The sequence below is a fragment of the Lolium rigidum genome, chromosome 7 (assembly GCF_022539505.1).
Source record: "Lolium rigidum isolate FL_2022 chromosome 7, APGP_CSIRO_Lrig_0.1, whole genome shotgun sequence".
Lineage (NCBI taxonomy): Eukaryota > Viridiplantae > Streptophyta > Magnoliopsida > Poales > Poaceae > Lolium > Lolium rigidum.
Genome location: NC_061514.1, coordinates 134,457,715 through 134,529,803, shown reverse-complemented (window position 1 = coordinate 134,529,803; position 72,089 = coordinate 134,457,715). Strand labels below are relative to the sequence as shown.

Genomic DNA, 72,089 nt, shown 5'->3' with positions numbered 1-72,089 from the left:
CCTCCTGGTGCCCTCAGCTCTCTCCCTAACCCTCTCTAGCACCGCTGCCATGCAGCACCTGTCCCGGCCGCCGCTCGCGCTCGTCGCCGGCGATGCTCCGGCGGCCAATAGCCGGCGGCGCCACCACCAATCAGTTCCCCGCATTGAGCTGAGTCGAATACCCCTGCCCGCGCGTGCGATTGCGGCCTCAATCGCTCAATTTGAGCTCGACCCGAGCTCACAGTGAGCTCACGGCGGCTGACGTCAGCATGACGCCATAACTCTTTTTCTTTTAATTCTGTTTTATTTTCTGTAATTAATAAGTAATTCATTTTAAATCAGAAAAATATAAAATTATATATCAAAATGATCAGAAAAACATTTACTAATTGTTTATCCATGTTTCATACATGTTTGACCCAATTAAATGTGGACCCTTAATGAAACCCTAAATCGACCCCCCTTATGTCGGGATCGTTGCCGAACACCTCTAAATTCCATCGATGCACCTAGGGTTAACCGAATCCCTTTAATATGACATGTCATCATATTGTATGTGCATTGCATTATACCATGTCTTGATTGTGCTCTTCCTTTCCTGTATTTGGTTCTTCTCGATAGGGACCGAACGCGAACCTGAGATCAACGCCACCGAAGAGCGAGCACCGTAACAACGAGGGACAAGGCAAGCCCTAACCTCGGTTCATATATGGTTTCGAAATACTTTTACTTCTGGTTATTACATATTGCATACGCTTCAAATATGTTTTATCGGCAGTTGTAGATATCCTATGTGTGCATAATCTATCCTTGTAGCCTAAAGTTCCCGATCCACCGCTCCCCAGCAAAACTAGGTTGAGCTTGATCGCATCGCTAGAGCCTTATATATGATATGCTTAGCCATGCTTAGCTGTTGAAGTCTGATCCATCCTGTTGATGAATCAGAGCTACGAATGAACCTACTTTGTCAGGATGACGTGGTAAGATCAGAGATGATGTTAATAAACATGCTAAAGGCTTGGATGGGCCGCCACATGGGTATGTGGTGATTTGACTCGTTCTCGCCGATACTAGGACCTGAGGTTCTCGCCTTCGGAACCAAGACTGAGCGTACGGCCACACGGGGCCCATGGGAACCCCTTGGCCCGAACTTACCTAGCTTACCCATGAGTCAATTAGTTTGCGAGTTCCATTTGCCATACGCATGGGGAAAGGTGGAAAAGGTTTTCAAAGTGCATCATACGGGGCGTGGCCGGGGTGAAGGATGTTGGAGGCATTGAACCTGGATCCCTCGCACACAATGACCGGGACCGCCTCGGAGAATGGCTACCTACGATGACGGAGCTCCCGGTTAGTTTGACTCATGGAATAGGCGAAGTAAGGGAAAGGTTTTGGTCGACCACCCTCTGCTCGGCACACCAAGGAAGTGTGTTAATCTAGTGGCACTAAGAGTCGGTCGGCGCGTGTGGGTAAAGTTGTACACCCTCGGGGTAAATATTTTCGAAAAGCCGTGTCCACGGTTACGGACGACTTGGGAAAGGACGTGATGATCATAGACAACTTGAACCTAACCATAAAACCTGATATCAATGTGTGATAAGGATCCCTTCTCAGGGTGTCGAGGGGTGATCCTAGGTGAAAGGTTCAGGTAATGATGAAGTTTCGGTGGATTCAACATGATGATCTTAGAGCTAGAGTTGTTATCGCTCTCTTACCCCTTTTGAAAATGGTCTGAATAGACGAGCCTCGCTCCCTCCTGTTTACAAAGGAAAAGCCGGCTTTCCGCAAAATAAGCTCCACATAAAGCCTCGCATACCCGCTTTGCTAACAGGTTGTACTAAGTCTTGCTGAGTCCCTGTACTCAGCCTTGCATGCTTTGTTTCAGACGAAGTTCTTCCAACTGATGGTGGCTTCTACCTTGGCGTCGACGAGTAGTTTGGAGTTCCTCAGGCGGCAGCCTAAGACTTATGGGCTGGGACGTCGCCTTATGTTATGGCCTCTTAGGCCCTTTGCAGTCTTGTTATCTAGATAACATAATTTGCTTTCCGTTGCTTGTTGAATTGTGGTCAGTGACCTCGCGTGTAATAAATTTGGATCTTAACTTCGCTAAGAGTTGCAATATATTTGCTTTCAGTCGTAGAGTCACTGTTGTGTTACCGATTCTCACCCTGTAGGCCCTAGAGATCTAGGTTAGGCTTATGCCAGATGTGATATCTGGGTTTGTCTAGCCCTGACCTCCGGGGTGCCGACAGGTTTCTTGCATGTGGATAGGAAATTCTTCACAAATATGTCCTCGAAAGTTTCCCAGCTGTCGATGGATCCGGGCGGTAGCTTTTTTATCCATGACAGTGCTGCTCCACTCAAGTGCACCTGGGTGCTCTGCATGGCTGTTGCTTTAGTTCCACCCGTCAATTTTACTGTCTCCAGGTAGTCGACTAACCAGTCCTCAGGATCTTGCAGGCCGTCAAACTAGTTATTGGGCAACTTAAACCCAGATGGGACCCGAGTTTTACGAACTCGTCGAGTGAAACAAGGGAGCCCGCACATATCCTCCTCATCCATCTCTGGTGAATGGCGACGTTCTCTCCTTTCGTGCCGCGCTCTATCGACCCGCGTCTGTGTCGCTGTATCTCTCACCCCACTCGTTCTCGGGGGGTCTTGCACTACCACTGTAGGTCGTGGGCTATTTTGTCTTGGAGCACCTTCGGGAGGTGTACTTGTACTTGCGAACGCTGTTCCCATGGCTCCAACTCTTGCCATAGCCATATTGTATAATGCTTCTCTTGGATCTCCAGGAGGTGTCCTGGATGCCAATATGAAAGCCTGGGTCGCCATATATCCGGCTTCCGGTGTCTTGGGAATAATATTTCCCCTTGTGTCTATCGACATAAAGGACATGTCGAGGTTCTGGACCAGATGCTCCCTCTCGCCTTTAGGTATATGCTGCAAGCGAGACCTTTCCCTATTGCGAGCTGCTCTGTGACTATCTCCTCCCGAAGTACCTGATTGTCTACTCAGCTCAGCTCTTCGCCTGCTTGACGCAGAGGCTGCCGCCTTTCTCTTCTAAAGTATTTCCCTTTCTTTCTCTATCTCTCGGCGAGCACGCGCGAGCCTGTATTGGAATGATTGCACCTCCTCCACCGTAGCGGCGGCGGTTAGCGGACTTGTAGCGTTCAAGGTCGTTGTCGCTCTATCCCAGGCTGCTTGCAAGAGTTTCACTCTGTGGCGCGGTGTAGGCCCGACATATTTGTTGCCTAAACCTCGCGTAAGATCAGCGGGATCGATGTATGGGTTTCTCAGATCATCGAAAGCCTCTGATGTTTCGTCCTCAGGACGACTCGATTCGCCAATCACGTAGACTTGGTGGTACGTTGGCCTTGATTGATCATCCTCTGGGTCGGTGATACCGTCGTAACGATCGGCGAAGACCTCCCTAATAAGGGTAGATTTGTCAATGAAGCTTAGGCTGTCGACGCTCTCCGAATCACTCGCTCGGATCGAACTCCGTGACCGATCCGAACGACATCCCACCGAACAGATTGACGAGATCTCTGCCGGTTTGCGGCTTGATGCTGCTTGTCGACGAAGTTTTGCCATCGCTTGATTTGGTTGATGATGATGATCTCGAGGAACCAGAACCACACGCTAGCGGTCCCGAATGGATCGGTTCCGCCATACGATGTGATCCTTCTCTCCCGACGCAAAAGTAGAAGCTCCCGAACTTCATCTCCATTGGCTCATCCAGATAGGCATATGCATCCAAACGGGCGGGAGGGTGATGAACAAAATCAACGGGACCAATTTTGATCTGTTTACCTCCGGGAGACTCTTTGAGTTCGACACGTAAAGTTACAAATCTTTTTATTCCTAATACAATTCTATCTTTCCATATCAACAGCTAATTGGGCTTCCGAGCTTCATATTCGTCGACTCATGGGCCTTCAATAAACCCCGGGTACCATCTTCGGCAGGCCCACTGGGGATGCCTATGTCAACGGAGTTACAAGGCACTCATGGCTTCCCCAAAAGTAACATCATATCATCGAACCACAAAGAAACAAGCTTGCACGCCCGGGAGAAACAAAACATTCAAACTAGTTGTGGCCAGTGGCAAAGTTGTAGATTCCGGCAGTGGTCGAGGGGAGACCCGCTAAGCATACCCACGTGTGGTTAGAGCGCTCAGTCTCGGAACATATAACAAGAACTCGGGGTCCTAGATTATTTAAGAAACACAAGTGAGCCGTCATAAAACGATCAGCTGACCCACCGATGCCTCCGCTAAGCAACTACTAAGAGATATATCCATAAGCCATGTGTCATGATTCCCCAACAGATAACCCGATAAGATAACAAAATGGTAACAAGATATAAACGGCACTAGCATGCACTACGACTTGCAAGGCAGACACGATAACCAAACAATAGCTGTAGGAGGTGGTGGTGGCAATATGGGCTGCTTGAGGTAACAAGTCGAAGGGACACGTGACAAGAACGCAACTCAAGGCTAGCATAAGAGAGAAGGCAAAATAAAATAGGTGAGCGACTCCTGCAGAGACAAGAGTTTAGGATATGTTTGCCTGTTAAAGATTGTCGAAGAGCATCCGGAGGACTTGTCGTATCTCACCGCACCACTTCGCGATCCTATCTGGGAAGAAGGAAATGCTGGAACAAATAACGTATACAAATCTTACTACTACGGATAAGGACGAGCATGCTCAAGATATGATATGCATGACATGGCAAAGATGGTGCAATGCATCTTATCCAAATTAAGCGGATCGGAACCCGGACGAGCAAATTAGGTTAGAGTTGCATTTCCTGCCGACAAAGTTAAGTGTTATTTAACATGACATATCATGGCAGGGGTGAGCTATTTCAAGTTTAAACGGAGTGGGGAAAACCTAGGTGGTGTTCCGAAATAGGTTTGATATTAGGTGATATGCACAATCTACACGTCACGACATGATGCGAGCTGCAAACAGGCACATGGATGGCATATTCATGATCCTTGCATTTTTCTGATCAAAATGGATATAAAATTTGTAGCAATTGGATTTGTAAAAGTGCAAAAACAAATAGTTTGAAAAGCATCTGATTGTGATATTCTTCTGAAAATCGAATTTGAAATTTTGGGCGGGAGTCAAACTGTACCGAGCTAGACCTAGCCACGGTCCATGACAGGTGGGGCTGCTAGGCCACGTAGGCGCCAGCGAGGCAGAACTCAAAAAGGTTGGTTCAAAGCGCGCCCGCGGGGTACCGAACCTGGGTCGCTCGTGTGTGAAGCCATGGTGGAACCAGTATGCTGTATGCTGAGATTCGAAAGAAAACGGGACTCAGCCCATTTGAGGTGTAGCAGGTGGATAACTGAAAACGTGACAGCGCGAGTTTCTGTAGACAGGTTTTTGCACGGATTTTAAAGCTGTGTCCGAGACGAATCTGGGCACGGTTTTGAGCGAAACAAAAGACGTTGAGAAACTAAGCAGTGGTGCGCTTCCAAGGATGCTGACGGATGGTGCTGAAGTGGTCGGGGACGCCGGTGAGCTTCGCCGAAAAACGGAACGCGACACGGCAAGAAACAAATGATCTGAAAACTGATTTCTGGGTCGAACTTTGGTCGAAGATGGCGTCGCCGATACTGCATGGTTTGAGGTGATTCAAATATCAAAACAAAGCTGAAGATGTTGTGCATCTACTGGAACAAGAATCTCGAACGGAGGAGTGTTTAGTCCGAATCTTCATCACATAACTAACTCTAAATTTGCTCGGCCGTATCAATTGCACGTGTAATTTCCCTAGTTTAAATAAAAAAATAAAGGAAAAACAATCTGCAACGTGGTCCGGATCATCAAAGAAATAAAAATTCTGAAGTATTCAGGTTTGTCGAGGCATCTTAAATAGCCCTGAAATCTTCATAATATGTTCTATGCACTAAAATATTTGGTTTAGTAATTCTGCACACAATGTTTAAGTAAATTCATATATGTCCGGGTATGGATAAGATTGTTCACTCTCGATACGGACACATACTACTTTATTCGAGAACACCACAAGCGGTATATCTTTGCACACAATGCTTACATGCATTTTTCTCTCCAGTTGAAGGACATGGATCAGAGGGATACACACTAACACTTGTGATATGCAGAGATGCATGCAGAGACATAGATCCTAGAGTGCCTTGTGCGCGCGCGGGCAGAGCCGTTGCCGCCATGCGCTTGAGTTCCTTTAGGTGGGGCGTTGTGCGCGCCCGGGCAGAGCCGTTGCCACCTTGTAGTCTTCATTGGATGGTGCCTTGTGCGCGCGCAGCCGGTGCCGCGTGCTTGACTTCATTGGTCGCGGCCTTGTTCACTGCCGCCTTGTGCTTGCCGTCGCCGTGGTAGGATGGAGGGGGCTTGTGGGCCGGAGGCGGAGGCGGAGGCGCCCGGTGTTCTCCATCATAGGACGGCGGAGGGGGCGGCCGCTTGTGGGCCGGAGGCGGAGGCGCCGGGTGTTTTCCATCGTAGGACGGCGAAGGGGGCGGCCGCTTGTGGGCCGGAGGCGGAGGCGCCGGGTGTTTTCCATCATAGGACGGCGGAGGGGGCGGCCGCTTGTGGGCAGGTGGAGGAGCCGGTGCCGCCTTGACCTTGACTTCATTCGGCAGGCAGGGCCAGCCCATAGCGCGGGGCAGAGGGGCGCTCGCCCCGGGCCTCCAGGAGCTAGGGGCCCTGGCCCAAAATTTGTTTGCATATTTAATACACTTATACATATACTTTTTGGGTTGTATAATTTAAAATAATTCTAGAATATATAGATGTTTTATGATGTAGCATACCCCTTCTCTACTCTGATTCCTAATACCAGAAGAATCAACAATTACTCTTTAGGCCACACGGCTTAGAATAATTCTAGAAAATACAAAAGATCCAATCATACCTCTACTCTGACTCCTTTTACAAAAATAATTCAATACTTCTAAATAATTTTTCCTGGTGACATTATTTCTTCTAGCCTTTCCAAATATGAACCACAACACCGACTCTCATAAATTTTCTCCGATTAATTTTAGAGATATATATATGTATATGTAGCTATGGTAAAAATAAGAATAATGATATATAATTTTCTTGAACAATAGAAATAAATAGTTTCAATATCTTTACTGAGATTTCAAAGACCATGGATCTTTCAAATGTAAATATTATTTAGTTTGCTATTGCATTACCCGAATATTTCTCTTGTGGAATACTAATAATATTTTTTAAAATTATGCATAACCAAATGGCGGAACATGACGGAGATTGTTAGGGGTGCCAAGAACACCAATCGTACTTAAACTGTGAATAAAATGTAAAAATAGCATAAATATATATCTTTAAGAAATTCTCCATAGTAGGGGGCCATGGCCCCCTGCCCTAAAAAGCTTCGACACAGTAAAGAAGGGGCCTTTGGTGCCGTGTTGCCCTAGGACCCTCGAAATCTATGGGCCGGCCCTGTCGGCAGGGCCTTGTTAGAGACACGAAGGGGAGTTGCCACCTTGTGCTTGCCGTCGGCGGTGCCGCTGGCGGCGCCTGCTGCTCGACATTCCGTGGTGGAGTGGACGCCGACGGACACGGACGCGTTGGTGGACTTTTGTTGGCGGTGGCGGTGGGGGGTGGGGATGTGTGCTTTCCGTCATAGGACGGGGGAGCGTTGAGGGAGGTAGGAGGCGCTTGTGCCAGTGGTGGCTTGGGGGCCGCCGTCGCGGCCTGGATCACGAAGACCAGCAGGCTGACGGCCACGAGGGCCGCCAGGAGACCGCGCATTGTCTCTCAAACTCCCTCTGGCTCAGTTCTCTCTTGGCTGTCTCTTGTGAGAAGCGTACCCAGGTTTATATACACGGGTGGAGCCGCATTGCGGCGAGAGTAAAGCATGTGGACGGCCGGTCTTCAAAGTAGGTGTACCGAAAAAAATGGTGTCATTCTTTTTTAATTCCAAAAGAGGGGTTTATATTAAATGAACACTATATGCATGTACATGAGGATAGTTACGTGCGCAACTACATATAAGCTACTCCAACGCATGATCGGATCGTTTGGGAACTCATCCAGTCTCCAAGGTTGTTGAGGATTCTGTGAAACTAGGATATTGATTGCGGTGGGCTGTACGTGTTGCCAATAATCCTCCAGCTGCAGCCGAGGAGGAGTAATACATTTTATCTTTCGACCATACTTAGAGAACAGAAAGAGACATAGAGTTTACAAAAACTGTATGCAAGCTGCTACCACCTCACTAGCACTAGGCTGATTCATTTGGCCAATATGCGCATATTAGTTGAGGATGGCGTGCAAGGAGTTCATAAGATATAGCATGTGTGTCGCTACCAGAGGAAATTGCAAGAACCAGTAACTCTTTGGGACGTTGTTGCACAGACCAGCGACTTCAATTTTTTTTTGCACAGACCAGTGACTCCATGTTTCAGAGCTCATATTCTCTGTTTTAACGGTGTACCAAGTATTAGAAAACACTTAAAAATTCGTAAAAAATTAATTACTCATCAAAAAGTTCTGAATTTTTGTGTGGATGTACTTAAGGATGTAATAGAAACATTTTTCACATAAAATCCATTTCGACTGTACAGTAAGCATTCTTTTACAGAAAACACTTAAAAACACTAAAAACGCTTAAAAATTCATTAAAAAATAATTATGCATCAACAAATTCGCTTTTTTTTTGAATGTACTTAATGATGTAATAGAACCATGGCCCCGAAGCGGGAGTTCGAGCCGTCCGCCAACGACCACAAGGCCGGCAGCAGCCGGCGAACCGCGTCGGCGGCGTTGGAGATGGGGCCGCGATCGGATCTACGTCACCGTAGCGGTGGCGCAGATGTTCTGGGATGCCGGTGTCCCAATGCCGTGGGGCGACGTGCACCTCTCCTACGGCTGGCACCTGAGTCCAGATTGGGTTCCGGTGCCGCCGATCCCGGGCTCCGGCCGCGCCCGCATCGCGGAGATTCGGAGGCGCCGCGGGTTGTGGTTCGAGGTGGAGCCGCGCACTCCTGCTAGGCGGGCTGGCCGCCGCCCCGGCGGCCTCTACATCAACGAGCCCGCGGCGGCGCCAGCGCAAGCCCCACAGGCCTAGCCCCAGCAGGAGGAGGACGACGATCCCGAGCTGCATGCATCCCGAGCTGTAGGCGGGGTGCTCCCGGAGGTCCGCCGGCAGCTGCCCGCGGCGCCTCTGGATCTCCGCGATGGGGCGCAGCCGGAGCCTGGGATCGGCGGCACCGGAAACCAATCTGGACTCAGGTGCCAGCCGTGGGGGAGGTGCACGTCGCCCCACGGCATTGGGACGCCGGCATCCCAGAACATCTACGTCACCGCTACGTTGACGTATATCCGGTCGCGGCCCCATCTCCAACGCCGCCGACGCGGTTCGCCGACTGCTGCCGGCCTCGTGGTCGTTGGCGGACGGCTCGAACTCCCGCTTCGGGGCCATGATTCTATTACATCCTTAAGTACATTCACAAAAAACAGAATTCGTTGATGCAAAATTATTTTTAATGAATTTTTAATTGTTTTTAGTGTTTTTAAGTGTTCGTAAAAAAAATGCTTACTATACAGTCGAAAGGGATTTTATGTGAAAAATGGTTCTATTACATCCTTAAGTACATCCACAAAAAATTTCAAAACTTTTTGATGAGTAATTAATTTTTTACGAATTTTTAAGTGTTTTGTAATACGTGGTACACTGTTAAAACAGGGAATATGAGCTCTGAAACATGGAGTCACTGGTCTGTGCAAAAAAAAATTGGAGTCGCTGGTCTGTGCAACAACGTCCCGAAGAGTTACTGGTTCTTGCAATTTCCTCTCGCTACCACCTCCTGTCGTTGCTAGCCTCAGCAGGCCCACCACCTCCAGCAGCGTCAGCAGCCCGGCCACCGCGTAGCTCTCCATCGCCGCGTCAACTGTTTGAGAAAGCACTGCATTTGCATACCTAATATATTTGGCAAAGTTTATTCATTATATATGTCCATGTATACATGTACAACAAACAACATGTGTGGGTGTATTTTTACATGTTGAACTCGGTAATAATCAACTCCCATCGCTTCCTGTGGGCTGCCTTTGCCTACCTAGCCTATATGTGTCAAATATCTTTGGACTCACTAGTGCTTTCGGCCTATCGGGCATCAGTATTAAAATTTGCTATTTGCTGCAGGGCCAGCTGATAGCACGTAGGAACAGGAAATAGCCTCCACACCAGATCACGTCTCAATATTTGATTTCACCCATAATTTCTTTAGTTTATTCTATCAAAGAGCATGATTAAGCTAAAAAAATAGACTCGGCAGCAATAATTAAGTGGTTCCATGGATACTTTTCTCAAGCATGAATTCTTTATAGTAGACAAAGTTGTTATTATGTGATTTTTTATGATTTACATTGTTGTTCTTCTGAACATTTTTTGACTCCGCATACCCAACGCCGAAATCCTAGCTCCGCCACTGTTTGCATGCGTGCATGTCCGTCATACACATCCACGATTGGACGCGCGCAAGTCCGCCGACCACTATCTTCGTACTAATCTATACAGTTGAACCAAACTGAAAGTTAGCCCTTAGACTACCCACAGTGGGAGTATCATAGGTAGTATCATGCATTTCATGCATGCAAAATGCTGATGTTGCAGTGTAATTAAGGATGAGAGAGTGTGTACTACTATCATAGGTAGATACTGTATCATAGCACATACTACTAGAAAAAATAATTCAAGTAAATTTTGTACACATATTTGCATTGAGATTCTACAAAACAATTAATATATGGAAACTATGATACTAGTATATTATCATGCATTGTAGAGATAGTAACATGTAGTAGTATCATACGCATGATACTTCTATATGATATACTATGCATTGTGACTAGTCTTAGAGAATGAATGTTCAAAGTATCGTTTGCCATGCCACGTGTGGTGTGCGTATGTAGTCTTGGAAGGTATCAGGAATTAAGTCGTGCCGAACAACTGACCTCTCTCAGCAACTCTGATAGCGCGTTCTACTGAAGATGTCACGGACAGTGATGTGGCTCCTGATCCTTCTACCAGATTGAGTGGATAGGATACATGTGCAAGTTGTGGTGGATAATCAAAATAGGGGTAGACTTTTTCTATATATACATGTTGATTTCAAATGTTGCATCATGTACGCTTATAGAAATGTCATCATATAAATTCCAATTGCAACAACCAAACAACAAAGGCAAAACTGTATCAACAAGGCTCAAGGAATATGACTAATGAAGAAAAACGACAGGTCCATCAGATCTTAGATCAATTATGATCTATTACCTCAGTTCCAAAATATAAGCCTTTTTAGGAAGCTAAGGCTTATATTTCAGAGGTAGTAAAACAAAAACAGACGTCACAAACCTCTGGTTCAACCTAAGCAGAGCATCACTCGCTTCAGTGTTCATTTGATTGCACGAATTGCCGTGATAAGAAGGAAATGAAACAGAAAAGGCAAACTCGGTAACCAGAAGACAATCCCAGAAGCGTATTAAGTACTGGCTGAGATTCCTTTCCAGCCAAAACACAATCTAGTCATACAGTATTATGTAACCATGCATGATTAATACTACGCCTTAAGAGTAGAAAAAGTAACTGGTGCCAGGACATCAGTGCTCCAGGTGGAAAACACATTCAGTTAAACGCTGCAGTTTGCTTGCATCGAGCTTCTGGTTCGTCTGCGGCTTTTGTTTTGTGACGGTAAGCATCTTGGCTGCCGCATCCAGACTCCAACCATTTTGCACGGCATCTGCATTGAGGAAAAAGGAAACAATTGTCATCAGCTGCACTGAAATAAGCAAAAGCAGCTGTTCAACAATATATATATAATTGAAAAACACGTGCATAACTATTTTATATGTGTGATATCGATCAAGGAAAAGAACTGTGCAATAATATAATTGAATAACTAATCAAGTAAAATTGGAATGGTAACACAGGATGCACTAGACAATTCAAGTGTAACTGCAAACACAAATGTAGTTGGTTGCATCCAACATGACCACTGACACTGCACAGTGGTTCTTAACGGCAAGTTGACATGGATATCTTGAAATAATACCTCTCACTATTTTGTATAAAAATCCAAGACTATTTGTGTAGGCATAAACTATTATATTCTATCACTTCAGAAAAAAAATTACTCCTAACTATGTTTCTAAAAGAAGATTTTAACTACAAATATATAAATAATGATTGGGGCCCACCAATGGCTCAGAAATTTGGGTAACAAAAAAATCAGCACTGCTTAATTGATCCTCTAAAGTGAACTTGACTTCTCTAGAACATCCTCATTCTAAACGATAATGTGGTAAGCAAACAACATTGTGAATGTCCAATGCCCAATTAAGGAAGAAATGTGGACAGCACTTTTGATAGCCTGAAATGGAATTTAGTTGCCATACACGAAATATTTCGACTCTGTTAACTTCAGCCAGCATGTCAAGGGCAATGTATTAAATGCAACCTTATAGCACAAGAACATTATGCCGGCATAAAATTAAGGAGGCATCCATTATTCACTTCATGTCCAAAGATTGGCACTTGAAGATTTACCGCCAGATAAGGTCCCAGGGCCCAGGTAACATGTCAGAGTGAAAGAGGTGGTAAATGATAAAGTGCCAATCCTTGGGGTCGTAAATCCAAATCTACCAATATTTTAAATGGGGAGCAGAGCACTTGTGCATCCAAATAAATCATAATCATATCACTATCAAAAGGAACGTAAAATATATACACAGTAGATGGTTAAATAGTAGATGGATGGAGAGAATAAGAATGGTCTGTTGTTATCGTAATGTAAGTTAGATATCAGAAGGTTAGGACTTCTGAAAGAGGTAACTGGATCTGGGCCACCTGGCCAGTAATATGTGTTCAGAGAGAAGTACTCAAATAAAATATGAAGGAAGGTAGCCATCTCAATATGCTCAGTTTTGATGGTGCAGCTAATGACACGCTCCTCAAGGATAGCAACACTCAATAGACAACTAAACTAACCTTTTGTAAGAAATCACCTCACTCGGTAACAAAATTAGTGTTTGTTTTACGTATGAGGGTAACACTTCATACGGAAAGATCTATTCTAAGATGAAGAAATGCAGTGTGCATGCTTCAAACAAAACAAGTAACTGAACATGTTAGAATGCTCAATAGGTAAAAAAAATACTTGGAAGTTCGCTATTAACTAGCAGGTTCTCAAAACATACAGTTAGTGATGAGGTCTAAGACTCCGTGTGTGGCCCGATCTCGCGGTTGACCCGAAATCCAAAGGGGAAGGAGAGGGAGAGCGCGAAGAACACGAAGAACACGAAGAACACGAGGAACTCACGCACGCACACCAACCCGATACAATCGATACTTACCCCCGTGGCTCGATGGACCACGCCAATAGAATCAACCCGGGAGAGACGCGAGGTAGAATCCCGGAGCGGAGAGATTGGTGAGGGAGATGAATCTAGGAGTGGGAGAGAGAGTGGGTAGCACTAGAATCTCACACACCAAATCCAATCATCCAACAAGGGTAGCCTTGATACAAAGGGGATGAAACCCTAGGGAGACAAAGCTCAAATCCATGTCTAAGCCTAAATCTTGTCTAAAGAGGTAAGGGGGCGACCGGGGTGCTTATATAGGCATACAAGGCAGCTCGGGTCGAACGGGTACAAGTTGGTAGGGTCAAACCCGTGAAATCCGGTCACGGGGCCGGTTGGACCGGAGTGCGGGACCGGCCCATCCGGTCCAAACCGGATCCTGGACCGGACGGTGGACCGGGCGGGGCTTCGGGAGCCCCGGGATTGCTTCCGGATGGCACCGGTCGACGTTCCGGTCAAAACCGGCCAGGCCGGTCAGGAGCCCGGTCAGACCGGGCCTGTGACCGGGTGGTCCGGTCAGGAGCCCGGTCAGACCGGCCCTGGGACCGGCCGGCCTTCCTCCTCTCGCCTCTTCTTCCTCTTCCCTCCTTCCTTCATTCTTCTTCTTCTCTCTTCCTTGCACCATGGGGGTTCCTTCTCTCCGGTTCCTCGATGACTCTTGTACCTAATGACATGTAACACACCGACATGAGGTAGCATTCCATCCAAGGTATTGACGAGGTCGAGTGTCGAGAGGAAGGAGTTCACCTTGACATATATGGCGGGGGTTTGTGTTGTTGGTCCACTTGGGGGACTCCTTGGCCATGGTGTAGCGTCGATGATAGGCGGGGCTGCACTTGTTGGTCTTGAGGCGTAGGTGTCCAAAGGCCACCCCGCATCATCTCCCCCCCCCCTTGGGGAAGAGTCGTCCTCGACTCTTGTTCCTCCTCAACGATGATGTGGGCCATGACGGTGCTCCCATGTAGTAATGGATGGACAAAGTCGCGGTCGAAGAAGAACTTGGGGAAAAACAACTTGCAAATGGAAAGCTTGTGGATGCCAATTTGGTGATCGGCGAACAAGAGGCTTTCAATTAAATATGAAGCGTCAAGTCGTTTCTCCAAGAGGCATTTGGCAAAAATGGGAACCAAAAGAGTGTCGATGTATCCAAAATTTGGTAGGGAAAAAATTTGTGCATGTAAGAGTTGTAAAGTGTCAAAAATGTGTGGTGTAGCATTGTCCCAAACAAGTGGAACAAACAAAAGGCAAGTGTCGGCGGCAAAATTTGGGGCAAAATTGTTATGTGCAATGGCAAAGCGATGGAGACTTCGAACTTGGGAGAGTATGGTTGGCTTAAGCCGAGTATGAGTGTCCTCAAGTGTGAAAGAATCCATTGCAATTGCCAAAGATGAAATGAGAAATCCAAAGAAGAGCAACTTTTTGTGTGACATGTGGCACAAGATGCATAAGGTGTCTCTCACATGTATGACATGGTCCTTGAGATTCTCGGAGTGTATGATGATAACATCAAGGCATACAACAATCATTGTGCCAACAAGATGTTTCAAGATATGTTGCATAAGAGGCAAAAGGGGTGACGAGGAGTTGGACCAAACCGGAAACTCGACAAGGCAAGTCGTAAACACATGAGGGCGAAGGCTTGTGGGAACATACTCTTTGGTGTGATTCCCGCGGGGTAGGTCCTTGTTGGGGTAGCTTTCAATTGCGCGTTTCGTGAGCTCATGCTCCGTGGCGGTGGAAGTTGTCGTGCGGGTACCTATACACACAATAGAGAGAACAAAAAGCGTGTGTGCATGGTAGAGGAACACATCATCCATCATGATGTTCCATGACTTGTGCACATCACCATTAGTGTCAATCAAGATAGTATGAAATGCATGGCGATGGTGCATATGGCAAGAAGGTGCATTCATGGCATGTGGTAACTCATGATCATCAACAAGTGAGAAGGCTATGGGGGCCATCTCGTGGACAATGAAATAAGCATTCTTGCATACTAAGCATAAGAAAGAGCAATTGTTCACAATCTTGGATGCAAGGATCATGGAATGGTGTAAACATTTGGGGCAAAGCATGCGGAACATGTTATCATCGTTGTCGACAACCCTATGGAAAGAGCTAGTGTTCATCAAGGGTGTCACAACACAAGCATGATCATTATGGCAAGCAAGCGGGGAAAAAGTGAAACTCTCATAGCATGGCATGGTCATGGTATCACAAGCAATCAAGTCCACATGATCAACAATGTTATCAAGCAAAGCATCACATGGGAAAGTGAAAGTAGCATGTGAAGTAGCAAATGTATCATCAAGATCATGCATGCACTCATAAGTCATCATGTCCACTAGTGGGATCATGACATCATCAACACCTATGTTGTTACCTTTGGAGGCCGACTCATTTGAGGTAGGTGTTGTGGAAGTAGGAGGATCCATGTGGTCGACATGTCCGTCTTGGAGCAAGCATGGTGAGATATCATCATCTTCATGCACCATTGTGGTGACCCGGCATACCACTGCATGGTGTAGTATGCAAGTCTGATATAACACCAATGAAACACCGTTCCACTAGTATTATATCGCTCAGAGTGGTACAACAGAAACATATGCGGGTCCAAGGCATGTCTATAGAATTACAACATTGACTCGTTACATAAGATCATCACAGCCTCCTACTTTACAATGAGGTAAAACCGCAAATAACTCCGGAAGAACGACTCGTAGACTAGTCTTATCACGAACTCTATTTGTAGAGTATTTAACTAGCTACGAGAGGCTATGAATAGATTCTAGCTAAATAGGAGCTAAGTTTAGGAAGCTAGTTCCTTTCTATTGCTAATCTAGGTTTCTCCTTGTTGGATGTGGTATCCGCCTCTTCGACGGGTTCCTGTCCCTTGAAGTAGTTGTTGACTCCTCGGTCTTCGTGTTGCACTGTAGATCCTCCTTCGGTGCCTCCATATCTAAGCAGGGGATTTAAGAGTGGGATGAATACGAGCGTACTCAACAAGTTCATTATAGGAAAGAGGTGTTCAATGCACTAGCTACAGCATTAGACCAAAAAGTCTAATACCAATGCAGGTTTTCATAACCATTTCTTCAAAAGGTTGCTTTTATTCAGAAGAACTATGTCCGTCAGCCTTCACTAGGTTTACTAGAACTTCATGGAGTTCCTTTCCGGCCGCGTTCGCGAGTTCCATATCCGGAACAAGGAGTGACGAGTCACGGTTCTTTACACTCTGCAGAGGTGTGTTGCTTTACCCATAAGAGATCTTAACCTTGGTGCCAACCGAGTCTAGTTCTCGTCCACACTTCCTTTGGTGTGAGGCCCGGTATAAGGTCTAGCCAATCATGTTCCTCCGCTACCTCGAACACCCACCCTTTGTTGCATACCCCGACCCTGGGTCCTCGCCGGTCCCATTATTCCCACTCACGGGTGGACCCCGACCACGACAACAGTTTGGGACTCGTTAACCAAACTCCTTCGCCGGTAGCTGCAACCCATCATAGACCGCAATACCGTGGGGACTTAAGGCTTCCCCAGCCAACCGCTTGTTCTTCGAGCGACAAGTGTCTACGGACTATGCCGTGGGGACTTAAGGCTTCCCCAGCCAACCGCTTGCCCTGACAGATACAAGTGTCTACGGTAAAGCGCATCCGTTGATGAACGAGATGTGGAAACACTTTTGACTACTCCGTCCCACTCCGGATCTTATGGTTAACACGGGTATTACGGCACAAGAATCACTGGACGACATTTGTTGTTTAATCCTAGATGGATATAAACCCTTGCAATGGAACCTCCACCATATCAACACAATCCATGGTTCCATTGCCCACCACATAGTCATATTCATAGTTATGAAAGTAGTGGTTTTGGTTTTTATGCAATAGTGATAATTATAGTACTTTGCAAGTAATTTGATAAAGATACTCAAATGACATGAGCAAGTGATGAACTTGCCTTTCTTGGCTGCAAGATTATGCAGACAAGGTCTTCGATACGTAATAACTCCAAATTCTGAAATAGCATCATCGTCCGGTAAGGACTATGTTTAAAAGATTGCCAAGGATGCAATAATGCATAAGTATGAGATGCAATCGTTCTAAACGTAACCTAACCCCGATGATTTAGGATCAGTGAGTTGTAATGATTGGTTTAGGGTGTGTTGCACTTTTAGAGTGATTCACAAACAAAGTTCTTATTCAGGTGTGTTTACTTGGTATCCTAAACATGTGCTGCAATATATCATAATAATAGCATTAATAGCACACAACAATAACATTTGGTAAAATCCTAACATGTAATGAATAGTGGTTGGTTTTAGCACTCTATGGCATGGTTAATGATTATTTATTATATACTCCAAAAGAATAACTTTTGAAGAACATGTTCTTTAATAAAGAACAAGTATGATAATTAGGGTTGTGGGGTTCTATGGTTTACTATGGTTTCCACTGCTTCTGGAGTAAGTAGTAGATGGATCCAAACAAGATTGGATTCATCAACACCTAGGGCTTGTAAGGTTGAGTTAAGCCTGGCGTTCTAAGCAATTATTCATACAAGGTTGCTATCAAGATTGGTTCATCTTGTTGGTGATATCTAGCTAGGGTTTATAGGTCCTTATAAGCATGGTTGATGATGATTCTTTATTTACTTCAAAAGAATAACTTTGGAAGAACATACTTCTTAAATAATAAGAAGTATAATTAAGGTTGAGGTTGTCTTGTATTAGCTATTGGATCTCTAAGTAGAGAATGGTTGGTTCCTAAATAGGATGGTTCACAAGTATCTCACACTAGTAGGGTTTAGTGGAACAGGGTTATGTAATGTCAAATAGTAGGTATGGTTGCTATTAGGGTTCATCACAATGGTGTGATGCTAAATAGGATAAATAAGGATGATGGCTTTGGTAATAGGATCTAGGGTTTACACTTGGTTGACCCTACTTGATCATTTAAGTCTGATGAGGCTGAACACATGGGATGCTAATTAGTAGTGATATGGTTCCCATATTTTATGTGGTCATGGTAAACATTTAGTAGCTACTATGGTTCTATGATTGAAAGGAACTATTATGATCACATGCTCCAACCTAAGGTTTAGGTTAGAAGCAATTTAGGATTCATATGTAATAATGGAGCTAGGGTTCCTGATGATATTAGGGTTTTAGGGATTATATGAAATGATGAGGTTATCACTTTATTTATAATGGAACTAGGGTTTCCTAATTACCCTATAATTATTGGATTAATAACTTCATTATAAGGTTGAAGTTATTAATAACTTAGAAATAAAAATAATATTGAATTTGGCTTTTTATTATTTTTGTAATGAATTAATAATTAAGATAATTATTAATTAAGGTTTAAAATCCTCCTAATAAGGATTTAATAAGTTAATAGTAAAGGAAAATTAATTTTAATGTTTTCCTTATTTACTTACTGGTTTTTATTTATTTTATGAAGTTTTTCCTAATTTCTGAATTTTCATTGTATTTTGAGTTAAAGGAAAAGGCTTAATTGACAAGTAATAAATAATTGAACTTATATTAAAAATATAAATTTCATTTTATATTTTTATTGGATAGATTTTTCTTTTATAAGAATTTTGATATCTCATTTGTATTTTTCTGAGTTTTTATGAATTTTATAAATTTATTTGAACTTGCAGCAATTTATGAATTTGAAATTAGAAAGAAATGCTAAAGCTACACGGACAGAATACCCACACGATCAATGGCTCGGTGGGGCTTAGCCACGCTGGCCGCCACATGGTGCCGATGTGGCAACCATGTGCTCTGCCGGCGGCCAGTGGTGGATGGCGCCGGCGATACAGGGTTCCCGCGGGGATGTGCGTAGGCTCAAACGAACGAGGGCGTCAAGACGAATTGATTGGTGGTGGCGCCGCTCCGATTCGGTCACCGGAGCGTGCCCGGCGACGAGGTGCTGCGGCGGCACATACGGGCTAGCGACGCGGGGCTCTACGGCATGCAATCGAGCTCAGCGATCAGGCTAGGGAGATCAGTAGCTCACCAGGAGGACGTAGGGCGTGACGGCGTGGGCGGAGATGGCCTGGTTCGCCGTATTGGGCCACCACCGGCGTCGGAGAAGATGGCCATGCGTGGTCGCTTGCGGGCGTTTCGGCTCGATTCCTCGCGCATGGTGACCATGTCGAGGACGGCGGTCCCGATGGTGGTCACGGCGAGGCTAGGGGTGGCCTCCATCGACGGCGATGGTCGAGGTCCGGGCAGGCTAGGGTTTCGATTTGGGCGGAAATTGGGCGAAGAGAGGGAAAATGGAGGTTCTCTACGCCTTTTATAGGTGCTCCTGCGTGTGCTGGCGGTCAGCAATGGCGGCGACGACCGCGGGACGTGGCTCTGGCCATCGCGGTGGCGAGCTCCCGCGCGTCCAGGACGAAGACGAAGGCGAGGACGTCTCCTTCGTGTTTATCCTCGCGAAGAGGTACTTGGGCCGTAATGGGCTGTGCTGGGCTGGTGCAGTTGGGCCAGTAGTTGGGCTGTGCTAGTGGGTTGCTCGGCCAGGTAAGTCTCTTCTCTCTTTTTCTTTTCTGTTTTTATTTTTCTGTTTTATAATTCTGTTTTGAGTTCAGATTTGAATTCCTTTCTATTTTGCAGATCTTGCTTATTTGCATCATACAAAGATTAGTACAAGGTACTGCAGATACTTGAAAGATTATTGTGGTGTATTATAAAATTCAATAGGAATACTAGAGCATTGATTTATTAATTACTATTGGGATTTGAATTAAATAACCACATATGCATTAGTTTGAATATTGCCCTTGGAAATATCCAAATTACTTTCCCAATGGTTGTTGATCTTACTTAATGATATATAGAGTTTTATTTGGTTTTATCTTGCAAGAAACAATTCCAAAGTAATGTTTATTTATGAATTTCAAATAAGAGAGTGATTTGGATGGCATAATTTAATGTGCTAAAATGTCACTAGGGACTTGATCTCTCATTTGAGATTGTTGCTCACTTACACATGAATTTATGTGAGCACTTGCTTGTTAAGGCCTTGTGAGGTTCATCTTAATTTCTATTTCAAGTTTAATACTTGGACTATTATTTTAATAACACCTTGGAATACTTAGAGTAGGTATTACTCTCATCAGGATTTGGTCTTGGTCATAATGATAAGTGGTTGATCACCACTTATGGGTTTTAATTATAAAATGTAGCACAGGGTTTCTTATGTTCATGAATTCAAGCATAAGATATTATTGAGGTTGCAATTCTGGTTATAGAGATGGGATGACATCATATTGCATGTGCTAGGGTTAATCTCCCCTAACCAAGATAATATGGTTACTTTCTTAATTGCTTACGTGCTCATTTAATTACTAAGGATTTGAGAATTGGTTTTATCTTCTACCAATTAACTACAATTATTACCCTTAATTTATCATTAAGTTAACTACATTGGTTATAGTTCTTTTTATAGTTAACTTTGGTCTTATGGATGAATGTTTCTCACCATATTAAATATGGAGTTTTACTCTAAGGTTTTCTTAGGTTCTTTGTTTTATGAAATATAGGTATGGTAGGATTCTACTTATGATCACCAAATGGTTCACAAGTAAAAGATAAGATATAAACCTAGGGTTGCTTACTAGTTATCTTCCTATAATTTCATGTGGGAATGAAATCTACTTATTCTAGTAGGGTTTAACTTATCCTCACATACATCAAGAGCATGATCATAGTTAGACATGATCCACTTGTTCTTGATATCACTACCTCAAATTCTTTAGGGTTTATGATCATTACACAATTTTATAATGATCAAGGTTGGACTTCCTAAGGTATCTCTGATGAATTTGATTTCTCACTCCCAAGATTAAGTGTTGTCTTGATCAACTAGATATAGACTTTCTTTTATAGTTTCTTGAATAGACATAGTTATGGTTTACTCAATAATTTATATCCCAGGAGATTACCTGAGATAATTACTTAGGGTTTTACTCAAGGAATGATGGTTTAACCATTTGGATATTTGAATAAATCTCTCCCTTGAATCCAAGTGTTTTCTCAACTAACTTGCGTGTAACACCAGATCTTGAGCTCTCTTATATAGGAATGATTATTCTAAGCATGTGGTCTGCCTAAGAATTCTACCTTTGCTATCTTTTGTAGCTTGTTCTTCAGGAATTCTGATAAACCTACATCTTGTGGCATGCCTCCACCTCCTAGCTGCTTCATCTTGATCCTAACTATTTTATGGAGTAGCTCTATGTGTTGGTCTTCTTGCATCATGGTGCAAGATGATGAGATGAATGAGGTAGAGGGTTCCTTTTATAGGCTTGGGCATGCTCTAATATCATGACACATAGGTGGATGACTCTTGTTTTAATTTGATGAGTAAGGTGCTTGGTTGTCATGCTCTTATCCATAGTAATCCTTTAAGCATGAGGTGGCATTGCTTAGGATGCAAGCTATGTAGATATTTTCATCCTATGTGGCATGGGTATTATCCTCTCTTGTGATTTGTTTTTGGAGAGCCAAGTGGCTTTTGTTACTAATTGTCTTATGAATGATCTTATGCTTATGGTTGAGTCACTATATCATATGTGATTGTATTTATATTATAATTGGGATCAAAATGTCAAGAATAAGAATTATACCCCAATTTTGAATGATGATGTTTAATTTCACCAAGGCATGATCATATGAGTTTCAAAGTACTCATAGTTTATTTTATTCAAATAGTTTGAACTATATTTCGTAATGTAAACGAATTTAGTTTTGTAATATTCCACATATTTAATAAGTTATGATTAAAATAAGAATGGGTGACTTTTATGCACTTAGGTCCTTGTGTTTTACCATATTTGGTAATTAGTTTTAAAGTGAATTCAATTATATCCCAAGTGTAGTTTCTTAACTTTTAAGTATAAATAACTTAGAGTTTGATTATTAGTTCCATTTGATCTAACCCCTTAGATCAAATCATCTCTACCCAAAACAAAGTTTTGGCAAAGTCACATTGAGGTTTATAGCGCTTGACGTGATGAGCTACTTCAATTCCACCAAGGTCAAGTGAAACTTCAGTTACTGTGACTGTTTTTCTTTAAAGCGCGAAAATTCCCCAGATTTTCTATGCATGAATGCAATGCACACATCTGTTTCCTCTATTTTTGTAACCCCAATACCTGGGATATTACAACCATGTACATCGTCTCCATGAGCGGGAACTCGTCCTCCGTGTAACCTAGTGCAACATAAGAAGACACAAACGAGGGAGAGGTTAATGTGTTAGCAAACAGGATGTCCTCCATGGACCTATCATCTACCTCTCTCAACTCACTTTGTGTATCACTCATGTCCTCCAAATGGAAGCACTCAAACTCACATATGGGGTGGAAGTCACTCAACTCACTATCACTCTCGCTCAAGTGGGCTAAGTGGCTCTCATGCTCACATGGGGTTGGTACCAACTCATCAATCAAGCATATAGGAGTAGGCTCGACTTTCTCATCTCCATGCGCCTCCTTGGTTGAAGGGAAATTCCCATGCTCAACCATCTCAACTCCATGCGCCTCCGTAGGTGAAGGGAGAATCCCATGCTCACCATGCTCAACTCCATGCGCCTCCGTAGGTGAAGGGAGAATCCCATGCTCACCATGCTCAACTCCCTCGCCTCCTAAGTCGTCCTCAAGTGGTGGCATCTTGGAGACTTGTGTATTGAGCTCGTCGAAGTAGAGCTTCTTGGCGCTTGGCGTTGTGCATTGCCATGCCATGTGACCCTTGGCCTTGCACACCTCACATAGGAGATTGGGACATTCCCGTGGAGGGTGGCCTTGTTGCTTGCACTTGTAGCATCGGAGTCCATAGGCATGTGACGAGGTAGGGGCCATTGTGGTGGTGGCACAAGAGGTGGAAGTCGCCTCATGAGGAAGGTATGCGCGATGTGCACTTGCCGTCCTTGTAGTGGTGGACACCCTATGATGGTGTTTGTCGTCTTCATGTCGAGGATCTCGTCTTCGTGCATCATCACCATGGCTTGAGTGGTGTCGTCGAAGATCCGTGGAAGATGTTGGTCGATGGCGCTCATGGGGTGGCTTGTGTCGGCGATGATCATGGGGTGACATATGTCGATGGTAGCCATGCGACGGTGGTGGTCGACGACGATCATGAGAAGGTGTATGTCGATGACGATCCTTGACATGCCTAGAGGATAGCTCATGTGGCTTGGCATGTTGCTTGTGGCGCCTGATACGTCTCCGACGTATCGATAATTTCTTATGTTCCATACCATATTATTGATGATTCCTACATGTTATATGCACACTTTATGTCATATTCGTGCATTTTCTGGAACTAACCTATAAACAAGATGCCGAAGTGCCGATTCTTGTTGTTTTCTGCTGTTTTTGGTTTCAGAAATCCTAGTAACGAAATATTCTCGGAATTGGACGAAATCAAGTCCCAGGGTCCTATTTTGCCACGAACCTTCCAGAAGACCGAAGAGCACACGAAGTGGGGCCACGAGGGGCCACCACCATAGGGCGGCGCGGCCCAGGGCATGGCCGCGCCGACCTGTGGCGTGGGGCCCTCGTCAGCCCCCCGACTCTGCCCTTCCGCCTACTTAAAGCCTCCGTCGCGAAAACCCTGATGCGAAAAACCACGATACGGAAAACCTTCCAGAGACGCCGCCGCCGCCGATCCCATCTCGGGGGATTCTGGAGATCTCCTCCGGCACCCTGCCGGAGAGGGGATTCATCTCCCGGAGGACTCTACACCGCCATGGTCGCCTCCGGAGTGATGAGTGAGTAGTTCACCCCTGGACTATGGGTCCATAGCGAGTAGCTAGATGGTTGTCTTCTCCTCATTGTGCTTCATTGTTGGATCTTGTGAGCTGCCTAACATGATCAAGATCATCTATCCGTAATACTCTATGTTGTGTTTGTCGGGATCCGATGGATAGAGAATACCATGTTATGTTAATTATCAAGTTATTACATATGTGTTGTTTATGATCTTGCATGCTCTCCGTTATTAGTAGAGGCTCTGGCCAAGTTTTTGCTCTTAACTCCAAGAGGGAGTATTTATGCTCGATAGTGGGTTCATGCCCGCATTGACACCGGGACGAGTGACGAAAGTTCTAAGGTTGTGTTGTCTTGTTGCCACTAGGGATAAAACATTGATGCTATGTCCAGAGGATGTAGTTATTGATTACATTACGCACCATACTTAATGCAATTGTCACGTTGATTAGCAACTTAATACTCGGAGGGGTTCGGATGATAACTCTGAAGGTGGACTTTTTAGGCATAGATGCGGTTGGATGGCGGTCTATGTACTTTGTCGTAATGCCCAATTAAATCTCACTATATTTATCATGACATGTATGTGCATTGTTATGCCCTCTCTATTTGTCAATTGCCCGACCGTAATTTGTTCACCCAACATGCTTTTATCTTATGGGAGAGACACCTCTAGTGAACTGTGGACCCCGGTCCATTCTTTAATACTCGAAATACAAATCTGTTCGCAATACTTGTTTTACTGTTTTCTCTGCAAACAATCATCTTCCACACAATACGGTTAATCCTTTGTTACAGCAAGCCGGTGAGATTGACAACCTCACTTGTTTCGTTGCGGCAAAGTACTTTGGTTGTGTTGTGCGGGTTCCACGTTGGCGCCGGAATCCCTGGTGTTGCGCCGCACTACATCCCGCCGCCATCAACCTTCAACGTGCTTCTTGGCTCCTCCTGGTTCGATAAACCTTGGTTTCTTTCGAGGGAAAACTTGCTGCTGTGCGCATCATACCTTCCTCTTGGGGTTCCCAACGAACGTGTGAGTTACACGCCATCAAGCTCTTTTTCTGGTGCCGTTGCCGGGGAGATCAAGACACGCTGCAAGGGGAGTCTCCACTTCTCAATCTCTTTACTTTGTTTTTGTCTTGCTTTATTTTATTTACTACTTTGTTTGCTGCACTTATATCAAAACACAAAAAAAAATTAGTTGCTAGCTTTACTTTATTTACTGTCTTGTTTGCCATATTAAAAACACAAAAAAAATTAGTTTACTTGCATTTACTTTATCTAGTTTGCTTTATTTACTACTGTTAAAATGAGCAATCCTGAAGTTGAAGTTCGTTCATTTAAGCAACAAGGGGGAGAATGTTTAAAAGATGCTTGGTATAGAATTAGTGATGCCCATAATAGGTGCACTAAGAAACACTCCACCACTATCCTACTCAGGAATTTTTATGTTGGTATCTCTAGCTGGAATAGATATGTTCTTGATTGTCTCGCCGGAGGTAACTTTCTAGGTGCTCCCGCTTTAGAAGCTAGTTGCATTATCGAGAGTTTATTTGGAACACCGCCTGTTAATGAAATTAAAATTGAAACCTCCCTTGAGGATGTTATGAAAAAATTGGAAACCATAGAGAAAAATTTTAGTGTTGAAACTAAGTTGGAGATGTTACTTGTTAAAACTGATAAACTTGATAAATCCTTAGAAGGAATTGATGAAAGAATTAGTGTCCTAGGAACTTGTGTTGACTATGATAATCAAATTAATAGGATTGGCGAACTTGAAAAAGCTATGGGAACCTTGAGTTCAACCTTTTCATCTTTACAGCTTAGAGAGAAAGCTTATGTGGGAAAGGAGCAAAAGTTTATGTATGCCTCTAAAGTGCCTAAACCAAAGAAATATTATTATAGGCCTAAAATTGACAAAGCCCTTAGTACCACTACAAATGGGGGAGCTTATGACATCAATGCTCCATCCTTTGATAATACTTGATATACACTTTCCGCGCCTAGCTGAAAGGCGTTAAAGAAAAGCGCTTATGGGAGACAACCCATGTTTTTACTACAGTATTTTTGTTTTATATTTGTGTCTTGGAAGTTGTTTACTACTGTAGCAACCTCTCCTTATCTTATTTTTGAGTTTTGTTGTGCCAAGTAAAGTCTTTGATAGTAAAGTAAGTACTAGATTTGGATTACTGCGCAGTTCCAGATTTCTTTGCTTGTCACGAATCTGGGTCTATCTCCCTGTAGGTAGCTCAGAAAATTAAGCCAATTTACGTGCATGATCCTCAGATATGTACGCAACTTTCATTCAATTTGGGAATTTTCATTTGAGCAAGTCTGGTGGTCTAATAAAATCCATCTTTACGGACTGTTCTGTTTTGACAGATTCTGCCTTTTGTTTCGCATTGCCTCTTTTGCTATGTTGGATGAATTTCTTTGATCCATTAATGTCCAGTAGCTTTATGCAATGTCCAGAAGTGTTAAGAATGATTGTGTCACCTCTGAACATGTGAATTTTTATCATGCACTAACCCTCTAATGAGTTGTTTCGAGTTTGGTGTGGAGGAAGTTTTCAAGGATCAAGAGAGGAGTATGATGCAATATGATCAAGGAGAGTGAAAGCTCTAAGCTTGGGGATGCCCCGGTGGTTCACCCCTGCATATTCTAAGAAGACTCAAGCGTCTAAGCTTGGGGATGCCCAAGGCATCCCCTTCTTCATCGACAACATTATCGAGTTCCTCCCCTGAAACTATATTTTTATTCCGTCACATCTTATGCACTTTGCTTGGAGCGTCGGTTTGTTTTTGTTTTTGTTTTGTTTGAATCAAATGGATCCTAGCATTCACTTTGTGGGAAAGAGACACGCTCCGCTGTAGCATATGGACAAGTATGTCCTTAGGTTCTACTCATAGTATTCATGGTGAAGTTTCTTCTTCGTTAAATTGTTATATGGTTGGAATTAGAAAATACTACATGTAGTAATTCTAAAATGTCTTGAATAATTTGATACTTGGCAATTGTTGTGCTCATGTTTAAGCTCTTGCATCATATACTTTGCACCCATTAATGAAGAAACACTTAGAGCTTGCTAATTTGGTTTGCATATTTGGTTTCTCTAGAGTCTAGATAATATCTAGTATTGAGTTTTGAACAACAAGGAAGACGGTGTAGAGTCTTATAATGTTTACAATATGTCTTTTATGTGAGTTTTGCTGCACCGTTCATCCTTGTGTTTGTTTCAAATAACCTTGCTAGCCTAAACCTTGTATCGAGAGGGACTACTTCTCATGCATCCAAAATACTTGAGCCAACCACTATGCCATTTGTGTCCACCATACCTACCTACTACATGGTATTTATCCGCCATTCCAAAGTAAATTGCTTGAGTGCTACCTTTAAAATTCCATCATTCACCTTTGCAATATATAGCTCATGGGACAAATAGCTTAAAAACTATTGTGGTATTGAATATGTACTTATGCACTTTATCTCTTATTAAGTTGCTTGTTGTGCGATAACCATGTTTCGGGGACGCCATCAACTATTCTTTGTTGAATATCATGTGAGTTGCTATGCATGTCCGTCTTGTCCGAAGTAAGAGAGATCTACCACCTTAATGGTTGGAGCATGCATATTGTTAGAGAAGAACATTGGGCCGCTAACTAAAGCCATGATTCATGGTGGAAGTTTCAGTTTTGGACATATATCCTCAATCTCATATGAGAATAATAATTGTTGTCACATGCTTATGCATTAAAGAGGAGTCCATTATCCGTTGTCCATGTTGTCCCGGTATGGATGTCTAAGTTGAGAATAATCAAAAGCGAGAAATCCAAAATGCGAGCTTTCTCCTTAGACCTTTGTACGAGCGGCATGGAGGTACCCCATTGTGACACTTGGTTAAAACATGTGCATTGCAAAGATCCGGTAGTCCAAGCTAATTAGGACAAGGTGCGGGCACTATTAGTATACTATGCATGAGGCTTGCAACTTGTAAGATATAATTTTCATAACTCATATGCTTTATTACTACCGTTGACAAAATTGTTTCATGTTTTCAAAATAAAAGCTCTAGCACAAATATAGCAATCAATGCTTTCCTCTTTGAAGGACCATTCTTTTTTACTTTTATGTTGAGTCGAGTTCACCTATCTCTCTCCACCTCAAGAAGCAAACACTTGTGTGAACTGTGCATTGATTCCTACATACTTGCATATTGCACTTGTTATATTACTCAATGTTGACAATTATCCATGAGATATACATGTTACAAGTTGAAAGCAACCGCTGAAACTTAATCTTCCTTTGTGTTGCTTCAATGCCTTTACTTTGATTTATTGCTTTATGAGTTAACTCTTATGCAAGACTTATTGATGCTTGTCTTGAAGTAATATTCATGAAAAGTCTTTGCTTTATGATTCACTTGTTTACTCATGTCATTACCATTGTTTTGATCGCTGCATTCATTACATATGTTTACAAATAGTATGATCAAGGTTATGATGGCATGTCACTTCAGAAATTATCTTTGTTATCGTTTTACTTGCTCGGGACGAGCATAACTAAGCTTGGGGATGCTGATACGTCTCCGACGTATCGATAATTTCTTATGTTCCATGCCATATTATTGATGATTCCTACATGTTATATGCACACTTTATGTCATATTCGTGCATTTTCTGGAACTAACCTATTAACAAGATGCCGAAGTGCCAGTTGCTGTTTTTGAAAGATCGAGATGTCGCCTAGAGGGGGGGGTGAATAGGCAATTACAAACTCTTGCGGATTTGTCTTGTATGAATGCGGAATTAAACTATCGTTTAGTTTACAAGCACAAACCCTAAATATGCTAAGCTCAACTAAGTGTAACAATAGCAACTAGAGCTAAGCAAGATAGGCACAAGATATATGTAGCACAAGTGATAGCAAGATATATGTACTTCAAGCACGATGGCTATCACAAGGAAAGAGAGCTCGGGTATAGAAATAACCGAGGCACGCGGAGACGAGGATGTATTCCCGTGTTCCCTTGCTTTGCAACAAGGTACGTCACGTTTGGAGGAGTGGAGGTCCCACGAAGGATTCCCCGCGCCACGAAGGCTCACCCTATTCTCCGAACCACACCCACGAAGGATAATGGCCCTTTCCTTATGGTTAGCTTTTCCTCCGCTCCGGAGATGGCAAGCTCCACAACCACTTCACAAGCTCCACGAAGGAGAAGCCCGGGCCTCTTCACAATCTTCTTGAAGAGATCACCGGAGCACCAATCACCAAGCCAACTAGGAGGTCACCCTCCAAGAGTAACAAGCTCACGGTCTCTCACTCGAACAAATCGTGGTGGAGAGCTCAACACTATGCAATGATGCAAAGCAAGAACACCGGAGGTGTTCAAGTCCTTCACACTCAAATCCCACCAAAGCAACGAATGCTAGGATGAGATTGGAGAGGAAGAACAAGGGGGAAAGTCAACCAAAGACTCCAAGATCTAGATCCCAAGAGATTCCCTCACTTAGAGAAGAAACGGTTTGGTGGAAGTGTAGATCTAGATCTCCTCTCTCAAATCCTCAAATATGAGCAAGAATGGTTGGAGGAATCAAGGGGGAGAGCAAGTTCTTCAAATAGCAATAATGGAGGTGAGAGAATGGGAAGAACTTATTGTCTCAAGGTGGAAGAAAGGTATTTATAGTGGGGAAAGAAGAAATAACCGTTGGGGAAGAAACGGGGTGGAAACCGCATAAAAAACGCCTAAAAAAGTCGCCCAGCCGGTCAGCAGGCCGGCCGACCGGATCCTGGGCCGGAGAGGCCGGTGGCTCGTCCGGTCGGACCGGCCCACCGACCGGGAGCGGTGCACAGCGCGCTGGGCGGCCGATTTGCCACAGGCGCGCGGGGGGAGCAGCAGGCCGCGTGGGCCAAGGCGCGTGGAGGCGGCCCGGTCCGGATTCCGGTCGGACCGGAGGAGCAGCTGGCTGGGCCGGTCGCGGACCTGGCCCAAGACCGGTCACGGGCCGCGCGGGGGAGAGGCCGGCGCGTGGGCCGGTTGAAGTCCGGTCTGACCGGAGGGGGAGCTGGGCCAGGCTGGCGCGTGGGCCGGTGGCCGCCCGTTCGACCGGGTGGGCCGGCATGCGGTCCGGCAGGCCGGGCGGCAACCGGCCGCCTCCCCCCTTTTTTCTTTTCTTTTTCTTTTTCTTTTTCTCTTTTACCTTTTCTTTAATAACTATTGCTCCCGAACTCCGATTAACATGAAACCAATTTTTTTGGAAAGATAACAACAAATGCTATCCAATAGAAAGTGCAAACACAAGAAACTCGTAGGAGGGGATTTTATCATGAATATAAAAGGATAGAACCTTATATCATGAATAACCGGTAAAATCACCCAACCTCGAAAACGCAATAGAAGATGCATGCGAACTCCGTTTTCGATGAACTTGGACTTGTTGTAAAGCTAGCAACAAGCTCAAGAACCTCACATAGAGAAACACCAAGAAGCAATAAGGATATGCAAAGTATGCAAAGGATTGAGCTCCCTAGGACGATGTGATCAAGTTACTCAACCGAAAGCCCCTCTTAATAGTGCGGCTATCTATCCTATAATCTGGTCTCCCAACATCCACCTTGAGACCGGTAAAAGGAAAACCTAGCAAGGCCATACCTTTGCCTTGCGCATCCCGCTTGATCTTGATGATAACTCTTCAAGCTTCACTCAAGCCGGAATGCCTCACTTGACCAATGTTGCTTCGTGAAGACTCACAAATGCTCCCCCATACACTATGATGGGAAAGCTCCATTGATACACATCTTCATTAGTCCATTATCACCAAATGGATGGCAAGCTTCAAGCATGTGATTCACTTGAGATGCTCATCTTGAACTTGCCCAACTCAACCTTGTATCTTCACATACTCACATAAGATAGAGCATGGCTAATATTGAGTTCCACATAAGAACTCCATCTTCATTTCTTCTTATTGATCATATCACATATATATATCTTCATACCGATGATCTTGATGCCAATACACAAGGTATACCTTTATCTTCATGGCATCCATACTTGAATCCAACACATGGAGAGCAAGTAGTACCTATCGAATATTCCTTCATATAAACTCAATGAAAACATTAGTCCATAGGGGTTGTCATTAATTACCAAAACCACACATAGGGGCAATGTACCCTTACAATCTCCCCCATTTTGGTAATTGATGACAACCACAATAAGAGGGTTTATATAATAAATATTAGTGACAAGTACGCAACTTATCCGAGAATAAGTTGTATACAAGAGGTTGTATTTGATATGGTCAAGTAACACAAAGCAACTAGTCCATATCAAAACCGGCTCTACTCACACAACTACAACAAATGCAATGGATGTGAGTAGAACCAATATATATAGAGAAAACTCCCCCACAATGTATGCACGTGTGATGAACATGAATTCATTGCATACATTGTCAAGATTAACCTTTGGGATATTTTCCACTATATATATACAACCATGCAAGACATATAAATATGGAATGCATGAGAGGCAAAACACTTAAGCACAAACCAAGCTTAAGTATAAAACCATTCCCTTAAACCCTCTAAACTTCTCCCCCATTGGCATCGATTGTCAAAATGGGTGAAAAATTTAGAAGGCCAATATAATGTGAGTTCCTCCCCAAAGTGTGCACTTCTCATAATTTGAGTGGAATCAAGTGCACATATCCAATGATGAATACTTGAAGGAAGTCAAACTATATTGAGGATCAAAGATTGCAAAAAGATAACATGGTGAAATGAGCTTCAACAAGTAAAGCAAGCAATCAAAGATCCAATTGGACAAACAAGGATATCATGAGAAGAGAGATATAGTGCTTCTAAAAATAAGAAAGCTCCCCAAGGTTCGTGCACAATTGATAATGTTTGCATTTGAATACAATATGCACGAACATGGAATCCTCACTTCCTATATATCTTTTAGAACACAACTAAGATAAAGAGAGTATGCTTATCAAGAATAACTTGAGTCCAACAATTACGAGATATGAGTGCATGAAGAAAAACAAGTAAACCAAGCACTCATAAATGTTCTTTACCAACACCACTAAAAGCAAAAGGGTAAAAGATGGTTGGCAAGGAACAAGGATATCGAGTTGATGGATTAACGCTCTCATGTATATAAGTTTCTAAAGTGGACATAGTGATTCATAAAGAAACATGCACACACAAGAGGTTAACAAAAATAAATAAGACATGATATCCAAGATGAAGTCATAAAATATACCAAGGATGTTTGCTTAAAAAGCATATATAGCCTATGGCTCCAACTTTCACTTATGGTATATGAATGAGCTTCAACCAAGTTAAATCTCAAAAACATCACAACTAACAATAAGGGAAGTAAAGCTAGTTGGAGTGTTTTGAGAAAGGCAACAAGTATCATAAATATGGATTTATTTCGCAATTTCATCAATATTGCACATAAGAGCTCTTTGAGGAATTGATATGCAATAAATTGCTAGAGGGCATATTTGAGATAGGTGAATCATAAACATGATATATATATATATTCCTATCATATGCATCTTCTCAAATTACTCAAATGTACAATAAGAAGTTTTCTTCAAAAGGATTTTTCAAGAATCGCAATATTTTCGAAATAAAGAATTTCATGCCAAGATGCAACCTACAAGAGGTTGGATGCTATATGAGTATGCATGAATAAGATACTTGTTACCGAGATACCAATGGCATGATGTAGTAGATAAGAGTTCATCGATCATCCTAGCTTGACTCCAATTTTCATATGGTGACAACACCTTCCTTATAGATGAGACAAGCCTCCATTGCATCTCCAATGTACCTAAAACAACATTCAAGTACATCTTGGTCCCCAAACTTATTGGGTCCAAAAATGGTTAGACTAACCACAATACATAGGATACACTCCATATCAATATGTGCATATTTATAGATGAAATTTGAATTTCATGCACATCTTAGCCGTTTAGGATTTGATGGAGTATACCCTATATAATGGATCGAAGAAATAAAGCATGCTATAGATATAAATAAATTACATATAAGCACGCACAAAGACTTTTAAAGATCCAAGAAAGATATATTTTGGACAAAACACCAAATGAATTGAAGGAGGCATAAAGGTGTGAACAAGCAAATTTGTTGTCCAAAATATATCAAAGACGCAAATCACAAAAGATTTGTTCAACAAAGTTCAACAAGTGAACTAAGAAGAGACCATTGAGCATAAAGGATGTAATAAAGCAAACATGCTCAAAGATTTATCTCATTCACCAATTAAAAACATGTAAGAGGGAATGAGATAGCAAAACTCCCAAAAGAGCAAGGTTCAAACAAATAAACCAAACCCTCTACACTTTTCACAATGTCACAATGTACCGTAAGGAAAAGGTTTGTCTTCCAAAACAAACACTTGATATGAATTAAGAGAATTTATCAAAAGATTTTTCAAAGGGACAAGGAAGACAAATGGGAGCAACAAAGATTTCTTGGAAATAAAATAATTAAATAAGAAGCAATCCAAGGTGAAGATGATCCATGAATTCAACCACATACAAGGTTATCAATTGTCAAAGACAATGAGTATATTGGAAATAATTTCCGGTGGTGAAATGACAATGGTAGTAAGGATCAACTTCACAATAAAAGGCATAGGATAAGTATATAGAATTAAGCACTATGCACGGATGAAGATTCTTGATAGCTTCAACTAGTCAAACAATCACGCACGGCAATGATTAGAATAACTTGAAGCAAGCGGTGTCCCAAATAAGATATAGAGATATGTATTTGAGGAAAAACCGTACCAAGAATTTCTTACTCAAACAAGAATCCATAAGATGAGCCAATAGAAACTTTTCAATAGAAGTGGAGCTTGTTTGAGCAAACATGCCACCTAGGAACAAGATAATTAAGAGCATCAACTCTAAGTGGCATAACCTCATATGTTCACATTTTCTAGGCTTGTGATATGTACAAAACATATTACTCCCCCATAATGTGATAAGTCATTTCTTCTAAAACAAGAGGCAACTAAAATTCGATTAGAGATGATTAATGGACATTTAGAATTTGAATTTCTCATGAGTATGACATACCACATAGTGACTAGATAATCGTGCAATATCAACACTAAGTGGTGCTACCCATATACACACATTTTATAGAAAGAGAGATGCACAAAGCATAACACTCCCCCAAAATGGGATGCTCCATTAATCACTCAAAGAAAGCCAAATAAGATATCATCAAGATGCATTAGGCTCAAAACAATACATAAGTATATGATGAGTCAAACAAACATACTTGAATACACAAGATAAGCAAGTAAGACACAACACATACATACACATATTTGGTACAAAACCAAACATGCAAAGGGGCAAGTAACTTACAATAAACATGAAGAGTTGAAGTATAAGTTATCGCAAAGAGGAACATTGGATATAAGATATAGATGATAATCCATACGACTTGGCTTGGTAAAAATACAATATATGAAGATCCCTTAATTCTTCATGAAGTATCCAAATCTCCAATGCCCTCCACATGCACCTATTGATCAAGTTTGAGATTGTTGGTCCCCAACCAAGTTGGGTCCTAAGAGATTAGTCACAATAGGCTTGGCAACCCAAATGGTTCTTTTCTTGAAACCACTTTGAGTTCCAACAAACTTGGCAAACACATTGCCATCCTTATCCTTCCCTAGAGAATAATCATTATCAACAATTATAGGGTTAGATAAGGTAGCACCTAAGCAAGAAGAAGCAAAGTGCCCCTTCTCACGGCATAAGTAGCAAGTGTTCCCCTTTCTCTTCTTTATTGATTTCTTCTCTTGGGGAACAATATCTTGATTCTTCTTGGGAAGTGGCCTATCTTCAACTTGAGGTCGAGCATGAGCTTGACCTTGACCTTGTGGCCGTTTCCCTTGTTGTTTATCACTCAAGTGCTTCTTCTTCTTCAATGGGCATGATCTAACATGATGCCCTTCAACCTTGCACTTGAAGCAAACCAACTTGGCCGGATCATTGACTTTGTCTTGGCCCTTCTTCTTGTTGCTCTTGCTCTTGGACTTGTTCTTGTTATTGGAGTTGAATCCAAGTCCACTCTTGTCATTGGGAGATTGTTGCACACTTAGCATCTTGTCAAGTGCGGATTTCCCTTCATGATGCTTTTCTAAGTCTTTCTTCAAAGAAAGGACTTGGGCCTCGAGCTCTTTTATTTCCTCTACATGGTTAGTAGAAATACAAGTACTAGAGGAAGTAGAAGCTTCATTGTTGGAGCAACAAGGCAAAGTGAGTAATCCAACACAAGGTGTATCACTAGTTTGACTAGATGGATTACAAGGACTAGCACATGGCAATATAAAATTTGTAGTAGAGATTGTGCTAACATCCATATGAGGCTCACAAGATGTTACCTTAGTGATACTTGCCTCATGAGCTAACTTTAGCCCATCATAGGAAATTAGAAGATCATCATGAGAGATTGAGAGCTTTTTATGACTTTCTTCCAATTCCCTATAGTTGCTAGTTAGCAACTCAAGTTGAGCCCTCAACTCAACATTCTCCTTTAAGGTAGATGCTTCACAAGAATTAGACTTAGTAGCACAAGCATCAACAATAGTTTTCTCATTTTCATGCATATAGGATTCAATTTTTTGTGTAAGCATAAAATTAGTGTGCTTCTCATCTTTTAGCTCATGCTTGAGGAGAGTGAATCTCATTTCCTCATTTTCAACATGGGACTCCAACTCCACTATGGTTTCCCTATATTTATTCAAGGTATCCATAGAGTGTTCGAGATTAGCACGAGCTTCTTTATTACCATGAAGAGAAGCATATACTATTGCCATATTATGCACCAAGGTATTATATTCTTCATCATTATCATCATCATCATTCTCATCATTAGAGGATGTGTTAGGAGTCAAAGTAGGAGATACCTTTGATCCATTTGCCATAAGGCACATGTGCATACCGGAGGATGAAGACGAAGATATTCTTGAATCCTCATTTGAAAACGTGTCTTGATCCATAGAGTGTTTGGTTTCCTCTACATCGTTAGTCAACAAACAACTAGAGGAAATATAAGTATTTTGATTATGGGAGCAAGACAAGGTAAGCATATCATCATGAGATCTATGTAAGCAATTTACACATGATATGCAAGGACTATCAACACAAGCATGTAGGTTATTTTCAATGCTAGATGTGTTTAAGTCCAAAGAAGAAGCATTACAATGGGATAGAGATGAAGGATCATCACTATTGAGCACAATATCAACATTGCAATTTTCCTCACCACTCACCATATCATTACCTCGTGTCTTGTTACACGTTGGTGAAGTGGAAGAAGATGATAACTCATCACGACCGGAGGTGGAAGCAACTTGGAGCTCTTCATGACGTGAAGGGGAAGAGAGCTCCTCGGAGTCACCACCGACCAATTGAGAAGTGGATCCACCAAACATTTCCTTAAGCTTGATCCACATCTCATGAGACGATTTTGTCTTTATATATATCAAGAACCTACGAAAATCGGGTCTCAAGGAGAATAAAAGCTCATTAGATACTTGAGCTTCAAGATGTAAGTTTTTCTCATCCTCTAAAGATAGATTTTGAGAATCCATCGGAGGAGAAAAACCGACATCTAGAAATTGCTCTATATGTGGACACAAGGTCCGAAGATTACAAAGCAAGCAATTTCTCCACAAAAGATAATTTGTGCCATTAAAGATAATTGTGTCATTGTGCACTATACTAGCCGACATCTTTACTCTCAAGGCGGTGAAGCCTTAAACAAGGAGAGACCTTGCTCCGATACCAATTGAAAGATCGAGATGTCGCCTAGAGGGGGGTGAATAGGCAATTACAAACTCTTGCGGATTTGTCTTGTATGAATGCGGAATTAAACTATCGTTTAGTTTACAAGCACAAACCCTAAATATGCTAAGCTCAACTAAGTGTAACAATAGCAACTAGAGCTAAGCAAGATAGGCACAAGATATATGTAGCACAAGTGATAGCAAGATATATGTACTTCAAGCACGATGGCTATCACAAGGAAAGAGAGCTCGGGTATAGAAATAACCGAGGCACGCGGAGACGAGGATGTATTCCCGTGTTCCCTTGCTTTGCAACAAGGTACGTCACGTTTGGAGGAGTGGAGGTCCCACGAAGGATTCCCCGCGCCACGAAGGCTCACCCTATTCTCCGAACCACACCCACGAAGGATAATGGCCCTTTCCTTATGGTTAGCTTTTCCTCCGCTCCGGAGATGGCAAGCTCCACAACCACTTCACAAGCTCCACGAAGGAGAAGCCCGGGCCTCTTCACAATCTTCTTGAAGAGATCACCGGAGCACCAATCACCAAGCCAACTAGGAGGTCACCCTCCAAGAGTAACAAGCTCACGGTCTCTCACTCGAACAAATCGTGGTGGAGAGCTCAACACTATGCAATGATGCAAAGCAAGAACACCGGAGGTGTTCAAGTCCTTCACACTCAAATCCCACCAAAGCAACAAATGCTAGGATGAGATTGGAGAGGAAGAACAAGGGGGAAAGTCAACCAAAGACTCCAAGATCTAGATCCCAAGAGATTCCCTCACTTAGAGAAGAAACGGTTTGGTGGAAGTGTAGATCTAGATCTCCTCTCTCAAATCCTCAAATATGAGCAAGAATGGTTGGAGGAATCAAGGGGGAGAGCAAGTTCTTCAAATAGCAACAATGGAGGTGAGAGAATGGGAAGAACTTATTGTCTCAAGGTGGAAGAAAGGTATTTATAGTGGGGGAAGAAGAAATAACCGTTGGGGAAGAAACGGGGTGGAAACCGCATAAAAAACGCCTAAAAAAGTCGCCCAGCCGGTCAGCAGGCCGGCCGACCGGATCCTGGGCCGGAGAGGCCGGTGGCCTGTCCGGTCGGACCGGCCCACCGACCGGGAGCGGTGCACAGCGCGCTGGGCGGCCGATTTGCCACAGGCGCGCGGGGGGAGCAGCAGGCCGCGTGGGCCAAGGCGCGTGGAGGCGGCCCGGTCCGGATTCCGGTCGGACCGGAGGAGCAGCTGGGCTGGGCCGGTCGCGGACCTGGCCCAAGACCGGTCACGGGCCGCGCGGGGGAGAGGCCGGCGCGTGGGCCGGTTGAAGTCCGGTCTGACCGGAGGGGGAGCTGGGCCAGGCTGGCGCGTGGGCCGGTGGCCGCCCGGTCGACCGGGTGGGCCGGCATGCGGTCCGGCAGGCCGGGCGGCAACCGGCCGCCTCCCCCCTTTTCTTCTTTTTCTCTTTTACCTTTTCTTTAATAACTATTGCTCCCGAACTCCGATTAACATGAAACCAATTTTGTTGGAAAGATAACAACAAATGCTATCCAATAGAAAGTGCAAACACAAGAAACTGTAGGAGGGGATTTTATCATGAATATAAAAGGATAGAACCTTATATCATGAATAACCGGTAAAATCACCCAACCTCGAAAACGCAATAGAAGATGCATGCGAACTCCGTTTTCGATGAACTTGGGCTTGTTGTAAAGCTAGCAACAAGCTCAAGAACCTCACATAGAGAAACACCAAGAAGCAATAAGGATATGCAAAGTATGCAAAGGATTGAGCTCCCTAGGACGATGTGATCAAGTTACTCAACCGAAAGCCCCTCTTAATAGTGCGGCTATCTATCCTATAATCCGGTCTCCCAACATCCACCTTGAGACCGGTAAAAGGAAAACCTAGCAAGGCCATACCTTTGCCTTGCGCATCCCGCTTGATCTTGATGATAACTCTTCAAGCTTCACTCAAGCCGGAATGCCTCACTTGACCAATGTTGCTTCGTGAAGACTCACAAATGCTCCCCCATACACTATGATGGGAAAGCTCCATTGATACACATCTTCATTAGTCCATTATCACCAAATGGATGGCAAGCTTCAAGCATGTGATTCACTTGAGATGCGCATCTTGAACTTGCCCAACTCAACCTTGTATCTTCACATACTCACATAAGATAGAGCATGGCTAATATTGAGTTCCACATAAGAACTCCATCTTCATTTCTTCTTATTGATCATATCACATATATATATATCTTCATACCGATGATCTTGATGCCAATACACAAGGTATACCTTTATCTTCATGGCATCCATACTTGAATCCAACACATGGAGAGCAAGTAGTACCTATCGAATATTCCTTCATATAAACTCAATGAAAACATTAGTCCATAGGGGTTGTCATTAATTACCAAAACCACACATAGGGGCAATGTACCCTTACAATTTTCTACTGTTTTTGGTTTCAGAAATCCTAGTAACGAAATATTCTCGGAATTGGACGAAATCAAGTCCCAGGTTCCTATTTTGCCACGAACCTTCCAGAAGACCGAAGAGCACACGAAGTGGGGCCACGAGGGGCCACCACCATAGGGCGGCGCGGCCCGGGGCTTGGCCGCGCCGACCCGTGGCGTGGGGCCCTCGTCAGCCCCCGACTCTGCCCTTCCGCCTACTTAAAGCCTCCGTCGCGAAAACCCTGATGCGAAAAACCACGATACGGAAAACCTTCCAGAGACGCCGCCGCCGCCGATCCCATCTCGGGGGATTCTGGAGATCTCCTCCGGCACCCTGCCGGAGAGGGGATTCATCTCCCGGAGGACTCTACACCGCCATGGTCGCCTCCGGAGTGATGAGTGAGTAGTTCACCCCTGGACTATGGGTCCATAGCAGTAGCTAGATGGTTGTCTTCTCCTCATTGTGCTTCATTGTTGGATCTTGTGAGCTGCCTAACATGATCAAGATCATCTATCCGTAATACTCTATGTTGTGTTTGTCGGGATCCGATGGATAGAGAATACCATGTTATGTTAATTATCAAGTTATTACATATGTGTTGTTTATGATCTTGCATGCTCTCTCGTTATTAGTAGAGGCTCGGCCAAGTTTTTTCTCTTAACTCCAAGAGGGAGTATTTATGCTCGATAGTGGGTTCATGCTCGCATTGACACCGGGACGAGTGACAGAAAGTTCTAAGGTTGTGTTGTGTTGTTGCCACTAGGAATAAAACATTGATGCTATGTCCGAGGATGTAGTTATTGATTACATTACGCACCATACTTAATGCAATTGTCTGTTGATTAGCAACTTAATACTGGAGGGGGTTCGGATGATAACCTGAAGGTGGACTTTTTAGGCATAGATGCGGTTGGATGGCGGTCTATGTACTTTGTCGTAATGCCCAATTAAATCTCACTATATTTATCATGACATGTATGTGCATTGTTATGCCCTCTCTATTTGTCAATTGCCCGATCGTAATTTGTTCACCCAACATGCTTTTATCTTATGGGAGAGACGCCTCTAGTGAACTGTGGACCCCGGTCCATTCTTTAATACTTGAAATACAAATCTGCTGCAATACTTGTTTTACTTGTTTTCTCTCGCAAACAATCATCTTCCACACAATACGGTTAATCCTTTGTTACAGCAAGCCGGTGAGATTGACAACCTCACTCTGTTTCGTTGGGGCAAAGTACTTTGGTTGTGTTGTGCAGGTTCCACGTTGGCGCCTGGAATCCCCGGTGTTGCGCCGCACTACATCCCGCCGCCATCAACCTTCAACGTGCTTCTTGGCTCCTCCTGGTTCGATAAACCTTGGTTTCTTTCTGAGGGAAAACTTGTTGTTGTGCGCATCATACCTTCCTCTTGGGGTTCCCAACGAACGTGTGAGTTACACGCCATCAGCGCCTTGTGGAGCTTGGAGAAGAGTGTCGATGACGATCATGTTGGGGACGCTCTTGATGCTCCACATGATGTGCTTGAAGTCGACGATCTTGTGCATAAGCACTCTCATGGTGGCGCCTTGTGGAGCTCGGAGAAGTGTGTCGATGACGCTCATGATGGGGACGCTCTTGATGATCCATATGATGGTGCCATCGTGGAGGTCCGCTATCTTCATATGTAGCTCCATTGGCCAAGTAGGTGACTAGGTGGGGCTCCGCCATGGTGTCGATGTCGTAGGCGTGGCCTTGCTCCACCATGTCGTCATGCTTGATGAGCCATTCTCGATGTAGAGCTCGTCGAAGTCGTCCTCAAGGTGGTGCTCCACCATGTCGTCCATGTCGATGATGCTTGGGGAGCCATGGTCGTTGTCGAGCTCCTCGATGTCGGAGATGTCGGTGATGCTTGGGGAGCCATGGTCGTTGTCGAGCTCCTCGATTTCGGTCATGTTGGCGATGCTCGCGGAGCCATAGTCGGTGTAGAGCTCCACATGTTCCTCCACATCCGCGGTGCTTGAGGAGGCATCCTCCTCGAAGTGCTCCATGTAGTCCTCCGTATCCTCATCTTCGCTGTCCATGTTAGCACGATGGTATCTATATGGTGTATGTTTAGTGGAAGAACACTACCTCGCAATCTTACCGTGGTATGACAAGATTGGGGTGATCCAACAAACCGAGAGTTAGAAAAATTGTATCGGGCACTCACACAAAGACACGCAAAAGCTAGCAAATATGGTGGTAGGTGAGTGTGGTGGAAAGCCAAAAGACGAAATCCGAAATCAAGTGTATTGTCAAGAGTGGGTAAAATCCAAAAATTCAAATGTCAAAGTGATGATCACTATAAACACGGAAAAGATGTGGAACGCACACACGGGATGAGCGGGGTTAGTGCAACCAAAAAGTGAGCGGAAAAGTGTATGTAAGGGTGCTCGGTGTCACACTAACACAAGGAGAGGCAAAGCTTTGGTTGCAAATGGAGAGACAACAAGATTCACACGTAGCCTCTCTTCTCTTTTCTCTCTTTTGCTTAAAAGCTTTTTCTCTTTTGTATTTGGTGGCACTTGCACTCTTTTGTATCTATGGTGGCACTAGCACTCTTTTGTATGTATGATGGCACTTGCACTCTTTTTGTGCTTTGCTTTCTTTTTCACGCTCTATGTTAGCGTTAGCTCGCTCTTGCTATCTTGCCACACGAGTTTTGCTTAGAAGCTTGACTCCACACTACACACACACCTCACAATCGGGGCCACGTGCAATGTCTCGCAACACTCAATAAGCAATGCTCGATAGGATAGATCGCAAAAGAAGAGGGGTTACAAGGGGAATGCAAGTTATACCTAAGATGTTAGGCGGTGATGAACACACAACTTGCGATGATGGCGGTGATGTCAAGAGTACGGTTGCAAGTCCGGGGTGCCGAGGATGTCGTCGCTTGCTTCGGAGCTGCGGGTTAGTTTCACAAACAAGGCACTCAAACCGGAACAAGCAAATACAAGTTAGCGGAAGAAAAGGGTCAAATTAGCTTGGCGGTGGTAGCGGTGGTATGCCGGTGGTGGGTGGTGTCGATGCTCTTGCGGTTGCGGCGGTGTTTATGGGGCCGCGGAGGTGTTTACCGGTGGTCTGCGGGGGTGACGGAGCTTGCCGGCGGATGAGAGGGGTGGTGGTGGTCGGTGGTGGTGGTGGAAGTGGTGGCGCCCGGTCGGGGGCCCGGTTGGACCGGACTGTGGACCGGCTGGTCCGGTTGGCGCCCGGTTGACCGGCTCTGGCGCCGGCCGGCCCGGTCTGCAGCCCGGTTGACCGGATTTCTCAACCGGCTGCACGTGTTCTTGAGCCAAATCGTCCAAATCAACCCAAATCGAAGGAAAACGATGGAATTGGGGGCTAGAAAGTGGGGGAAATAGTAGATCAAGCACCTCAACACCGAATCCATGGACCAAAACCACTCAAAACGCAACCAAATGGCAGATCCATCAAAAGGCAAATTAGGGCTATTTTTGGGGATTTTTGGGGAAATTTTTTTAGAGACAGAATTGGATGGGTGGGGGGTCAAATCCGCGGAAACCAAAGGTTGCTGATACCATATGATGAGGTCTAAGACCCCGTGTGTGGCCCGATCTCGCGGTTGACCCGAAATCCAAAGGGGAAGGAGAGGGAGAGCGCGAAGAACACGAAGAACACGAGGAACTCACGCACGCACACCAACCCGATACAATCGATACTTACCCCCGTGGCTCGATGGACCACGCCAATAGAATCAACCCGGGAGAGACGCGAGGTAGAATCCCGGAGCGGAGAGATTGGTGAGGGAGATGAATCTAGGAGTGGGAGAGAGAGTGGGTAGCACTAGAATCTCACACACCAAATCCAATCATCCAACAAGGGTAGCCTTGATACAAAGGGGATGAAACCCTAGGGAGACAAAGCTCAAATCCATGTCTAAGCCTAAATCTTGTCTAAAGAGGTAAGGGGCGACCGGGGTGCTTATATAGGCATACAAGGCAGCTCGGGTCGAACGGGTACAAGTTGGTGGGGTCAAACCCGTGAAATCCGGTCACAGGGCCGGTTGGACCGGGTCTGGGACCGGCCCATCCGGTCCAAACCGGATCCTGGACCGGACGGTGACCGGGCGGGGCTTCGGGAGCCCCGGGATTGCTTCCGGATGGCACCGGTCGACGTTCCGGTCAAAACCGGCCAGGCCGGTCAGGAGCCCGGTCAGACCAGGCCTGTGACCGGGTGGTCCGGTCAGGAGCCCGGTCAGACCGGCCCTGGGACCGGCCGGCCTTCCTCCTCTCGCCTCTTCTTCCTCTTCCCTCCTTCCTTCATTCTTCTTCTTCTCTCTTCCTTGCACCATGGGGGTTCCTTCTCTCCGGTTCCTCGATGACTCTTGTACCTAATGACATGTAACACACCGACATGAGGTAGCATTCCATCCAAGGTATTGACGAGGTCGAGTGTCGAGAGGAAGGAGTTCACCTTGACATATATGGTGGGGGTTTGTGTTGTTGGTCCACTTGGGGGACTCCTTGGCCATGGTGTAGCGTCGATGATAGGCGGGGCTGCACTTGTTGGTCTTGAGGCGTAGGTGTCCAAAGGCCACCCCGCATCAGTTAGTAGCATCCTCCTCGCTCATCCCCATGAAGTGAGCCACATCTGCAACGCTGATTGTGGAATATGAAGAAGTCAACAGCTCGAATATCCTCTTTCTGTAGCTTTCTACATATGGCAAACAAAAGTGCAAATTCTGAGTTAACCAGTAAGGCAATAACGTAATCACAAACAAAAACAATGCTACATTACTTCCAAAGTTCCAAGTAAACTTCAAGACCAGATGACAATGCAAGCAACAGGGAAATTTGAACCACGTGATAAGTTCAGAAGTCAACCTTTTTTGGACAGGTAATTGCCGTAAAGATCCATAAAAGAACATATAACCTCTATATCAATTAAAAATACCACATCAGTGCCACGTAAGGACTGTAGCTGGCATAACTGTACTTTCCAAACAGACGAAGAATGCATTGAAGTGTTCCATTCGTTGCATCACGTTGTTAATTAGACAAACTGTCCAAATCTGCGGTATTTAGGAACCAAACAAAAAAGATCTCTTATCTAAGCACTATCAAAAGTTCAAAACCATGTGTATACATTGGAAACATAAACCTGGTGTTGCAGCCATCTATGGGACCAATATTTCATATACGTGTAGGAAGCTTCAACAGCCAAACCATAGTAGAACAAACCTCTACTACCAATGTCGGAGTCATATTGAGTGAGGATCTTGTCCGATTGCACAGATAAATCTTCTCCATGAATACTCATAAAGATAACCCACTTATCTCCCTGCCCCCCATCCCCACCACTAAACAGAGCTCCCACAACTCCATCAAAGCAAGCAATCCAAACTACACTGCATTACACAACTAGCAAAGTAGTTACTTCCATTTGTTGCATCATGTTGTTTATTAGACAAACGGTCCAAATCTGCAGTACTTAGGCACGAAAAAATAATCTCTTATCTAAACACCACTAAAATCCCATGTGGATATAACGAATATATAAAGCCAGTGTGACTGACACCTACGGGACCAAATATTTTCTCATATGTTGTAAGCTTCTTCAACAACCAGATGATAATAGCACAAGACTTTACTACCAATGTCTCATTCATATTCAGCTAGGATCTTGCCAAATTACAAAGATAAATCTTCTCCATGAATACTCCATCGACACAACCCACTCATCTGCATCTCCCCGCCCTCACCTCAAAATAAAAAAATACCACAGCTCTATAGAAACAAGAAATCCAAGCTACACTACATTATGCAACTAGCGAAGAAAACATATATATACCATGCTAAACAGTGAAGGGAAAATTTGTTACTGGACACTGTTATTTTGTGTCCTTTGCCCAGACACACTCAACTTTCATGCCTTTGCTAAATACCATTATGATTTTCTGGTCATTTGCTATAACACACCGCGCGCCTCAGAACAGAAAGGTTGATCTTCGCACGTGAACCCCGTATTTTTTTTGCCATTCAGTTATGTTGTGCTGGATCACGAGGGCGCAACGGTTGGTGCTTGGCGCCGGCGTGTGCGCCGCCGCGAGCGAGTAGTTGAACTGAACCCTTCCATGGATCTGCAGCAACGACTGCACGTATAGCACATGAACCCTTCCATGGATCAGCAACGACTGCACGTCCAGTATAGCACATGAACCCTTCCATGGCACAAAACGTGGACATTTCACGTTCAATATATCACAGGAAAATACCACAAAACAACAGACACGTCCGACTGGCTTAAGTTCAGGTCAACTAGCACAAAATAACACAACACGATTCAGTTGAACTAGCACAAAATAACTTAAATCGGGATCCATCCTTGGCGGCGGGACTGCAACCCTCCCGATGGCGGGGTGGGTCCTGAAGACGGGGGCGAAGGGAGGGAGTCAGGGGTGATGGATCCGTGGGAAGTGGAGTCGAGAACGTGGCTCATAAGACGAAGCCGAAGGATGATGTCATGATGATCAATTCACGTACGATGATCAACCTTTCCGTTATTGGACGTGCGGTGTGTCACAACAAATGGCCAGAAAATCATAATGTTATTTAGCAAAGACATGAAAGTTTAATGTGTTTGGGCAAAGGACGCAAAATAACGGTGTCCAGTAGCAAATTTTCCCAACAGTAAAAAGCACAAGCAAAATACCTACGAAGGCGGCCACAAAATCAGCGATCTCAGGGCCCCACTCGAACCCCTGTGCGCTCGTGTAGACGCCTGCGTAGTCGCGGTTCCAGAGGCACTGGCCAATCTTCCAGAAGGCGGCAAGCTCCGGATGCGCGTCCTTCACCTCCTGAGGCACCGTCTTCCACAGAAACCTCGCGCTGTTCCTGCTCCGCACAACATTGGCACATAAACCCTAGGTTGGAACCCAAATCCGGACGCGGAAAATTAACAAAAACAGGGGGGTAGGGGGGGAGCAAATCACATACAGGTCGTTGAGGTAGAGGTGGGCGAGTAGGTGGACGGCGTAGGGCCAGCCGTCGGTGGCGGCGCCCTGGGACGCGACCTGCGAGTCGATTCGTGGAACGCGTGAGGGGAGGGGGGTTGGGGATGCGATTTCGTCGCTAACCCTTGTGCGGGCAGGTGGGGCGGAGGAGAGGGGCGCGCGCGTACCTGGAGGAAGAGGTCGTCGCAGATGGGGGCGAGGTCGGGGTAGGACTTGGCGGCGAGCGCCGCGTTCACGGTGGAGAGATCCATCGGCGGAGGAGGAGATGGCCGGCGGTGGGGGACGGGAGGAGGAGGGTTTTGGCCTCTGGGATTCGAGGAATTGGGGCAGGTTCTGGCTTCTTTGTTTCCGGGGAGAATACCGAGCATAGGATGGTGTATATCGATCTTGCCGGTCTGGCCCAGCCACTTTTTTCTGGACCAGCCCAATTACTTTAGATGGCTTTGTTCGGTTTTGATTTTCAAACTTGTAGTGTTGTTTGCCAAAATCCAGTAATTTAGCGATAATTATTATTGTAATCCAAAAGTTGTCATTTACTAATTATTGTTTTGCAAAACACACTGACGCCTCACACCGTACCTTTGTGAACACCACCAAAAAACTAAGTCTAAAAAACTGATCCGGCAGATCCACCTATCCATCGAACCACATGTTGGTTCTCTATTTACTGCTAGTTGTTTTTTGACAGAACACAACAATTTATTGATCACACATCATGAATACAAAGAATTCCCCGAGTGCAATCCGGAATAGAGTTAAAAATCTCACTAAAAGGAAAAAATGATAAGATTTCGCTAAACAATGTGTTGCTTCACTAAGACTACGCTTCACGTGGACAAAGGAGACCTCCGTGAAGACATCAACCATGGATCTGATTTCTCCAACTAGGATGCCCACCACCGAGCGATCCAGGATCGATGATTGAAGATGTTGGACCAAAGAAAGGCCGTCAGTGGCAACAAATACCTAGTCCAACCCCTTCTCCCGTGCGAGGGACACCGCCCGCTGCAGAGCCAGAGCTTCAGCATACTCAGGTGAAGAGAACCCTTGTAGCTATTGACGCCAAGCACCATTGAATACACCGCGATGATCGCGGGTACTAGTTATTAGAGCAGACGAACACTACAATGCTATGGAAAACATGTATTGTCATGATTGTTTCTTGTTTCTTTCTCAGTCAGAAGCATGGGCCTCTTTGTACTTCACTGTCACTACTATTGCGGCGCACCCTAGACTGTCAGCTAAGTGCAACTAGACAAGACCGTGCGTCTTGCCCATCATACGATTTAATTAGACCTATGAATATGGATCATCTAAAATATAAAACACCCACATGTAGCACTTTTTTGTTTGGTTGCAACATATCTCCATACAATCCCATAAAAATTACCCAAATTCATTGCAACATTGAAATATTTTCGTAAGCAAGAAATTAAGGGTACACAATTCCCACTCTTTTGCAATAAAATGTTCAAAGTGTGTCGCAACATGAAAACCATACCCACTAACAAAGAAGCAGTTTTGCAACATGAGAAAATCTCCTTGAAACATACACCCAACTTTGCAATATGTTGCTCATGACTACACAGCAAACATCATACTTAATCATCATACTTAATTGGGATGAAAGACAATATGGAACATCAAAAGCTCCCAAACAATCACTAACATGCAACATCAACAAAAGGCACCGCCCTTTCACCGATTTCGGGTATGTCTCTTTTCAACGTCGGATTGCACGACCCTGCACATGTTCCTCTCAGCCCACCATTGACCTCAAGCTCTTTGGCACGACATAAATTCACCATGAAGACATGACGAGGTCATCTATGTTGCTTATGTACTCATGGGGTGGAAGCGAGGGAATGATGTAGAGAAGAAATAGACGTTGAGGGAGGCAAGAGAAAGAGAGGCGACTCAGAAAGAGACAATAACAAGGGAGTAGAAGGGAGGGGAATATATTTTTAGGTTGAACTGTTGGACATGACTGATTCTTTCGATATTTGTTCTAATTTATCGTCTACTTTTGTGGAAAATGTTAAATAAACTTGTTATATGGAACTTAACGTCTCTCAATTAGGTCGTTGCACGTATTTTAGCAAGACCGGAAAAAGGTGAAAGGTTGGGACCCATTACCTAGGGCCTCTTAATTTCTCAAAATTAAATCTTCTATTTTGAGAAATTAACAACACTCCTCTTAATCTCTCAAAATTACTTCCAATAGAAGTGAAAATAGGGGAAAGCATCAAAAAAGTGTTGCAACAACATGGAAAAAATGAATTTCGCTAACAGGATTGGGTAGATCTTTCGGCAAAGGAGTGCAAAATGAAAGTTTGGAAAAGGTTAAACCACTTACAATAATATACTACCTCCATCCCAAAGCTTAAGGCTTATATTTTATTAAAAAATATCAAACAAGTAAAATTTAACCAAATTTTTAAAAAAATCTATCAACAAATACGAAAATATATTTCATTATCTATTTAATGATACTCGTATTAATTTTTTATTTTGCATGTTAATGATTTTTGGTAAAAGCTTAGTCAAATTTGATATAGTTTTCTAAAAATAATATAAGCTTTTAAGTTTTGGGATGGAGGTATTAGTCTCTAATGATATAACCCTCCAAATCTCTCAAAAAATGCTTTAAATTTCGTTAAATCAAATCAAAACTCAGATTAGAAGGTAAAAGCGGGGCTGCGGACTGCGGTATCAACTCAAACACGACAAGCCTACTCTCCACACCATACGTCCCTCTACTTCTTGTTAACCTGATTTGCTTTGTAAGGATCAGGTGACAACACTGAATGTCCGTGCTCAATGCCGTTTGTAAAACTGGTCAGATTTGAGCAATCACCTGTGTTCCTAAAGTACACTATTGCCCACAATAATGAACACACCAGACCGAAAGCTAGTTCAGCAACGGTTGCACATTTAGAACATTAGAACAAAACTGTGGAACATCATAAAAGAATCTTCTGGGCTAGATTTGACGATTAACACATTAAAGATGCTACAATGCACAGTTGGAATGATACCAGGTCTGATAATAAAACAAATGGAAGAAAAACCTAGCTACAAAATCATAACTAGCCACATCCCCCACACTGGAGTTCCCTCTGTCAACTTTAAACATAAACCTAACCAGATAAAGTTACAACAGAAGATAGCATTAATCTACTAGCAAAGATGACTTGTCGCATTCCATAGCTGATGGGCCAGCCAATCTACTCTTGAGGATGTCCTTGAGGAGGAGGTCCACGGCCACGACCCCCACCACGTCCACGACCACGGCCTCTGCCCCGACCTCGGCCCCTTTCCCTATCACCTTCTGCATGAGATAAGTAATTATAAGTTTCGTTCTACAATATCTTAAATGCTATTAAGCACAATCCGTGAGGTACCACATACAATGTCACAAAATATGAAAGGAATTCAAGGTAATGCCAATTTATAACATCAATACTACCACTGTTCCTAAATACTCCTAAATTGAACTCCCAAAACAATATATATATTTATTACAAACCTAGGGTGTACTTTCTAAGAAATCATTTTCATTGACCCACGCATTAACTGTTGTACTCAAATACTAAGATCAGTAATGATACCAAATAATGAATTTTAAAAGGTAACAAGCAAGAAACAGAAAAGTAAATTAAACTGATGAGAGTGATATTCAACAGAAGTAACCATAATATCAATAAACTGATGAGAGAGTTATATTCAACAGAACTAACCATAATATCCTTGCGGAGGAGGTGCGTTATACTCCCCACCATAATAACCACCAGCTTCTTCATTTACATAGCCATCACCACCATAACCCCTTCCAGGCCCAAAGGATCCCCGCCTACCCCTTCCTCTCCCCTGCCACGATATCCCCGGGGACCCTCAAAGTCAGCATTCTCATCATCATATTCTGCCCCTCCATTGCTAAATCCTGTATTACAATGGCCCAAATGTAAAGAAAACAGAAAATCAGGAAATAGGAACAAGACCAACCAAAATAATCCATAATTTGCAGACATGACAACTTTTCAATTAAGTGTGAGCATGCAGATATTTACCTCTTCCTCTGCCCCTTCCTCGGCGGCCACGTCCTCTTCCACGGCCACTTGGTAAGTCCTCTGCATCCTGATCTAAGTCAGTTGGTGGCCTGACCTGATCAGCAGGTATTGGTGGCTGGTAACTGCAACATTCAGAGCTGTGTTAAATATACGTCATGAAGAGAAGAATCAGCCCAAAAGAATTAGCACTGTGATAAGAGACCTATTCACAAAGAATCAGCCCAAAAGAATTAGCACTGTGATAAGAGACCTATTCACAAAGATTATCACTATGACAAATTGCATTCTCAAAAAGCACTACGACAAACAAGGGAGCATTTAATTCTTTTTGTAAAAGGCTAATGTTGTTGGAGAAACTACAGAGAATATTTGAAACAACAAGGGATTGCAAACTATCATGTATCTGATCCTTGTATATAGGACTGGAAATCATGTGTACAAACACTCTGCAGAAAACATGAAATAGGGGGAAAGGCTGGATCCAACTAACCCAGGAGACGACGTATCAAGCTCCTTCTTCGACAAGGTAATGGTAATCAAGGAAACATGGCGAGTAGTCTCAAGGCTGTCAAAAGGACAAAGATATAATCGCATCAGAACACAATGCCAATCCCAACATAAAAGAAGTATTTAATAAGTTCAATAAAACATCAAGTGCATACATGTTAAGGCCTTCTTCCAACGGTTCCCAAGTGTCGGTGATATCAATTGACTCGATGGAGTTATTCTGGTGGAGCCCAACAATCCTTCTCTGCTCAGGGATAGCACATGAACAATTAGTAAAAGTACACAGAGCTGCAAGGTGTATCAGGTGTTGACAAGTGGAGTTAGGAACTCCCGTTTTACCTTGAGAAGCTCTACGATGGCCACCGTCTTGTTGATAGCCCTCCCCATAGCCTTGATCACAATTTCCTCTGTCGCCTCATCCTATTAAGGACGGAGAGTTGAGATGATTTAATTAGAAAGATATAGATACACTCTAGATAATTGAACACCCACTAACCGAAACCAGAAGGCAACCTACGACTGCTAAATTTTACTGCCCTCTAATGCATCCACACCCATACGGAACAGAATCAGTAACAGCTAATAGTAAAAACAAAATCTCAGTGCCCAACTGAGAACTCGATCAGTATCAGTGCCATAGCGAGGTATAGTAGTAGATTCCTAAAAGTTTCATCTCAAACTCAAAGCAAACCCTACATATCCACCACCAACACCGGCAATAAACAAATCGCCGCAGCGGAAAGCGGTCCCTGCCTGAAACAGTTGAAATAACAGAGCGAATACTACTACTAGTCAACCAACGCCTATAGATCAACCTACCTAACCAACACCTCCCGATTCGACCGTCGCGCCGGCAGCGCACTGAACCCGCACTAAACCCTAATAAGCCGGAAGTCGCCATACACACACACACGAACAAAACAAAATCGATTTCCTCCCCTTCGCGTAGAGCAAGCGGATAAAGGCGAGGTGCGGCGCGTTTACCTGGAGCAGGGCGAGCGCGTAGGTGATGTAGTTGCGGGTGCGGCCCTGCGCGGTGATGCGGATCTCGTTGGCGCCGATGGCCGCCTCCTCCCGCGGCTTCTCGACCCTCTGGTACCGATCCATGGGCAAAACCTCCGCTCCTCTCTCTCGCCGATGTTGGGTCGCTGCGGTTGCGGTGGATTGATTGGGTCGCGGTTGGTTGCCTGGCGGAGGTCGTCGGGGAGGGCTGATATAGGAGGAGCGAGGAGGAAGCAGAGAGCGGAATCGGATAGGGTAGGGTTCGCGTGGGGTGGCCGGTTCTGACAGGGACCCGGTTTCGGGGTCCGGGCCCGGCACGTTTGCTCCGCGTGCTGCGTTGGGTGGATTGGCTCTACTTGATTTGGTCCAGGCGGAGTGCGGGCTGATCTGGACCGTCGGTTCGCTGATCGGATGGTGGCCCGACAGGGATTTTGTCGCTGCGCGATTACAATCGACGCGTGTTTGTTTGCGTCATCTTGTGAGTTGGGAGCCATGATCGCGTACGTACGGGTTCTTGCAAGTTCTGACTTGTGTTTGCTGAAAAGAAAAAGGATTTAGGAGTCCTGTTCGTGTAAGATTCAGCTTCCAACGGCAAACCTGCGGATTCACCGGATCAGACGCGAACACTATTTTTTTCTTCGTTCCAAGCTGTAGGTACAAATTACAAGAAGGGCCCTAAAGAAAAAAAAGAAAATTATATCATGGTCCTCGCAATTTTCAAAAATGACCGCATGAGAAAACAAAGAAGAACGCGGTAGAATCCTACTCTGCTAGGGCGACTGAACGTCAAAGCAACAATTGCAGAGAACGCCACCAGAGGACGAGACCAATTGTAGTGAGGTCGACGAGTGTTGTCGCGCTGAGGTCGAAGAAGATCCTCCGTTGTGGCTCAAGGAAGAAGATCCATCAAAGCAACAAGCTCCGAGGCGTGAACTAACCCCTTTGGCCAAATGAAGCAACGGAGCAACCTTGTCGTTGTTTGATGCAACTCGTAGGGTGAAGCTTCGGTGAACGACCCAGGAACTCTAGATCTCTCGAGCGTTGATCTCGGCCCGCTTCCATCGCGGCTAGATCTGGGAAGAAGATGTCGAGGCAAAGCTCCATCGAGCGTATTAGGAGGAGGCTCGGAAGAGACAATCACGCCCACCTTTGGCTCCAACCAACGAAGCATCTTGGACGGGACGGGCTGTCACCACCACTGCCCAGCAGGAATGGCTTGTCGGCTTCCCCAATAAATAATCCTCCATATATACGACAAAACGCCAAACAGGCATAGCACCAAACATACCGCTAGATTATAACCTACTAGACTACGTTGTACAGAAGGTCGTCCTCCTCTCCCCCGACGCCTCTGGTTGGCGAGGCCACCGTAGAGGGGGAGAGGAGCGGGGAGGGGAGACTTCGTGACTCTTGAAGAAAGGAGGAAAGAGAGAGAAAATCTGGTTGGGAGGGGGAATGAGCAGGATTAAATTGGGTTTGGTATAGCCATAGAAAGCATCTTGCATTACTAGTTGGTACGGTTACAACTACTCCATCCGTTCAAAAAGAAATGACTCAACGTTTTCTAGGCATAGTTGTATCTAAACGTGCTTTTAGTGTGTAGATACCTATGTATCAGAAAAAAGTTAAGTAACTTATTTTCTGAAAAAGGAAGTAGCAGGATCCGTAGTACAACATTGATTTTAGACCAATATATGAGAGAGTTTTTTTTTGAACAAGGGAAAGGGCCACGAAAGATCGCTCTACATTAAGACTAGGCGGTTACGGAGCTTTTTGTACATGAACCCAAAATATACAAAATTACGACACAGTCCTAGGTTCTAAAACAAAGGACCTAAAAAAGCAAAGTAGGAAAGCAATCTGGTCCTTGACCTATGCCACCGCGACTCAAGCCCCTTCGCCAGACACCCTTCCTGCCACCGGGGACAAGAGCACTTGGGGTAACAAGATCGATGAGCGCCACCGATGCTGCAAGAAAAGGCCTCCATGTCGGAGGTTGAACTGATACCAAAAAACGACATCTCAAGAGGGCACCTGCAAGGCCATAGATCATGGCGGCATTCAGCGGCCACCATGTGTCGTTCTCCAATCTGGAGCATCAATGAACCCGGAACCCCTCCAGATTCGCAGCTCTCAGGGCATAGTCAACTCCATCTACTGGCCACCACGGTTGGCCGGAAGGAGGAGCAGCGCATGATAACTGCAGAGGAAGAGTAGCCCCCAACACCTCGAGCTTATTTAGAGGGTAGACTACGAGGTCCTCCATGTCCACCTCTGGCCCCGACCTCCGGAGCGCCCTGGATAGGAAGATCGCCACCGCCAACCGCCAGAGAGAGCTCGATTGCACCAATAGTATGCTCCCCTTCGGCATAACGCCATTCTCCACTTCGGTAAAAGCCAAACCAAACTATGCCCGTAAACAAATAAGAGAGAATTCAAGCCTTGGATGGAGAGAAAATACATTATTTGCAGTTTGGTCTCCATTTGCAGTTTTTGGAGGAAAGATCTCCTATATATTACTATTTGCAGTTTGGTCTCCAAATTTGAGTAAACCTGAAAACCGAGCAAGCCTCATCCTCACCGACGGATTAAAATCATCGGAAAAAATGCCATCACTGAATACTGATGCAGAGATCGATCGGCTATGTCCTGACGGCCGCTCCTCGCTGTGCACCATCGCACGCGCACCCTATGTCTGTGGAAGGCGATGAAGTCTGACGTCTGTTCAGCGCATGCCGTGTTATTTTTTCTTTGACCAATCATAGCCCATGAAGTGATGCGCGTCAACAAAGCCCAGCAGCCCAGCGGTGCGCTATTGGGCGGAGAATAGGTTTCGCCCTTTTACATGTGCTTTTGTCGATATTGTTATGAGTATTTATTTTTGTGACATCCTATTACATATGCTCTTGACGACCACTTGATCATTATTTATTTTATGAATTTCTATTACATATGAGATTGAATATCTCTTTTATTACTCCATGTGTCCTAGATTACGTGTCGTAAATTTGTCAAGATATACGATGTGTCTAGATGTGTTTTAATGTGTAGATAAATGCCGAGTCCAGAAAAAATTGTGACATCTAATTCATGACAAATGGAGTATTATTTTTTAGTGACTTCTATTTGGCAGAAGATGTTTTAAAATGGATGACATGTTGGACCATGTAGCAATCAAAGCTTGTGGGCGTAAGGAGCGTCCCCGTTCCCGTGCGCCCAGCGATGGCGATGTTGTGACACAAAGGGCTTGATTGGTAGGTTGCACCGATTTTTCGCTTTCGGGAAACAAGCCCTAGGAGGCATGCCCCGTCGCAAACTCGATTTAAGCCATGTTGTGCATTTTGTTTGGTTGCTAGGATCATTATGAACGTGTTATTATGGCAGCCTGAGAATTCATGGGCAAATCTAGATCATGGGATAAAAATATGACAATGTGTGTGGAAAAGCTCGAAATTGCAGGACAATACATGGGACAAAGATGCACTCCGAAAACTGATTGTCTTGGGTGGCTACCACTCTACATACTCTGCGGGATGAGAACATGCATGGGACCTAGTTTGAAAAGGAAGACACAACTTAAATGGTTAGATGTTTGTGCCATGGTGCGCACTTTCTTTGGTTGCTAGAATCATTATTAACGTGTTGCTCTGGCTCTTTTGGAAGTTCATGGGCAAATGTAGGTCACCGGGTAAAGCAGAGATGAAAGCGTGTATGAAAAGACCCGAAATTGCAACCTACTACATTGGACAAAGATGTACTCTGAAAATTGATTTTTTTATATAAAGGGGATACATTGTGTAATACCCTAATGGAACTCCGGATGAACACAACCAAAAAAAAAGCTAAAAAAGAAAAGTCCCGCTACGAAGATCTAGCTGTTGTAGCACCGGTATAAACAACACCAAGATAACACGTGAAGTCCAAATTCTCCAAAAGCGACGTCTCCAAAAAGGAAACAATAAGTGTCATCGTCGCCCAATCATATATCATAGGTTTTCATCTTGAAGAAAGTCCACGCTCTAAAAATAACGCCTCCAATAAAGCTATTGCCGGGCACAACCAATTAGGACAGAGCTTGGATTTTCACCCTGAAAGGTAATAGTATAAACTTGTCATATGTTGTCGCCCCCACTTGCATATCACTGCTACAAGTTCCAAATCATGAAGAAAATTCATCATCGCCATAAAGACTCGACTAACATTACTAGTCCTCAAATCTTGGTTTCCATGACATTCTCCGCCTCTTACTTCACCGTGGAACGTAACATATTTTAGAGCTTCGCGACGCTCCTTCCTGAAACCAAACCACCAGAATAAACATTGGGTGCGCGATCGAATCCCATCCGATCCAGCTATCTCCAGGCATGATGCATCTAATGGAGTTCGGCAGTTCGCCGGTGGATCCTTCCGGAACTCGACAATCTAACCAGATTAATGCGGGCAAGCATCAAGAAGATCATTGTCTTGGCACATGAGGAATCCTAGGACTGCCGCCTTTATTCATCCAGCCAACCACCTCTGGCGGAGGAGCAGGTCGGCACTACCATGCTCGGGGCCGATGCCTAAAGCTTCCTCGTGATGTGGGGATGAACCTAGATCAACTCCATGTGCCGACGTCAGAGACGACGAGGTGGTGCAGAGAAGGTCGGAGTTTACTGTTTGGCCAGTCCAAACCCATCTAGGTTCAGAACAAGCCCACCCGCACAGCCGCCGCCAGCTGTCGAACACCTACACCATCTACCGTCGCAGCTCACCGAGGTGTGCGAGCCGTCGCTAGCCCGCATCACCACCGTCGAAGAAGAAGCAGGCAGCCGCTGCCGTGCTCCAGATCTAAGACAAGGAAGATCCGCGATCGCCGCGCCACTAGGGGTGTGTTGCCTGGCGACTTTCGCGGGGCCAGCGGGAGGAGGCGTGCCTCGGGTGGATGAGAGGTGAGGAGGAGGGGACCGCTCGATGCGGCCGAGCGTGGCTGCCCGGGATTGGATGAAGGGGTCCAATGTGGAATTGCCCTCATAAAACTGATTGCCTTGTGAGAATATTATTTCTTTGATTCAGGTGGCACATGGACATGGTCTGGCTAAGCTAGCTAGGAAAATAGAAGTGCGTGTGTAGTGTTTGAGCAAATTCATAGAGGATATTTTGTGAGCTTCCAGATTGTAATGATATCCCTCACTGTAGAAGAGATAGCGATTCGTTACAAAGTCTCACTTCCACCGTCCCACTTTACTCGCGAGCCAGTACTTGGTTTTCTATTCCGATTTCTTCTGAACAAAGTCGAAATCTGAACCTTTTTAACTGAACAAATTTGAAATTTAAACATATTTAAAATCTGAACAAATTTGAATTTCGAACAATTTCAAAATCTCAACATTTTTTGAACAAATTCGAAATTGGAACAATTATAAAAAAAAGTCGAACTCTGAAACATTTTTTTAAATCGAATGTTTTTGAAATCTGAACAAATTTCAAATTCTAACAATTTCAAAATCTGAATAAAAATAAATTTTGAACAAATTCGAAATTTGAACAATTATAAAAAAGTCAAAAATCTAACCGAACAAATTCGAAATCTGAACAAAATTTGAAATTTGAACAGAAATAAATTTTGAACAAACTCAAAGTTTGACTAATTTCGAAATTTGAAATTTGAACAGAAATAAATTTTGAACAAACTCAAAGTCTAAACCAGAGAAAATGGGAAGAAACCTGAAGAAACTGGTGGAAACACAGAAAGCTAGCGCTAATGGGCCGGCCCATGGCACCTCGCCCTTTGCGATGCCCCGGTTCGCTCCCGCATTGAGCGGGGAATAGGGATTGCGGAGGAGCTGGGGCTTGCGGCGGGTCCAGACCCCTGCGAGAGACGCGTGCGAGCCCAGCGACGTCAGGCATGTCACGATACTCCACGAACCCAGGAAGCCCAAGAGGCAGCCCATTCACGTTGGTCAGCTCCGAATCCTGGCCCGAGGAGCTATGTCTGTTGAGGGTTCTTTAGTCCCACATCGAGGCGGTAAGAAAATTAGTTCTTGCTTATAAGAGAGGGACATGATTAGTCATACGTGCTCTTAATTGAACACACCAAGCGGTGAGATGGTGGCCGATTGTGCGGCACAGCACGATAAGCAACTAAACAAATGATCAAGGTTAAAATCATTGTCACCTGATTATCTCGGCGAATGACAAATTCGCTTGGCTCTCTTTTTTTCCTTTCTGATCTGAAAGGTACAATTTGGACGCGTTCTTTTCTTGCGAGGAGATAGGAACGTTTTTATCGGTACACACGCCTATTTTATGCACACAGTTTCAAATGTTGGCATTGTTCTTTCTCCTTAATTCAATAGCTTTTGTTTTCTCGCATAATTGTAACTATGTTGTAAATGTACCCATATATTTTAAGCGTTCAAATTTTTCCGGAAATTATAACTATGATGATGGGGCTAATCTATGTTTTCGATAGGATGGGCGAGGCCCCTTTCTCTGGCGATGCCGGTAGTCAATTCTATGCCAGGAGGAACTTGCCGTATTTCTCATGCCAGATCCAGTGACCGATGAGGGTTATCCTCTTCACCATCCTTTAAGGGTGGTGGGGATGTCATCGTTGGCTACTTTGTCAATAAGATCTATGCAGGGATGTTGTTCCGGTGGTGTTGCTTCTCTCTCCTCCGGATGGCTGTGGTGGCGAGGGAAGGAAAGGATTTGATGTGATGCTACCTTGAAATCGTGGCTTGAAGGGCTTACCTCCTCCGATGCTTGCGCATGGTGCCTGTTGCCTGTTCGAGCAGCTCACTTGAAGGCTCCCTAGGTGGGAGGTTTCGGTGTTTTCGATGCGGGTGGGAGCTCATTTGTAATATCCCAGGTAATGGGGTTACAAAATTAGAGGAAACAGATGTGTGCATTGCATTCATGCATAGAAAATCTGGGGAATTTTCGCGCTTTAAAATAAAACAGTCACGGTAACTGAAGTTTCACTTGACCTTGGTGGAATTGAAGTAGCTCATCAAGTCAAGCGCTATAAACCTCAATGTGACTTTGCCAAAACTTTGTTTTGGGAAAAGATGATTTGATCTAAGGGGTTAGATCAAAGGGAATTAAAACCAACACAAGAACATATTAATCAAGGATCAACTACTTGGTCTTATTAAAGATCATAATATAGTATTCCTTGCCATAACATATGAACATCTATTCAATTGGAAATCAAGTAACAATAAATGGAGAACCCATTCTTCACTTATCTTTTCCATATCTTAAAACTAATCCATGATCCTACCATACACCTTATGGTATTGATTCCACTTAAAACATGGAATCATGACAAGAAGATCAACTCTAGAAATACATTTCTCTATTCCATATAATTAATACTCATCAAACCTAGAGAGGTGAGAGTTCTATTATAAGTATTAGAAAAGCAATAACAAACCTTGAGCTAAACCTTGGATATACATCCAAGTATTCAAATTATCATCTTCAAGAGGAACCCTAGAGTATTATTCAAGTCCTTCCCAAATGAGAGAGAGATCAATCAGACTAATTCCAGCTTTACCTATTTAAGAATCAATGTTAAACTTTGAATTAAAGTATTAGGTAAACCATTCCACCTTGAAGTAGTGAGATCACCCAAATACCAAATGGAATAAGACTATATCCATGATTTAGTGAAATATGGAGTGGAATAAATCAACTAAGATAGACAACTGAATCTTTGGCTCAGAAACCTAAATAAATATTAGGAGTACCCCATAAACCCTAGAATAACCATTCTTAAATAAGAAAAGCTCAAACCATGGTTTTATACTCAAGATAATTGAGACAACCATAACCATGCCCATTCAAGAAATTATAAAAGAAAGTATATATTTACTTGATCAAGACAACACTTGATCTTGAGAGTGAGAAACCCATTCAAGGAGGGATATTCTAGGAAGTCCAACCTTGATCATTATAAAGTGTGTAATGATCATAAACCCTAAGAATTTGAAGTAAAGATATTAAGAACAAGATGATCATATATAATGTATGATCATGCTTTGGAGATATGTGAGGATAAGTTAAACCCTGATAGGATAAACAAATATCATCCACCACATAAAATTATGGGGAGATCATTAGTAAAGCAACCCTAGACTTATATCCTAACCTTTACTTGTGAACCACCAGGTGATCACAATTAGAAACCTACCATATCTATGTTTCCTAAATTAAGGAACCCAAGAGCACCTTAGAGTTAAACACTATACTTTATGTAGTGAGAAACCATACCTCAATGTGACCAAAGTTAACTATAAAAAGAACCATAATCATTCTAGTTACTTTAATGATAAGTTGGGGAAAATAATAGAAGTTAATTGGTAGAAGATAAAACCAATTCTCAAATTCTTAGTAATTAGAGAAGCACATAAGGTATTAAGCAAGTAACCTTATCATAGATAGGGAGATTAAACTTTAGCCAATACAATATGGGTCACCTCATTCATACAAACTAAAATTATATCTCAACCCTAGTTATGGTATCACTATGGTGATTACCCTATAAACCTAGACCATAATTAAGAATTAAATCAATGGACATTAGGTAAATACCACTAGAACCCTAGTGTGGCATATTAATAAAGTCTTATGCTTCAATTATTAAACCCGAGAAAAACCATTGTGATACATCTTATAATTAAAACCATAAGTGTAATTATCAACCACTTATCTATTTAATTAAGACCCAACCTTGAGGAGAGTAATATCTACTCTAGGTATTTCAAAGTGTTAATAGACCATAACACTAATGTTAATTTTAATATGGGTTATCAACAAACCTACAAAACCTTAATAGAAATTGCTCACATAAAATAACATGCAAGTGATTAATTAGACAAATAGGAACTAAGATATAACAACAACTTCGAAATACCTTGAGAAGAAAGTATCAACTCTTACATTCATAAATTAAAGGGAATTCATAATAAAAAGGAAATCAAAGTGAGAGCATAATTCATGTTTAATTGCTATTTTGAATAAGCCAACAATATGCAAGATAATCCAATACAAAATAATTGTTTCAAACGAAATAGTGGTGTAATAATCATTGCACCAGATCTTAATGAAACTCACAAATGAAAGATCTGCAAGAATAAACAGAATTCAATTATGAAATTCAAATAGGAAATTTAAAACAGAAAATCAAACAGAAAAAGAAAAGAGGAGAAAAAGACTTACCAGGCTTACCCGGTCGTGCAGCCCGTAGAGAAGCCCACCATCTCAGCCTCCAGCAGCAGCCCATGGCCCCGCGGCACTTCACAGCCCAACACGCCCACGTACCCCTTCGTGTGGATATAGACGAGAAGACGTCGTCGTCTTCGTCTCCGTCTCTGGACGCGCGGGAGGTCGACACGGCGACGATTGAGCCACGTCCCGGCCGACATTATGGACAGCCGCGACCGCCGACGATCGTCCTTGACCCTATAAATACACGGCCGAAGCCCTCCTTGCTCTTGTTCTTCCTTTTCCCCAATTTCGCAAACCCTAGCACGCTCAGACCTCGGCCGTCGCCGTCGACAGAGACCACCCCGAGCCTCGCCGTGACCACCATCGAGACCGCCGCCCTCGACTTGCTTTGCCTGTAGGAGGAATCGACCCCAGATGATCCGTAGCGCCGCCGTCGAGCTCGTCTTCTCCGACGACGGGAGCGGGCGATTCCGGCGAACCAGGCCACACCAAGCCTCGCCGTCACGCCCTACGTCCTCCTGGTGAGCTCCTCAACCTCCTGGTGTGCTCGCTTCGCTCGATTAGGCGCCGTAGCTCCACCGCGTCGGCTAACCCGTGAGCTCTCCGCTCGGCTTCGCCGCCGGCCAAGCTCCGGCGACCATTTGGTGGCGGCGCCACCACCACTTGGACCGCCTCCTCGTTCTCGTTCCAACGCAACCGAACACGGCCTCGTGGGTGGCCGAATCGCCGGCGACCACCGCTATCGTCACCGGCCACCGTGGGGTGTGCCACGTCATCGCCACCGTGGCTGGTGACATGGCTAGGACCCCACCAGTCATTGATCGTGGGTGTATCCTGGCCGGGTAGCTCTAGATATTTTTAGTTTAAATTCAAAATTCACAAAATGCTGCAACTTTACAGAAATAAATCAAATTCATTTCAATTCTGAAAAATACCAAATGTGATATCAAAATGATCCTAAAAATGAATTCTATCCAATAAAAATATAAAATGAAATTTTTATTTTTAATAAAAATTTAATTATTTAACACTTGTTATTTAAACCTTTACTTTTAATTCCAGCATTTAATTAAAAATCAATAAATAACAAAAACTTCTAAAATTAATAAAAACCAATAAGCAAATCAGGAAAATAATAAAACTAATTTTCCTTTGCTTAAATTTATTAAATCCTTAATAGAAGGATTTAAACCCTAATTAATAATTACCTTAATTATTAATTCTTTAAAAATAATAAAAGGACAAATCCAATATTATTTTATTTCAAAGTTATTAATAACTTCAACTTTATTAATGAAGTTATTAATCCAATAATTATAGGGTAATTAAGAAACCCTAGTTCCATTAGAAACAAAGTGATAACTTCATCATTTCATGTGTAATCCTAAAACCCTAATGCCATTTAGACCCTAGATCCATTACTTCTTATGAACCCTAAATTGTTCCCAAACCTAAACCTAAGTAACATGTGATCATGTTACTTCACCAAGAAACATAGATCCATATCTAACAACTAAATACTAGTTCAAATCCACATAAAATATGGGAACCCTATCACTACTAAATAGCACCCCATGTGTTCATCAAACCTAAATGATCAATTAGGGTCAACCAAGAGTAAACCCTAGATCCTACTACCAAAGTCATCATCCTTATCTATCCTATTTAGCATCACACTATTGTGATGAACTCTAATAGTAACCATACCAATTATTTTACTCTACATAACCTCGTTCCACTAAACCATACTAGTGTGAGATACTTATGAACCATCCTATTTAGGAACCAGACCATTCCCTACTTAGAGATTCAATGGCTAGTACAAGACAACCTCAACCCTAATTGATATACTTCTTATTGTTTAAGAAGTATGTTCTTCAAAAGTTATTCTTTTAAAGAAAATAAGGAATCATCACCAACCCTCGCTTATAAGGACCTACAAACCCTAGCCGCCTATCATTAGCAAAATAAACCAACCTTGACAACAACACAAGTATAATGAATTGCTTAGGATGCCTAGGCTTACCTTAACCTTACAAGCCCTAGGTATTGATGAATCCAACTTTGTTGGGATCCATCTAATACTTATCCCAACGAACTACATGAAGCCATAATCAACCATAGAACCCCACCAAACCTAATTAACATACTTGTTCTTTATTAAAGAACATGTTCTCCAAAAGTTATTCTTTTGAAGTATATAATAAATAATCATCCACCATGCACTATAGGACTTAAAATTGACAACTCGCTATTTACTTATTACACAACCTCTATTCCTTGATGTGTATGATTGTTACTATTCATTTTACCACATGCTTATGATTCTAAAACAACACAACCCCGAATAAGAACCTTGTTTGTAAATCATTCTAAAAGTGCAACACACCCAGAACTAATCATTACCACTCACTAATCCTAAATCATCGGGGTTAGGTCACGCTTAGAACGATTGCATATCATACTTATGCATTATTGCATCCTTGCCAATCTTTTAAACATCGTCCTTACCGGACGATGATGCTATTTCAGAATTTGGAGTTATTACGCACCGAAGACCTTGCCTGCATAATCTTGCAGTCAAGAAAGGCAAGTTCATCACTTGCTCATGTCATTTGAGTATTTCTATCAAATTAATTGCAAAGTACTATGGTTATCACTATTGCATAAAAATCAAAACCACTACTTTCATAACTATGAATATGACTATGTGGTGGGCAATGGAACCATGGATTGTGTTGATATGGTGGAGGTTCCATTGCACGGGTTTATATCCATCTAGGATTAAACAACAAATGTCGCCAGTGATTCTTGTGCCGTAATATCCGTGTTAACCATAAGATCCGGAGTGGGACGGAGTAGTCAAAAGTGTTTCCACCTCTCGTTCATCAACGGATGCGCTTTACCGTAGACACTTGTATCCGTCGGCGGCAAGCGGTAGGTCGGGGAAGCCTTAAGTCCCCACGGCACAGTCCGTAGACACTTGTCGTTCGAAGAACAAGCGGTAGGCTGGGGAAGCCTTAAGTCCCCACGGTATTGCGGTCTATGAGGGATTGTAAGGTGTCCGGAACGGTCTATCCATGATGATAGGGGAAGGCATATGAATGCCCGGAATCGGTCTCATCATGGATATAGGGGAGGACAATCTTACAAAAGGGTGGGTGTTCGAGGTAGCGGAGGAACATGATTGGCTAGACCTTATACCGGGCCTCACACCAAAGGAAGTGTGGACGGGAATGTACGCCTGGTTGGCACCAAGGTTAAGATCTCTTATGGGTAAAGCAACACACCTCTCGCAGAGTGTAAAGAACCGTGACTCTGTCACTCCCCGTTCCGGGATGATGGAACTCGCGAACGCGGCCGGAAAGGAGCTCCATGAAGTTCTAGTAAACCGGTGAAGGCCGACGGACATAGTTCTTCCGAATAAAAGCAACCTCTTGAAGAAATGGTTATGAAAACCTCGCATTGGTATTAGACTTTCGGTCTAATGCCGTAGCTAGTGCATTAAACACCTCTTTCCTATAATGAACTTGTTGAGTACGCTCGTACTCATCCCACTCTTAAATCCCCGCTTAGATATGGAGGCCATCGAAGGAGGATCTTCAGCACAACTCGAAGACCGAGGAGTCAACAACTACTTCAAGGGACAGGACCATGTCAGGAAGAGTCGTATACCATACCCACCATGAAGAAAACCTAGATTAAGCAATAGAAAGGAACTAGCTTCCTAAACCTAGCTCCTATTTAGCTAGAATCTATTCATAGCCTCTCGTAGCTAGTTAAATACTCTACAAATAGAGTTCGTGATAAGACTAGTCTACGAGTCGTTCTTCCGGAGTTATTTGCAGCTTTACCTCATTGTAAAGTAGGAGGTCGTGATGATCTTATGTAACAGAGTCAATGTTGTAATTCTATAGACATGCCTTGGACCCGCATATGTTTCGTTGTACCACTCGAGCGATATAATACTAGTGGAACGGTGTTTCATTGGTGTTATATCGGACTTGCATACTACACCATGCAGTGGTATGCCGGGTCACCACAGCTTGGTATCGTAGCAAATGCTTTGACCCTAGGATTAAAACCCTTTAAAGGAGACCTATAGGATTGGTAGTGTCTATAGGAAGTTGTCTTAGCTAAACCAAATCTTTTATGACTTGAGATGGATATTCACTTGAGAATAATCCCGACACACTTGAGTCAATCATTTCCTACCACTTTCCTAAGTAATGTTAGCTAGCTAATCTCAAATTATGTAGGATACTCATTAAGACCCTAAAATAATTATGAGTAGACCACAGTTGGTATACAATACATGGTAGTCCAAAGAGAGGATACAACCATAAGGAAGATATCCTATTGGAAGATGTGTACCAACATATGTGATGATTAAGTAAGAGTTATCCAGACTGGTAATAGGAATTATATCAATTAATGAAGTTAATTAAGATATCCTAATAGAAGGTATATGTTAAGACAAGTAATGAGTAAGTAAAATTTATCTAAACATGTGAAACAACTGATAGTAAGTGATACAAACAAGTAATATGAAGTAGTATAGACCATGATGAGTCAATCATGGGAGATAAGGAAGAGAGATATGAATAAAATGTGATTACGTATATGGTAAAGTTATTAATCATATATGATTCACCTGAGAATCATTATGTGATGGAATAGAACATTGTAAACATTTAGGAGGAGAACAATAAGAAGCCAGTGTTCAACAATAGTGCAAGAACTGTGTACCAAAAATATGGAAGTGTGCCAAGCACATCATGACCATATGCTTATGATAGAAACACTTGGAAGTATAGGAGCTATAACCTAATAGATAGGTATTCAGAGTAGACATGGTAGAACTAATTATATCTTAGGAAGTAGTCCTCAATAGCACGAATATATGGTATACTATTTAGTCAGTACTTCCAAAGAAAATTAGGTTAACCACAAACTATCCTAGGCCACTTTGTTTCAAGTTTATCTCGTTGCAATTGTGCAATTAAGATAAATGTTGATACAAATAATAGAAATCCACCTATTTGTGCTAAGTATCACGATATAAACCTATATTATGTGGTGTTATATACCACACATCTCAGCCTGATGTTTAGAGATGTCTTACTCAACAATTATATTCAGGCTTATGATGGTGTGTATTATAAACACAAAGCTGAATCTTCTTGGATTTTATTGGATTTTCATTGTTTGACTAGATCCATGCATGAAGTTTGACTTCGATATGCAAATGCATGTTGCAATATCAAGTCCTTACTTGATGCTATAGATCTAGAGGGTAATGGTAAACGTGTGAGGAAGTGACGATTTTGGAAGATTATGAAGACAAGAAGAAGGTTCATCAGATAAAGGAAACAAAGTTGTGGGAAGCAACCACAATACTCTGAATGAAGTACAACCTAAACTCATGCTTTACCTCAACAGAGGAGTACTTTAGTACATAAGAAGCATGAAGGTGAGAAAATCTGGTGATTATGGTGAAGCTGAAGCAGATCCATAATCAACACAGACAAGGGAACGCATGGGAAATCACTTAGGATACTATATTCATAGTGTCAGCTAGTGGTTTTCTTGCAAAATAAACCCTCGAATGAAGGAAGATGATCTATGAAACCATAGCAGATATAAGAAGACCATAGTTGATATCGAAGACCACAATTGGTATAGGATCAATACTCGCGAGATAAAATAGAAGATGTCTCGACCAGTTGATCAGAACCTATAATAGAATCCATTTTTAGATATCAAGTAGCCACAGCTGGTATAATAACCACAGCCGGTATCAGCTGGTAATACAAATAGTCCACGAGTTAATTAGTTGTAACAAAAGTTTGTGAACAAATAAAAATCTTGTCAGCCAAATAGCTAGATCTTTAATCATTTAGCCAAAGGATTCACATTGGATGTCCACGATTGAGTGGATACACCACAAAGATTCTTCGTAAAACTATAGAGGAATATAAATCGTAAACTAGACTTATACAAATATTCTAATTATCAGTCCAATAGTTGGAAGAAAAGGAGTTGAAGAACATAAGTGAACTCTAAGGGGTAGAGTAAAGATTGAGTTGGATTACAATGACTCAATACTTTGAGCAAGATAGAAGAAGAAGGTCCGAACCGAGAGGAAGTTCGATCTTATTTTCATAAGATTGATGAACAATACTTTCGAAGGAAGTCGGACTCGAAGCCGAGGTTCATACCTCGAGGAAGTAAGAAGTGGACTGTAACTTAAGAAAGTGAGTAATATTTACTCAGCAGTTCGATAGCTCAAGTAAAATTAGGTAAATGAAGTTGGACGAAGGAAATACCGTAGACAAAATATAGCTCAAGAAGGCCAAAGACCGAAGGAGATTGACTATACCAAAACTAAAGTCAACTTGAAAGATTCCTTTCATGGAACCTAAATAACCCAAAATAGTTATAGGTATCAATTATAAACCATGATTGGATGGACTAAATGAGTCTAATCCATTCTTAGGGAAATAAACCATCATGATCATCTCCATGTTAAGCACCTTACTTAGTACCATTATTGTAGTTTTGGTAGTAAGGGAAAACAAAGACCTATTTTATCAAATAGGAGATTGTTATCCAATTAGTCCTCAATTAAGACTGTCAAGACAAGAAGAAGTCCTAATCATTGAATCTTCAATGAGTTAGGAAACAAGGTTATAATAGTTGGAAGAAATCAATTAATTAAAGTTAGAAGCCATGGCGCAGAGACAAGTATTATTAGATTCCCGAAGAAAATCATAGAACTGGAGTTAGAAGCTAATGTTCAGAGACAAACTCTAATGGATTCCAGGAAGAATCTGGACAAGAGATATATTCAATTATATCCAGTGAGATCACCACGGAGTTCGAGAAAAGAAGTTGTCTGCACAAGTCAGATCCACACTCCGAAACGTGAGAGATATCAAACTTCGAGGACGAAGTTTAGTTTAAGGGGTAGAGACCGTAATATCCCGTGTAATGGGGTTACAAAATTAGAGGAAACAGATGTGTGCATTGCATTCATGCATAGAAAATCTGGGAATTTTCGCGCTTTAAAATAAAACAATCACGAGAATCGAAGTTTCACTTGACCTTGGTGGAATTGAAGTAGCTCATCAAGTCAAGCGCTATAAACCTCAATGTGACTTTGCCAAAACTTTGTTTTGGGAAAAGATGATTTGATCTAAGGGGTTAGATCAAAGGGAATTAAAACCAACACAAGAACATATTAATCAAGGATCAACTACTTGGTCTTATTAAAGATCATAATATAGTATTCCTTGCCATAACATATGAACATCTATTCAATTGGAAATCAAGTAACAATAAATGGAGAACCCATTCTTCACTTATCTTTTCCATATCTTAAAACTAATCCATGATCCTACCATACACCTTATGGTATTGATTCCACTTAAAACATGGAATCATGACAAGAAGATCAACTCTAGAAATACATTTCTCTATTCCATATAATTAATACTCATCAAACCTAGAGAGGTGAGAGTTCTATTATAATTATTAGAAAAGCAATAACAAACCTTGAGCTAAACCTTGGATATACATCCAAGTATTCAAATTATCATCTTCAAGAGGAACCCTAGAGTATTATTCAAGTCCTTCCCAAATGAGAGAGAGATCAATCAGACTAATTCCAGCTTTACCTATTTAAGAATCAATGTTAAACTTTGAATTAAAGTATTAGGTAAACCATTCCACCTTGAAGTAGTGAGATCACCCAAATACCAAATGGAATAAGACTATATCCATGATTTAGTGAAATATGGAGTGGAATAAATCAACTAAGATAGACAACTCGAATCTTTGGCTCGTAAACCTAAATAAATATTAGGAGTACCCCATAAACCCTAGAATAACCATTCTTAAATAAGAAAAGCTCAAACCATGGTTTTATACTCAAGATAATTGAGACAACCATAACCATGCCCATTCAAGAAATTATAAAAGAAAGTATATATTTACTTGATCAAGACAACACTTGATCTTGAGAGTGAGAAACCCATTCAAGGAGGGATATTCTAGGAAGTCCAACCTTGATCATTATAAAGTGTGTAATGATCATAAACCCTAAGAATTTGAAGTAAAGATATTAAGAACAAGATGATCATATATAATGTATGATCATGCTTTGGAGATATGTGAGGATAAGTTAAACCCTGATAGGATAAACAAATATCATCCACCACATAAAATTATGGGGAGATCATTAGTAAAGCAACCCTAGACTTATATCCTAACCTTTACTTGTGAACCACCAGGTGATCACAATTAGAAACCTACCATATCTATGTTTCCTAAATTAAGGAACCCAAGAGCACCTTAGAGTTAAACACTATACTTTATGTAGTGAGAAACCATACCTCAATGTGACCAAAGTTAACTATAAAAAGAACCATAATCATTCTAGTTACTTTAATGATAAGTTGGGGAAAATAATAGAAGTTAATTGGTAGAAGATAAAACCAATTCTCAAATTCTTAGTAATTAGAGAAGCACATAAGGTATTAAGCAAGTAACCTTATCATAGATAGGGAGATTAAACTTTAGCCAATACAATATGGGTCACCTCATTCATACAAACTAAAATTATATCTCAACCCTAGTTATGGTATCACTATGGTGATTACCCTATAAACCTAGACCATAATTAAGAATTAAATCAATGGACATTAGGTAAATACCACTAGAACCCTAGTGTGGCATATTAATAAAGTCTTATGCTTCAATTATTAAACCCGAGAAAAACCATTGTGATACATCTTATAATTAAAACCATAAGTGTAATTATCAACCACTTATCTATTTAATTAAGACCCAACCTTGAGGAGAGTAATATCTACTCTAGGTATTTCAAAGTGTTAATAGACCATAACACTAATGTTAATTTTAATATGGGTTATCAACAAACCTACAAAACCTTAATAGAAATTGCTCACATAAAATAACATGCAAGTGATTAATTAGACAAATAGGAACTAAGATATAACAACAACTTCAGAAATACCTTGAGAAGAAAGTATCAACTCTTACATTCATAAATTAAAGGGAATTCATAATAAAAAGGAAATCAAAGTGAGAGCATAATTCATGTTTAATTGCTATTTTGAATAAGCCAACAATATGCAAGATAATCCAATACAAAATAATTGTTTCAAACGAAATAGTGGTGTAATAATCATTGCACCAGATCTTAATGAAACTCACAAATGAAAGATCTGCAAGAATAAACAGAATTCAATTATGAAATTCAAATAGGAAATTTAAAACAGTAAAATCAAACAGAAAAAGAAAAGAGGAGAAAAAGACTTACCAGGCTTACCTGGTCGTGCAGCCCGTAGAGAAGCCCACCATCTCAGCCCAGCAGCAGCCCATGGCCCCGCGGCACTTCACAGCCCAACACGCCCACGTACCCCTTCGTGTGGATATAGACGAGAAGACGTCGTCGTCTTCGTCTCCGTCTCTGGACGCGCGGGAGGTCGACACGGCGACGATTGAGCCACGTCCCGGCCGACATTATGGACAGCGCGACCGCCGACGATCGTCCTTGACCCTATAAATACACGGCCGAAGCCCTCCTTGCTCTTGTTCTTCCTTTTCCCCAATTTCGCAAACCCTAGCACGCTCAGACCTCGGCCGTCGCCGTCGACAGAGACCACCCCGAGCCTCGCCGTGACCACCATCGAGACCGCCGCCCTCGACTTGCTTTGCCTGTAGGAGGAATCGACCCCAGATGATCCGTAGCGCCGCCGTCGAGCTCATCTTCTCCGACGACGGGAGCGGGCGATTCCGGCGAACCAGGCCACACCAAGCCTCGCCGTCACGCCCTACGTCCTCCTGGTGAGCTCCTCAACCTCCTGGTGTGCTCGCTTCGCTCGATTTGGCGCCGTAGCTCCACCGCGTCGGCTAACCCGTGAGCTCTGCCGCTCGGCTTCGCCGCCGGCCAAGCTCCGGCGACCATTTGGTGGCGGCGCCACCACCACTTGGACCGCCTCCTCGTTCTCGTTCCAACGCAACCGAACACGGCCTCGTGGGTGGCCGAATCGCCGGCGACCACCGCTATCGTCACCGGCCACCGTGGGGTGTGCCACGTCATCGCCACCGTGGCTGGTGACATGGCTAGGACCCCACCGAGTCATTGATCGTGGGTGTATCCTGGCCGGGTAGCTCTAGATATTTTTAGTTTAAATTCAAAATTCACAAAATGCTGCAACTTTACAGAAATAAATCAAATTCATTTCAATTCTGAAAAATACCAAATGTGATATCAAAATGATCCTAAAAATGAATTCTATCCAATAAAAATATAAAATGAAATTTTTATTTTTAATAAAAATTTAATTATTTAACACTTGTTATTTAAACCTTTACTTTTAATTCCAGATTTAATTAAAAATCAATAAATAACAAAAACTTCTAAAATTAATAAAAACCAATAAGCAAATCAGGAAAATAATAAAACTAATTTTCCTTTGCTTAAATTTATTAAATCCTTAATAGAAGGATTTAAACCCTAATTAATAATTACCTTAATTATTAATTCTTTAAAAATAATAAAAGGACAAATCCAATATTATTTTATTTCAAAGTTATTAATAACTTCAACTTTATTAATGAAGTTATTAATCCAATAATTATAGGGTAATTAAGAAACCCTAGTTCCATTAGAAACAAAGTGATAACTTCATCATTTCATGTGTAATCCTAAAACCCTAATGCCATTTAGACCCTAGATCCATTACTTCTTATGAACCCTAAATTGTTCCCAAACCTAAACCTAAGTAACATGTGATCATG

General features: G+C 43.0%; 1 protein-coding gene and 1 pseudogene across 1 annotated transcript; both read right to left on the bottom strand.

Moving 5' to 3' along the window:
* Positions 1-11,380: 11,380 nt before the first annotated feature.
* LOC124677302 (COP9 signalosome complex subunit 8-like) lies at positions 11,381-46,796 on the bottom strand. The gene is made up of 5 exons (XM_047213306.1): positions 46,632-46,796; positions 46,448-46,524; positions 46,164-46,345; positions 44,058-44,165; positions 11,381-11,752 (listed from the first exon to the last, which is right to left on the bottom strand). The coding sequence occupies exons 1-5, from the start codon at positions 46,713-46,715 to the stop codon at positions 11,613-11,615; spliced, it is 591 nt and encodes a 196-aa protein (XP_047069262.1). The 5' UTR covers positions 46,716-46,796; the 3' UTR covers positions 11,381-11,612.
* A 2,631-nt stretch (positions 46,797-49,427) lies between these two features.
* LOC124676643 lies at positions 49,428-52,303 on the bottom strand (annotated as a pseudogene).
* Positions 52,304-72,089: the final 19,786 nt, after the last annotated feature.

Coding starts and splice junctions, on each gene's coding strand:
- LOC124677302 (XM_047213306.1), bottom strand. CDS start 46,715: ATGGATCTCTCCACCGTGAACGCGGCGCTCGCCGCCAAGTCCTACCCC. Junction 46,346..46,447: donor CACCTCTACCTCAACGACCT/GTATGTGATTTG, acceptor TGTGCGGAGCAG/GAACAGCGCGAGGTTTCTGT. Junction 11,753..44,057: donor CGAGGAGGATGCTACTAACT/GATGCGGGGTGG, acceptor TCCTCAATGCAG/ATGCCGTGCAAAATGGTTGG.